This window comes from Mauremys reevesii, linkage group 1 (assembly GCF_016161935.1).
Source record: "Mauremys reevesii isolate NIE-2019 linkage group 1, ASM1616193v1, whole genome shotgun sequence".
Taxonomy (NCBI): Eukaryota; Metazoa; Chordata; order Testudines; family Geoemydidae; genus Mauremys; species Mauremys reevesii.
This window is the reverse complement of record NC_052623.1, coordinates 131,532,796-131,604,884: the sequence shown is the minus strand read 5'-3', so window position 1 is coordinate 131,604,884 and position 72,089 is coordinate 131,532,796. Positions and strand designations below refer to the sequence as shown.

Genomic DNA, 72,089 nt, shown 5'->3' with positions numbered 1-72,089 from the left:
TATTGTTGGAAACTAAGGTGGTATGGTAGGGTGACCAGACATCCCAATTTTGAGGAATTTGTCCCGCGTCCTGACCAGAGTATGGTCGGGATGCCATTTGTCCCGATATTTCGTTTTCTGGTCTTCTGCAGCAATTCGGCGGAGAGTCCCTCAGTCGCGGATGGTCTTCAGCGGTATTTCGGCGGCGGGTGGTTCTGTCTTTGCTGGCAAGATTTATTACCCGCAGCCAAAATACCGCCGAAGACCGTCCGCGACTGAAGGGCTCTCTACCAAATTGCTGCGGCGGTCCTGATATTTTCCCCTTAACATCTGGTCACACTATAATAAGGCCACACAATACATAGTGACTAAAACGCTTATTATAATGTTCTGAAAAGAAAGTGGAGTTAATAATTCATAGAACAGGGGAATGTGCTGTTCAAATGTAGGGATATTTGGGTAACACATAAAGGAACAAGAGGGAGATTTGGGGAAAACAGAAGCAACCAGATCTTATATTTTTTCCACCCAGAAAGCATTTCATTCTACCCCCATGCAAAGCTCCCATTGACTTCACCAGAACCAGGATATTACCCCTTATATTCTCAAACAGCTGGTCTGAATATTGCTGGGCAGGAAATGGTTTTCCTGTCTTACAAGAATATTCAAGGTTTCAACATTTTTTCCTGACCCAAATCAGGAAGAAGTCAAAATCTTCAAATTCTTGAAAATAATAATAATAATTTTTTAAAAAGGTCAATGTAAGCATTTTGTTTTGATAATTTCAAAAAGATTTGTTTTGATTTTGATCTTTTACTTATTTAAATTTTTACTATACATTAATTTAAATTTGAAATAATGTAATTTTAATCTCTATAGAAAGAAAGAAATCCAGAAGGAAAAAGAAGTGTGTGTTTTAAAAAACAAAACAAAACACTGAAATGGATTGGATGCAAAAGAAAAGGAGGAATACAGGGAAAAAGGTATTGTCTGTTCAACATTTATAATTTTATGTACTGAAGTTTTTCAAAATAGGAACAATACAGAAAAAGACGTATGAGGAAAGAGAAACATTATGTAAACCAAATACAAAATATATAACAGAGTACACTCTAGTTCCAGATTTAAATGAAAAATACAAACACACCTGAATTATGGTAAATTTGTGCAACAGTAAGGCAGCTATGTCAAAATAGGTTACAATGAAGCGACAATGGTTTTGGAAACAAACATTTTTTTGTATATACTTTTTTGACCTATTTTTTTAAATGGATAGTCATTTTAAATGCTTCAATGTTGGGTTATCCACTTCAAGACATTTAAAGGAGCCTACTCCCCACCCACAAAATAAGGTTCCTTTAAAATGTTTCAGTTTGGACATCTAAAATCACTTTTGAAGATCTAGTTCTTCTAGAGCAATAGATAGCTGACAGAACATGCCACCAATGATGCAACTATATAATATAGATTTTTTTCCAGTTGATTGGATTTATTCATTTGTTCATATTAAAAAACACACCCAAAGCTATCAGTGTACAGCCATGAACATCATACCATTCTAGGGCCAGTTCACAACATTTTGGCACCTGAGGCAGGATGAGCTCAAATTACGCCCCCATGCTCCCTTGCTTGGGCCAAAGCTTTGAAAGGTCTTAATTCTGTCTTCTTCCTGTTCTGCTCCTCTCATGGAACTGCTCTGCTACCTACCCCAATAAAGAAGAACTAACAACTTAAAATGCCTTGTTAAATTTTTTTAAGTAACACTTAACTTTTCTTGTCTGCATAGCAAACACTGGCATTTTTATCTGTTTGAATAATCAAAGTGGTATTTTCCATGCCTTCTTGCTTGCAAAGATTTGAACTGCTTCCTGAAGGTCCACAGTCTGGGCCAGCTTATGCTCTATTGAGATGGCTGCAGGGCCGACCAGCCTCTCTTGTGTCATTGTGGAGCACAGATGTGTTTTTATTAACTTCAGCTTCGAGAAGCTGCCTTCTCCACTGGCAACTGTTACAGGAAGTGTTAGAAGTATGCACAGAGCAACAAAAGCATTTGGAAAGAGGGTGGTCATCTTATTTGTACATATACATTCTAGAACAGCCCTTGGAATTGATCCTGCTGAAATGTATCTTGAAAGGGCTTTCAGTTCATCACCTAAATCACTCGCATCACTATCGCACATGTCATCATGAGTCAACACTGTCTCTAGTGCCCTGAATTGTTGGTGTAGCTCTTCTTCAGGTATACTGAGGAGTTTTGGAATATCATACAACATCCCAAATATACTGCTGTATTCCTAGAGCTGCATAAAATGTTATTCAACTGACTGTATTGCACAATCTAGCACCTGGTTAAAGAATTCAACTTTGAATTGTTGTTTGGGGTCTTTTATGGGATTATCTCATGCCTCGTAATCAAAATGTCTTCTTCTTCGGTGACTCTTGTATTCTTGAATGGGTGGGAAAATAGATTCAATGTGAAGTTCCTCTGCCAATTTCTGTTCACTCTTCAAAATGTTTTAAAATCCCTATCTGACCTGTAAGACTGTAGGTATGACTTTGCTTTGTCCAGTTGTTCCATTGCTACAGATATATCAAGGTCAACACCTTGGAGTTCCTGTCATAGCATTATCCTCCATAATGGCAAATATAGCATCATCTAGCATCCCAATTTGATGTTTGATAGGCTTTATTGCCTCCCCTCGACTTTCCCTTTGTGTGGCACTCAGTGGTTTCAGTGTCAGAGAGGATGTTCCCAGATGTTGCTTCAAAATTTGCCATCGATGAGTTGATGCCGAGAAAAATACGTAGATGCTTTGAATTACATTAAAAATTCAGCAGCCTCATTAAAAGCTGATGCTGCATCACTGACCACCAAGTTCAATGAATGAGAACTGCATGGGACAAAAAGAACTCAAAGGATTAGCTCTCGCATCTTTGTCTGCACTTCTCTGTTCTTTCCTCTCATGTTGGCATTGTTATCATAGCCCTTGTCAGCTATCACAATTCCTGTATCTTCCAGCTTTTTAAGAAGCACATTTGTCATACCAGTTCCTATAGTATCATCAAAGTCAATCAATTCTAGAAAATGCTCTCTGACAGTCACCATTGCAGGGACATTTTCACTAGGTTCTGTTGTTGTTACAAAATGCAGCATTAAAGTCATTTGTTCCGTATAGCTGATGCCAGGTGTGCAGTCCAGAATAACAGAGAAATATCTTGCTGAATTCAGATGTGCCACAATCTTCTGTTTGACTTTTGTTGCCAGTAACTGTATGATCTAATTTTGAATTGTTTTTCCAACGTAGTGGTGTGTGTGTGTAACTTTAGCGCCCTCGTGGCCAAGATGGAGTCTGCTCTGCAGGCAGCTCTGGACAGCGCAGCAGGAAAGGCATGCAGAGAAAGAAATCCACCCCAGGGGGGGCACCTGTTCCAACCCCCCCACACCACACCCCACCACACAAAAAAGTCAGTCTATATAACAAAGATATTTATTTATTTACAGGAGAGAGAAAAGAGAAAAAAAAGAATAGGGGGAGGGGGGGGACAGGCTGGGCTCAAACCAAAACCCCCCCACCGGACCCAGTGACAGTCAGTCAGACAGAGCAGGAGCAATGTGTCTGTACAGTGTGTTCGAGCAGTGTTCAGAGGCCTGAGCAAGTGTCCAGAGTCTGGGTCTTGGGTGCCTCCTCTTCCTTGCCCCAGCGCCAGTCCCAGCTCCTCCCTCTCTCCTCCGCCCTGCTCTCTCTGCTGCCACGCCACAGCCACCTCACTACTTCACTTAAACTATCTAACAGCCTCCTCCTCCAGTGCCACAGTCCCCACACAGCCCCCAGCAGCCCCAGCCCCAGGCAGCTCCGGCAGCCCCTGATTGATGTTTGATGCCTCCCCTCCTTCCTTTCCGACTTTCCCTCACAGTGGCACCCTGGCCCCAGTCAGTTCTGTCCCAGGTCCCAGATGTTGCTTCAAAATTGCCCAAAAAAAAGTTCCTGATTTTCCTTTTAGATGAAAATCATTAAATTTAAAAAAAAAATGCTGAAATCTCATTCAGCTGGGGTCAGTGACCAAGCTGCAAAGTTGAATGTACATTTCTTGGGTGGTGACTCTTAGATGCTCACGGAATAAAATATCAATCTCAGCCATCAGCTCCACAATTTTAAGGAAGTTTCCATTATTTGGCACATACAGCTGATCTGAAGTGCCATGTAGTGCTAGGTTTTGGGTAGAAAGCATTGTCACAATGGCAGTGAGCCTTTTCAGAGCATTTTGCCAGTAAAGAGACTCCAGTGCAATCGTCTCTTGATGCTGATCATCTATGGTGGTCTTTATCCTTAGCCTCATCTCAAGCTCTTTCCACCTATGGAATGCTCTCTGGTGATTTGCTGCCTTCTCACAGCATGCCAGATTTCTAGCCAGATTTTTCCAGTCCTTTGTTCCTGTAGAATCGAAGGTGGCTGGACATTAGACCGGAAGAGTTTGCAACAAAAACAGTATGTAGCACTCTGGGTTTTTGAGTAAATAAGCCATGGCGTCTCTACTTTGTCACCAGTGGAGATTTCATGACAATGTGTGGGATGGAAACTTCTATTTTCATTGCCTTTGGGGAACATGACGTTTTTCACTTGCACCATGCAGTACAAGGAAGTCCCTCAGGCTACTGTTCAAGTGGGTCCACAGTCCTGGATCATCTAGACTTAAGGAATTAAACTCAGCAGCAGCTGTTTCTTGTGCCTCCACCACATTCTTCTCTGATCTACACTTTTCTTCAGGAATATGCATGGTTACATCCATTTCAGGTGGAGATATGGATGCTGCAGAAGCTGCCATGTCACCTGCACTCTGATTAACTGGAAGATCAGGCATCTCCTCACGACTCACATCCTCACTGCGGCCAGAAGGCTCACTGTGAACATTTGTGTCTGTGTATCTCAGGAGAGCTCCTTCCTGCTTAGACAGAAAAGCTTCCTTTACTTTCTTTCTTTTTCTGAGTGCTGCCCCAGAGGGGAATTTTCTTCTTTCACTCATGATTGCTGTTCTGTGCCAGCTATAGTAGCTCTCAACACTCAGTTGAAGGGGACAAATAAGCAGGCTGGTAGCAGGACCTGAGTGAGGGAACATATCAGCGTCTTAAGGGCCTAACTGGCTCCTACTACTTCAGTTGACTGCCTGTTCTCCTCAAGTGGTTCAGGGAAGCAGGAGGAAACAGAAAGCTCCCTGAGAAGCTGGGGTTAATTAGTCCAGGTTACTGGGGATGCTAGAGAGGTACATAAGAGGCTCCTCCTCCTCTCTCTCCCTGCAGCTCCTGCCCCTTTCTATTATTCCCTCTCACCTTTTCTCCTGCCTGCCTGTTATGTTTCTTGTGCCCTCCTTCCTCCATCACAGCACTCCACAATTTCTGTGTATCTAGAGCAGAGTGAATACATATGCACCAGCAGCAGACACAATTTTCTACAGTCTGGGTCCTAGTGACACCCCCCCACACACACACACGCAGTCTTGTACCTGAGGCGACTATCTCAATTCACCTAATTGTAAGGCCAGCCCTGTAACATTCACCAACAATTCTAGCCATTCCTTTTATTTCAGTTTCAAATAAAACCTTTATAAAGATACAGTGCTGTTCCTTGGAATCTAATGATCTGTGAGAAAAGGATGGACTGACAGGGGAAATGGCTGTGACATGGTTAATGAGCCAATAGAGGAAAATAACAAGGGTGAGCTAAGAAAAGAAGAAAGAAATACATATCTGAGGGTGTGACATTTAAGCAAAGAAAAGTCCTAACCTTGTTATTGTGAGGTTAAGTTCTGAACTGGGTGCAAACTTTGGTGTAGCTTGGGTTCAGATCCAGATTTACACTTCCTGGCATAGACCCATCTTTGACAGGAGTAGTCAAAGGCCAACCAAGATGCCCCAAAGCTTCCACCTTGAAATACTCATTCTTTCATATTTGCAATGTTAAAAAAGTTAACAGAACTGAAAAAAGAAATCCACATGAAGCAAGTTTTTACATCGCGGATCAATCAATAACATAAGAACATAAGAATGTCCGTACCGGGTCAGACCAAAGGTCCATATAGCCCAGTATCTGTCTACCGACAGTGGCCAATGCCAGGTGCCCCAGAGGGAGTGAACCTAACAGGCAATGATCAAGTGATCTCTCTCCTGCCATCCATCTCCATCCTCTGACGAACAGAGGCTAGGGACACCATTCCTTACCCATCCTGGCTAATAGCCATTTATGGACTTCACCACCATGAATTTATCCAGTTCTCTTTTAAACTATATCCTTAACTAAAAGCTGTTGTGTTAAATGATTGAAAAATCACTACATTGTGTGTATGCTGAAATACACAGTCAGAGTTTGACTGTGTTGCAAATGAGACATTCTAAAGACTATAAATAAGTAGAGAACAATGCATGCATTCAGACCTTGTGACAATATGTGTCCATTACTAGTTTCTTTAAGTGATGTTGAAAAGAGCCATTTATTCACTGACATGGCCGTGTCTTGAATGAAAAAAACAAACAAACAAACAAACAAAAAACAGGTAATCAACATCAAGAGCACACCAATCAAAACAAATTATAAGTGTAGGGTGACCAGATGTCCCGTTTTTAAAGGGACAGTCCCATTTTTGGGGACTTTTCCTTATATAGGCGCCTATTACCTCCCATCCCCTGTCCTGTTTTTTCACAGTTGCTATTTAGTGACCCTATATAAGTATGACATTAAATATGTGAGTGATGTGTCAGTTACAAGAAGTTACAGCTTACAGTTACATCTGTAGATCTATATGTCTGCAAGGAACCTACATCACATCCTCATGAGCAGGTGGTATTTTCACTATGAAACTTCTCCAAGCCAATCATCCATAAAACAAAAAAGATATCACCTAACAGCTGACAGCTTTCACATCAAGTTCAACTTGAAACTAGCAAAGAGCTGATAAGACACCATGCAATGGGCCATATCTGGGTCAACTCACCTCCAGATGTTGACCACTGAAAACTGTCACTGTGTTTTAGCAACAGGCACAATATTTTTTTTTGTCAGCAGTAGATTTTCAGAAGTACTTTTTCATGAAAGGAACAAGAATGTACATAACACACAGTAGGGATAACATCAACCAGTGCTAGGGAACCTCTTTTATGAGCCGTTCAAGATGTATACACTCCGTGCCACTGTAAAGTTTTACCAAATAAAAATAAATCCAATGTTGTTTCAGATCAGTGGGAGAATGAGTGAGGATGGAAGCATTACAGAACCCAAGATCTGATTAATTTGTTTGTAAAAACCAGACAGTCTGCCAGGAGCAGGCACTAGCTTAGAGGAAGCTTTATAACTTGAACAATGACACTTTTTAATAATGGGCGTGCATTGTCCCCAACTGGAGCTGTTGTTGGGGTGCGATGGCCTTGCACTTTTCCTTATGTGGTCCTAAGGGAAGCAATACAGTCCCCTAAAATGCATGTTCAATATACCCTACATACCTGCCCAGGATTTGTTCATGTAATGTTAGCAAGGCACTCCACTCAGCAAAGGATCTCTTGCTTAGACACATACTGTTGTTGTGGGTAATTAGGAAAAGAGAGAGATCAGTTTCATAATTGTTAGCTGAAATAAGGGAGCCAGTAGTGGAGACATTTATTCAGTATCTTGGCATTTATCTAGAGAAGAAATTAATCTTTGTGAACTATATTCATTCTCTAATTTTAAAAAAGGCATACCCAAAACTCAGGCTTCTTTGTTGGTCACGTCAGAGGGGATTGGCATAAAAATGATTCCTCCCACCCATCTCAGATCTGCAAAACATATCACTAAAGTACTGCAGATGGTCTACCAAATTAACTATAGCTGCACTGAATCCAATTCAACAACACTGTGGGTGTTATAATTCTTTGCTCACCATCCTGACACCATCCAGATTTTATTACATGAAATAGTTATTTTTGCTATATGTTCCTGATCCTAAAATAATTTGTATAAAGGCAGTTAAGTGTTTCTATTCACCTTCCTAATATAGGACAAAGGGCACTTGTCTAGCTGTGCAAATAAGTGAGGAGCAAAATTCCTTCTCAACTCCAGCAGATGACACTATAGTAAGACTCATAAAATCTCATAACTTTGTAACTTTGACATAACCTTCACCTTTGAGTCTCCTCTCATAAGGTAGGTTTTCCATCCTTTGATCATCCTAGTAGACCTTCTCTGCACCGTTTCCAGTTTCAATTAATCTTTCTTAAACATGAGAGACCAGAACTGCACACAGTATTCCAGATGAGGTCTCACCAGTGCCTTGTATAATTTAACTAACATTTTTCCATGTGGAACTGTATCAAATGCCTTACCGAAGTCCAGGTAAATTAGATACACTGCATTTGCTTTGTCTAAAATAATCAGTTATCTTCTCAAAGAAAGAGATCAGGCTGGTTTGGCACAATTTACCTTCTGTAAAACCGTGTTTTATTTTATGTCAATTACCATTTACTGCTATGTCCTTAACTATTTTCTCTTTCAAATTTTTTTCCAAGACCTTACATACAATTGAGGTCAAACTAATTGGCTTGTAGTTTCCCAGATCACTTTTCCCCCTCTGTCTTAAAAACAGGTATTATATGAGCAATTCTCTAGTTATAGGGTACGGCCCCTGAGTTTATGGATTATTAAAAATCTTTGCTATTGGACTTGCAATTTCAGTGCCAGTTTCTTTAATATTCTTGGATGCAGATTATCCCTCCCTCCTCACCCCTGATTTGGTACCAATAAGCAGTTTGAGTTTGACTTCTACCTTGGATGTGGATGAGACCTAGTGTGTATATGGGGGTAGAGGGGGTATGTTAGTTCCTGCTGTGGGTTTCTATGCCTTCTTCTGAAGCATTTGGTGCTGACCACTCTCAGGGACAGTATACTGGACTAAATGGACCTTGAGTCTGATCCAGTTAGGGCAATTTCTGTGCTCCTGTGCCCTATGTACCATTACCGATCTATTTATTGAATGTGCCCAGAATTGTCTATGACTGAAATGCTGCAAGTATTCTTAAGTATAATAAGTGTTGCATGTCTCATGAGGTGTCTTTTTACTCTGGGTAGTGAGCTCAATCACAGGCAACTGATTCAGTTCTGAACCACTTGATTTAGGGATACTTAAAGCCACCTGTACATCTATAGCAGTGGGATCCAGTGAAAGCCTTGGTGTTCCCCTACAGTTAAAATATCTATACATATGCTTTTGTGTGTATTTAAGTAAGGGTACATCTTCCCATCTTAGGTAGATGTACAAATTAGGGCTGTCAAGTGATAAAAAAAATAATCATAATTAATCATGCAATGAATTGCACTGTTAAATAATAAGCACATAAGAATGGCCGTACTGGGTCAGACCAAAGATCCATCTAGCCCAGTATCCTGTCTTCCAACAGTGGCCAATGCCAAGTGCCTCACAGGAGTGAACCTAACAGGTAATGATCAAGTGATCTCTCTCCTGCCATCCATCTCCACCCTCTGACAAACAGAGTCTAGGGACACCTTTCCTTACTCCATCCTGGCTAATAGCCATTAATGGACTTAACCTCCATGAATTTATCTAGTTCTCTTTTAAACCCTGTTATAGTCCTAGCCTTCACAACCTCCTCAGGTAAGGCATTCCATAAGTTGACTGTGTGCTGTGTGAAGAAGAACTTCATTTTATTTGTTTTAAACCTGCTGCCTATTAATTTCATTTGGTGACCCCTAGTTCTTGTATTATGGGAGTAAGTAAATAACTTTTCCTTATCTACTTTCTCCACATCACTCATGATTTTATATATCTCTATCATATCTCCCCTTAGTCTCTCCTTTTCCAAGCTGAAAAGTCCTAGCCTCTTTAATCTCTCCTCATATGGGACCCGTTCCAAACCCCTAATCATTTTAATTGCCCTTCTCTGAACCTTTTCTAGTGCCAGTATAATAGAATACCATTTATTTAAATATTTTTGGATGTTTTCAGTTTGAGCTAGCATGCTTAAATTATTGGTGTTATTATGGTGGGCATGGGCAGCGGCTTGGGCCAGCCACACAAGTATGTACCTAGGATCTAGGATGGCTAGCAAAGTCACCACCTGTGCCACCACTGCAACACTATTTTTAATGTGTTAGCTTGATCAGAGCTAGTTCACGTACATCTACCTTTACCATCTAGGCTTTTGTAAAAGGAAATCATGCCTCAGCAATCTATTAGAATTCTTTGAAGGGTTCAACAAACATGTGGACATGGGTGATTCAGTGGATATAATTTACTTGAATTTTCACAAAGCCTTTGACAAGGTCCCTCACCAAGGCTCTTAAGCAAAGTAAGCTGTCATGGGATAAGAGTGAAGGTCGCCTCATGAATTGGTAATTGGTTAAAAGATAGGAAACAAAGGGTAAGAATAAATGGTCAGTTTCAGAATGGAAAGAGGTAACCAGTGATGGTCAACATATTCATAAATCTAAAAAAAGGGGTAAAGAGTGAGTTTTCTATCTAAAGTCCTGCAAATCTGCAGATATCCACTTTCTATTCATGGATCATTTTTGTGGCTCAGATGCAGATACAAATTTAGTATAAATGCAGGGCTCTGACGAAGGGATCTCACAAAACTGGATTACAGGGCAACAAAGTGGCAGATGAAATTCAGTGTTGAAAAATGCAAATCAATGGACAATGAAAAACATAATCCCAACTATACATACACAATGATGGGGTCTAAATTAGCTGTTACCACTCAGGAAAAACATATTGGAGTAGCTGTGGATGGCTCTATGAAAACATCCACTCAATGTGCAGTGACAGTCAAAAAAGCTGACAGAATGTTAGGAAACATTAGGAAAGGGATAGATCAGCAGACAAAAAAAATCATTATGTCAGTATATAAATGCATGGTACATCCACACCTTGAATACTGCATGCAATTTTGGTCACCCCATCTCAAAAATATGTATTAGAAATGGAAAACAGCACAGAGAAGAGCACAAAAATGGAAGGGTATGGAACAGCTTCCATATAAAGAGAGATTAAAAAGACTGGGACTTTTCTGGAAAGAGACAACTAAGGGAGGAATATGACAGAGGTCTATAAAATCAGGAATGGTGTGGAAAGTGAATAAAGTGTTATTTACTCCTTCACAAAGCACAAGAACCAGGGGTCACTCAATGAAATTCATAGGCAGCACTTTTAAAACAAACTAAAAGAAGTATTACTTCAAACAGCACACAGTCAACCTGTGGAACTTTTTGCCAGGGGATGGTGTGAAGGCCAAAATTATAACAGGGTTCAAAAAAGAACCAGATAAGTTCATGGAGGATAGGTCCTTCAATGGCTATTCACCTAGATGGTATGGGATACAACACCATGTCCTTGGTTTCCCTAGCCTCTGATTTCCAGAAGCTGTGACTGGACAACAGAGGTTGCATCACTCGATGATTACCTGTTCTCTTCATTCCCTCTGAAGCACTTGGCATTGGCCACTGTCAGAAGATAGGTGGAACATTGGTTTCACCCAACATGGCCATTCTTCTGTAACTAAGATGAAAATTACACTCCCAGCTGCAGTATAGATATACGCTGGGAGAGAGGTGAAGGGAGAACAGTCTGTGGATGTATTTGTGAACTGTAATCTTTTGCATCGATGATGTAGAATAATGTATTAATGTTACATGGGTTTGTTATATTTATAGTCCTCTTTAAGGATCTGGTGATTTCCATTTTAAATACACCTCTACCCTGATATAACGCGACCCGATATAACACGGGTTTACATATAGCGCGGTAATGCCGGGGCTCCGTCAGTGGGGCTCAGGCTGCTGAGGGGAGCCCCGGGCCCTATAAATCACTGCTGGAGCCCTGCCGCCGCTACCCCGGGGCTGCGGCAGTGGGGCTCAGGCAGCGATTTAAAAGGCCCTGGGCTCCGGCTGCTGTGGGGAGCCCTGGTCCCTTTAAATCATTGCTGGAGTTCCACTGCTACTACCCCAATATAATGGGGTTTCACCTATAACGCGGTAGGGATTTTTGGCTCCCAAGGTCCGCGTTATATCAGGGTAGAGGTGTAGTTGCAATTAATAATAATAATAGTTATAACACTATCTATGGTAACCTTTCCCTTCTTTATTTTGAACATGCCTGTTTTCTCAACAATTTGTGATCCAATAATATCAGCCAGCAATGCCTACTCTGCAGATTCCTGTGCTGTTTTGTCAAATAGAAATGAGAAGCAATCTGCTGTTAATTAACAGTGGGCTGTGTCCACAGTGCCTGAAACCAATATTCTTTAATGCATCATTACTTTATTGATCTCCATCTGTAGACTACAAATAGAATTGCATGGTTCAGATGACAATGATTATTTCCCTAACAAAACTATATAGCATGATTTATTGAATACATTCCCTTAGAAAAAGCTCAATATAAATTTCTAGCAAAAGAGATATTTTACACCAAGAAATCAGTTCTCAAATGCTTTCAGTAATGAAGATATGTAGGTGCTATTGTAGAATGGGTGCAGAGGAATGACCTAAAGCCATGTTATTGTATCATTGTTATCAAAACAACCATTTCTACGCTAGATGTTCATTAATCTGGCAGAAGACCAGCCTCCCTTGTAGCTGATGTGAAAAGTATACCCTGTCCTATATAATTAATTACATCTCTCTCATTTTCTCTCATCCTCATGAAAAAAAAGAAAGGCTATTGGTGTCCTGTTTCCACAATGTTATTGCTTACCTTTCTCTCAATGATATATTGCATGTAAGTGCCAGTGGCATATACCCTAGGAATGAATAACAATTTCATTGCATGGCTACAGTATCCAGAATCTTTGCATTTGTTAAAATGAGGGGGGGCACAGCTTTGGGGTACAACTTAATATACATAAAAAGGAACCAATTAAGGGTCCAGTCCAGCATTAGTTTTACACCCTAAACTCCCTGTGATGGGGCATCCACTCCAGACAAAGTTGAAAGTGGTTAAGGTAGCCAGGCAGGCCAATGAACTCTACTGGGTGCACCTGGAGGAGGAGCCAGGGAGCATGCCACTAATTAGAAGTAGGTTCAGCTATGCAGGAACAGGTGGGGTAGTAGAAAGTGTGGGAGCAGTGAGATGTTTGCAGGAAGGTAGGCTGCAGTTACTCCCTGAGTGAAGGGAATTTGGAGGCTGGCAAGCCCAGAGAGTGGGGAATCCAGATGAGTAGGAAGAAGTTTAGGGAAACAGCAGAAAGGGGTCAGACTGTGCAGAAAATGTGGCTGCTTTTTATAGGTCCCTGGGCTAGAACTCAGTGTAGAGCGTGGGCCTGGGTTCCAGTCCCCACCACTGGGAAGTGATAAGGGCTTTGGAGACACCAGCCAGACAGTGGGTCTGGAGGGGCTTTGATTTCCCTAGAAGGAGAGGATCTTATTGACCTAGCTGGAGGGCTATGCCATGAAGAGGAGACTGCAGAGAGTTAGCAGGGCCATGTTGTGGGACAGGATGGGGGAGACACCACTGGAGGAAGAGTGCAAGTCTGGCAGAGCTAATTCCCAGGATGCTCAGTGGGAGGTGCTGCACCCTTTATATATATAAAACTAAACAATGTACTCAGGGAGAAAACTCTTATTAAAGTGGTTAGCTGTCCCCTCTAAATGAAGTAAGTCCAGCTTGCCTGCACCAGAACAGACACTTCCAATTTTGCCAGTTAAGAAGTGTGGGGTCAGCACTTGTGGACTATAAAGGACCAGAGAGACCCTTTAATGTAGGAAGACAGAGGCAGTAGGAGTCAGGGACAGGTTAGAGCTGCTAGAACTAGAAGGTGCCTGGGAGAAGGTAGAGGACCAGCAAGAGGGGTTTGTTATCTGCCTCACCAAGCCAGAGAGCTACGGCAGGCGACTCAAGCTGCTGGTGGTGGTGGCAGCAGCACTAACAACAAGGAGGGAAGTGCTGGCTCTAAGCTGGAGAGTTAGAGCCCAGGGACAGAGATGCCTGAAGGAAAGGTAGCAGCAGAGGAGCTGACTTGTGGACCTCTCCAGGGTTGGAGAGCTGGACCCGAAAACAAAACACGATAGGGCTGGGGGAGTAAGCATGATTTCCCGGGGGGCGGGCATTACTTTCAGGAATTTGGGTATGGGCTGTTTGGGTCAGGTTTATTGTAACATTATAGTCTGAGAAATGTATGGTTGAAGCCAGACAACCTAAAGTGGAGTCTTTGGGTTACCTGAGAGGGGAAACTGAGGGAGATGCACTTGTGGTGTGGCCTTAAGCAAGAACTTTGCTCCAGCTGGGGCTGCTTTGTGACAGCACTGAAAGTAGTATTTGGATTGATTTCATTGGTATGGACAGAAATCACAATTATTTTTGTGCTCATTTTCAGGTCTTCACCTGGGGTAACTTGCTGAAGTCAGTGGTGATATATGGCTTTGGATCATTTGAGGATCTAAGGCCCAGATTCACAAAGCCTAGATTTAGGCACTACAATCCACAAAACTCCTGCATGGTTGCCACCTAACCCTGTAGGCACCTACATTCACCTGTGCATAAATTTTCTTTGCAAAATTTCCCTAGGTGCCTAAGTTTCTGCCTCTGAACATGCACACTACTGCTTCCCTCTTGATGTTGAGATGCTTATCTCCAACCTAAGCATTAGTAGGATTCCCAAAACAGGAGAAGATAGACAGAGCAGCATATGTGGCCTGAATGATTAGGAGTGCTTAGAGTATGCCTATCAGATTAGACCCCATTAGAAATCCATGAGGAGGTGTGGAGTGGGGCAGTCACACCGCTCCTGCCTGGAAGGGCTTGAAATCAGCTCTGGGAGAGGGCTAGGGCAGGAAAAGTGGGGCTGATTGGGGAAGCAGCTGGGTCATGCCCCAATCACGCCTCAGCTGGCCCTATATAAGAGACTGGGAGCCAGGAGCTCAGCAGACTCTCCCTGCCTTCAGATAGATATCTATATCTATATATATATCTGGCTGCTGGGAAGCTCAGGGTGCCATACCCAACCTTGCCTATGATGAGTGGCTTTTACATTGCAGTCTGCCCCAGGGAGCGGGGGCTTGATGATGTCTGGCAGTAGCCCAGACTGAGGCAAGGTGGGGATTAGAGGGTTGGGGGTTCCCCAGAGAGGGGAGATTCAGAGGCAGAGTGTGGGGGTATTGCCAGGGGGAAGCACCCCAGATAAAAGGGCACCAGGGTCCAGGAGGGACACGGGGCCAGCAGCAAGCGGGACACTGGCCTGCAGAGGATGCTCTGGAGGCTGGATGAGCTAATTCCCTAAGAGACCAGCAGGAGGCACCACAGGGGTGAGTCCCACATGTTTACAAGGTGAATAAGGTGATGCCCCTTCATAATTTTTAGCCCAGTGGTTAGAGCACTCACCTGGAATATGTAAGTCCCAGACTCAATTCCTCCCTCTGCCTGAAAGGGAGTGAAGACTTCACCGGGGTGTGTCATACCTCTCAGGATTGTGGTCTAACCACTGAGCTAAAAGCTGTAAGATGGGCACCACCTTGTCTTTTTCCACTTTTTTGTGGAATAAAGCGGGTGTCTAACTCATTCTTGCACAAAATGATATAGGTGCCAAACTACTTGACTCTAGGAGAGGGGTTCCCAGCTGTGGATTGCAAGCAGAGATAGGTGCCTCTCTGCAGCCCAGACTTAGGCACCAAAGTCCCTGAAAGGGATGGGGTTTAGGACACATCCCTTTCATTGGCATCTCCTATTTGTTTGTCAAAGTGGCTCCCCACCTAACATGCTAGCTTTTGTGGATCCCAGTCTTAGGCACCTGGCTTTCCCCATTGATTGTATAGGGAACCTAAGTACCTAACTCAGGCTTTGTGGATCCTATTCAGTGGCAGAGCAAAGTTTTGGAACTGGGGGGTGACATTAGTGGTGCTACCTTCAATGATACCTATTGACTTATTAGTTTCAAACATGTATCATGCCCATGTATTTCACATGTGCTGTAGCCAGCCCCACAGCAGCTGCAAGGAGGACAAGTGCTGGCAGCTCCACGGCCCACTCAGGTTTGGCCCCGCAGTGGGGAGGGCCCAGGACCAAAACTGAGTGAGTAGTATGGAAACCTGGTGCATGGGAGTAGTGGCGCCGTTCATGTTTGGCCATGTGCCCTATCGCTCATGAGGCATTGCTATTCTTTATTTATATTATTGCAACACCTAGGAGCTCCAGTCTTGGAACAGGACCCCATTGAGCTAGGCACTGGACATGTTAGCACAACCCAGCTGTAAGCATGTAAATAGTCTAGGGCAATAGGACTATTCATAAGTAGGGCCCTACAAAATTCACAGCAGTGAAAAAACACATAATGGACCATGAAATTTGTTCTCCCCTGTGAAATCTGGATATTGTAGGGGAGACCATATTTTACAGAGCTGGGCAGTTGGAGAGCAGTGGCTGCTGGCCAGGAGTCCATCTCTGAAGTCAGCTTCGCTGCCAGCAGCAATGAAGAAGTGAAGGTGGCATGGTATGCGGGGGGTTACTTTTTTGTGAGGTGTAGGGAAGGCCTTATGGGTGGGTGAGTGATTGCCTGGGGCCCCTTTATCTCCTGAGCACTGGGCCTAGAGCCGGGGAGGGTGGGCATTGTGGGCACCCTAGCTGGCGGGCTCCTACTTTGAGTCAGACTCCAGCTGTTAGTCCTGGCTGGGCTGGAGAGGGACAAGACTTCCTTTCCCCCTGCACACACTGCTCCTGGGGCCGGGTCAGACCCACCTCCTACAGCCAGGCAAGGTTCCCAGAAGTGCCACAGCTGCTGGCTGGGAGCCCAACTCTGAAGGCAGTGCCTCTGCCAGCAGCAGCACAGAAGTGAGGATGACATGGCATGGTATGGTGTTGCCACCCTTACTTCTGTACTGCTGCTGGCGATGGCCTGCCTTCAGATCTGGGTTCCTGGCCAGCAGCTGCCCTCTGGCTGCCTAGCTTTGAAGGCAGCAGTGCAGAAGTAAGGGTGGCAATACCATGACCCCCCTACAATAGCCTTTCAACCCCCTTTTGAGTCAGGATCCCCATGGTTACAATACTGTGAAATTTCAGATTTAAATAGCTAAAACCATGACATTTACAATTTTTAAAATCCTACGACTGTGAAATTGACCAAAATGGACTGTGAATTTGGTATTTTATATTCAGAAGCTTCAATTATGTATGTTGCTGAATCAGGGCATCATATCTTTAGAGCTGACCAAGGATTTAGGACTTGATACCCTTCTGGCTGGAGTCTGTCAATGTTTCCATTGACTTCAATGGATGTTGGATTGAAACCTTATAGTAAATTGGCTAGTCAGACTTGTTAGAGCTAGTCAGGATTCTCAAGATGAGAAAAGGAATTTTGAAATCAATGTTATTTGGCAGGATCCAATTAAAAGCTTTTAGGACAAATGACATGCTCAGTAAGGCATGTGCCTATAAAACACATGAGCTGATCCATAAAAGAAACACTAATACATTTGGATGAACTGGACCATAATGTAAGCTCTCCACAACTAGAACAGGAAAGATGAAGAGTTTTTGTTCATCAGCTTAATCCCAGATCATGTCAAGCACCTACCTATCAATATTCAAAACAAACATGAAGTGTAACATCTCATTTTCTGACCAGCTCTAAAGAACTCTCTTCTGGGGGAAAGTTTTTAAAAAATGAAAAAAAAATCATTTAAAAGAGATTTCACAGATTGTTTTGTTAGTTTCAAAACTGAAACATTATAAAAAGTTTCACTGAAAAACCAGAATAAAAAAGAATGGCCTTTGAAAACACCCTCCCTCCCCCCCCCCCAAAAAAGCGTCAACCAGTTCTAATAATCTCAATTAGAAAAACATGCTAATGAAAATAATGCAGCATTGAACTTATTTATCCAGGTCATTGATTAGAAAAATTGTCAACAGAATGCCAATTTACTCCAAGCTTTTGTGTTAGGTCTATTCTTAAACATCTCTACAACACAACAAAACACCTCCTTCAGATATTAAAGTCAATCAATAACACTTATTTGGCCAAGTAAAATATCAAAAATAGACTACCAGAAGATCCTCTCCTGCAACTCAAACATTATTATTTGACTAACTAACACTTTTCTCTCTGTAGTTTATCTGCTGCAACAGATTGTGGTGGGTTACACTCTAATATGAGCTGTTCCATTATTTATTGACAGTAGTGTCAACTACTTGGAATATATTTCATATAATTTAATTCATGTCTCAGATAGGGCCTTAGGCATCCTAGAAACAAAGATAATGCACTATGAGTACTCATTTGGGTATGCTGGGAGGCTTGTCATGACTGAGCAAAAGTTCTTAAAATGAATGGGATGAAGGCAAGATGATAGTTGATCTATTTGCAAAACAAATACAATTCAAAATAGTTGATTAATTGTAAAATAGATTAGAACTTGCCTGATACAGAGAGGTAAGAGGCATAAGTTGGAAATTGCTCTGAAAACTGTGATGGAAAAGTTGACCACCAAGTGAAGTGTATGCTCTTACACAAGTATAAAACAGAATTGTTTGTTCATCTAGGGGGTTGATCTCATAACCAGCTGAAGGGCAGCTCGTGGATAGAGAATCATACGAAGTGTATACTGTACAAGACACTCTAGTAGGAGACCCCTACAGAGAAGACAAGAAGATATGTGAATCAGAATCTGTTACCAGGCTATACCAGTTATCATGCCTGCTGCACACTCTGCCTTGGCATCACAACTCCAATCCTGGCTCAGTGTGGAGAAGAGTCCCTGGGGATGTGTGGTGGAGAGTGAGCCTGTCCTGCACACATTCAGCAATGGCAGCTCCTGCCCCATTGGGCTCCCCACTCCAGGTGTTGAGACCCAGTGCAAGAGGTCACAGCACTGTTCAGGTATAGCCAAGCTGCCCTTCCATCCAGCACTAGAGCTTCCCCCACCACCACCCTGTGAGGGCCTGCCTAGCTTCCCTTTACTTCCAGCATCCCGTGTCTCTCTACTCCACTCACAGGACTTATAGCAGGTCTTGAGGCTGCCGCTGAACAAGTAGGGGGAACTGAGGTGAGTTCCCACATGGTGGGAGCTGGCTGGGAAAGGGCAGTGAGAAGCCTGAGGGGTGGGTTGTGGTGGATACAAGGGGGTTCAGTTGTGTGTACATGTGAAACATTTCTGAGGATGCCTCTGGAATCAACTATAAAGTTTGGTTAGAAATATTGTCTATTGTCTCATGCAGGCCAAGGCTAAAGCCACATATATACATGTTTACTACAGCTTATTCTTGTTCTTATATGCTGATAATTTTATAATAGTTGTATAGAGCCCTGAGACATTGTTGTGAAGGATGCTATAAAAATACAAATTGTTCTTGGTCCAGTATTGCAGGGAAAGAGTTGTGTTGGCAAAACAGATTAATAACTAATGCAGGGGATGGGATTTTAAAACCCCTTCAGCATGGGTAACATTTTGCTTCTATTAGAGTTAAGGGGAGTTTTATCATTGACTGCAGTAGAAGCAGAGTTAGGCCAACATCTTCTGCATACTCTTTTTTTAAAATTTTTAATAAAGGGATATTGTTTCAGATGAACATTTGGCAATACATATTTGATTAGTGAGCAAAATGAAGAATTTCTGGTGGTGTGGGAGCAAAAGTGAAGTGTGCAAGTGAGAAATATGTAGTATTCCTAGAGAGGTTTGGGTTTTTGGGATAGAAAGGAGTTAGGAGTCTACGATTTGTTTTTTGGTAGTGTTTCATTTTTACATCTGTATAGATTTAGAATCCACAACAGACGTTAAGATTTAGGTTTTCTGGAGAAACTTCAAGCAGTAATAAAGGAAAAAGTTTGAACTTTTCAAAAAAAAAAAAAAGTTTGTGGTTGGCCACAAGTCTGTCAGTCTTTAGGGTTTTACTTTTATATATAAGCAACTTCTTTACAGAAAAAAAATCAATGCCTTAATTGTATTTGATTCAAACAGTTAAACAAAATACTCTCTTCAACTTTACGATTAAGGCAGAAAAAAAATTATTGGCTATTAATATATTGATTCCAATAACAAGTTTTTATTTGAAACATTGATTGTTTAATATGGTTTCTGGAACATCTACAACTCAGACTGCATACTGTAAATGACGTTAATTACATGTCTGATTGTTCTATCCAGAGTAAATGAATTCAAGTTTAATAACGAAATATGGCACTGAAAACGCTACTTAGCACTTAGGACCTGAACTGAAGCCCATTGTCGTCAACAGCATCTCTCCCATTAACTTCAGTGGGCTTTCGAGCAGGCCCACAGTTCTGGATAACTTCTGTGTAGATAGATATAGGTACAGAAAAAAATATGAATGAATGTGCAACTGAAATATCAAATTTCCAGCGGTTCTTAATAGGCACCAAAAATGCCTTTGCATGACCAGTTGGATCAGCAACCAGACATTTCTTGTGTGATTGGTTTTGAGGATATTTAAAAAAATCTTTAATGTGCAATAATACAATTGATAGACATATCCTCTTTTGTTTTAGAGTATCAGGTGTGATAAACCTCTGTGTTTTCCAAGTTTTCTCTTGCCTTCAAACTAAAACACTTGGTTCCCTAGCTCAAAACAGTCAAGGCTCATGCTTTTAAATTGAGGGTAATGGCAAACACATGTTTAGATAGTTCTGTATTACATTAAGGTTACAAGTCAGGCACTCACAAGTTAGGCTCCTTTTAACTCAGTCCTCCTGTGTTACTATTGTCCTCCCACCACACCCTTGCTCCTATCCCCCTCTCCCTCTGTTCCTATCCACCTACCATGTCCCCGTTCCTCTCCCCTCCAGCTCCTGCTCTCTTCTCCTTCTACTCCTATCCAACCTCACTCTCTCATGGGTCTTATCCCCTTACCCTTCTGTGCACCCTCTCATCCTCTGCCTCCTGGCCTGCCCTTCCCTTGCCAATCACTCTCTCTGCTGCTATCCATCTTCTCTCCCGCTGCTGCCCCTTCTTCCTCTTTGGTTGTCACCCTAACTCCTGTCCCTGACATCATCCTCTGCTCCTATTCCCTCTCTCTTCCCCTCCCCGCCCTAACTCAGACCTATGCTTTTTCAGGGAGTCAGCATCAGCAGCAGGGGAGCATTGAGAACACAGAAGAGACTGTTTTCCTGCTGTCAGTTCCTGTGCACAGTGCCACCTTGACCTCTTGGCACCAGGAGGACTACCTCCAGCCCTGGGATGGAGCATGCTTAGTGCAGATAAAATTTTTGGAGAATTCATAACTCTAACAAACCTCTCCTGAGCATGTGCAAACATCCCCCGCCCCCTCCGAAGTTTATTACTTGGCCAAATTTGAACAGATTTTCACAGGAACAAGCAAAAAGGCAAATCCTTGACACCAAGGCCACCCTTTGTCCCCCCCCTGCCAAATTTAAAGTCCTTGATCCAAAGCACTAGAACTTCTCAAAGAAAAGGTCACCAGAACTTTAGCATGGCCAAAACAAACTATCTTTCTTTAATCTCATTCTCTGAAATGCTTGATCATTTTTAGTTGACACTAATAAAATAAAACATAACAAAATAAAATAAAAATCAGCTGAGGCAGATCCCTGGCATGGAAGACTTCAGCCCAAATGGCTACAAATTGGCAAAGTTATAAGCAACTGAAAACAGCAATTTATAAATGAAGCTTGTGGCAACCTTATAAACCTTATAAATGAAGCTTGTGGCAACCTTATCAGCTCTATGAAGAAACTGACTGATACAGTTTTGTTTGTTACCAAATCACAGTCTTAAGTTGTGTAGTGTGTTTGTTTGGTGTTGTGTGTGTATTTTTTGTTTGTTTTTGTTTTTGTAGATGGCATTTGGGGTTTAGTTGGAGAAGAGGAAGTGATTGTAGGAGTAAGTAAAAGTGAGGAATGCAAGAGGGAAATTGAGGCGGAGAAAGGTGAGGAGGGGAAAAAATGATGCAAGGAGAGTGAGAAAATGGGTAAGAAAAATGGAGAGGACAAAACTTGCAGTTACAATGCCACATGAGGATATATGATTACACATTCAGTTTCCATTAGCTGCCATTAAGTTTGGCAATTTTTTTGAATATTGCTTTTCTTATAAGCAACGAAGCTGAACTGAGTTTGAATCCAAGTATGAAATAGAAAGTCAAATCCAAGTTGAATGAGAGAAGACATTTCATAATATAGTTGTGCTTTTATCATCCCACCCTCTCCAGTTTTGCCTTTAATCAGATTTCTCAGCTTCCTGCTACTATATACCTGATTCTATAAGTATTCCTGGCACCTACCTCCCACTTTTTGGAACCTTCTTGTTGGGTTGTTTTTTTTTGTTAGTGTATCCGCTATTCTTTTATATGGAGCTTCTACATGATCCTCAGCCTGAATATATTTAATAGCAATTTTCAGTGTTGTGATGTATTCTGATAATATTTTGCATGGAATTTGCAAACAGAAAAAACCAAACAGGGTGTGTTCTGTTTTCTCTTTTAATCTCCAGGGTCCTCAGAACAATAGAGTAATCAGCCATTGTGCAGCAACAGGAATATTGACTAATAATGCAATTAACACAGTTGACGTGACTGAATTAAATCCTAATGAAAGTATTTTTTTATCTTGAAGTGGGTTAGGTTTTTCCTTCCTACAGCAAGCATCACCAGGGGATTGTACAGCTGTGCTGTAGAGCTTTGCAGAAGGCTCATTCAGGCTCAGTCTGGAGAAGCTTAAAGAAGAGGCTCTAAAAGTCCTGACTTTACATATACTCACTAACCCTCACTGACATTAACTTCTCTTCCTTGTTGTATAATAAGACCTGATTATCTTTCATGGGCATTTTTGCTAGAGGGACACTCAAAGGGAAGGAAATCTCCATGACAGTTTCTTCACAGAATCATCATTTTGTGGGGTAGCCCCCAGCAAAATAAGCTGACGGTCCTACTCAGAAGAGCTCCTGAAACACCAGGGCTAGCCTAGGGCCATCTCCATATCTGCTTTAGGAACATGATGCCATACTCCAGTCCCTGGCACTGTGTGATGTCCTTGGTCTTGAACCCATCTCTGAGACTCCCCAAACACATCGTCCACCCAGTATCTGCTGAAACCTAGTCAGCCATGAAGCTAGTAGGACTATAGCCTCAGCCAGGGACCCACCCATGGGAACTTTGATTAGGGGATTGCCCAGCTCCACCAATTCATCCAACCATGCTATTTAAGCCAAAAGGAGGCACAAGAAGTTTTATCTGAGCAACAAGGTGAATTCCTGTTGTCTGCCTTTTGTTTCCAACCCTGTTCCTGATAGTCTCCTGGTTCCTGCCTCACCACTTCCCACTGTGCTCCTGGCTCGGGCTTGATCCTTGTCTTTCTTCCAGTTCCTATTCTTGCAACTTGCCTCCAGTCATTGGTTACCTGTCCTTGCTCTAACTCTGGCCTCGGATTCTGGCTTGATCTTTGACTCTGGCATTTGGTATCTGACTTCAGCTCTGACTCTCAGCTTTGGTTCTTGGTTCTGACTCTGGCTTGACCGCTGGCTCTGGTAATTGGCAGTTGACTCTGGTGCTGACCCTTGGCTTTGTTCCCCAACCTGTATGCCTGCTCTGCCCACTTGACCTGACTCTTGCTCTGACTACTAGGCAAGATTGTCTATATCCTGGTCCATAACAGTGTGACTTATGCAGATTCATGCTATAAAGGGTTCTGCAGTAGCTCTTGGGGGAGGGAGTCCCCCTTAAAGGGAGGATCCCTAATGCTCTGATCTTCATTGGGACCAGGGGGAACAATGTGTCCCACTCTCAGCTCCCTCCTTGACTCACTAACTCCTCCTCTGATCAGCTAGTAGCTCAGCATCCATACCCTCGGACTCAGGTCAAAGCCTTTGTACCTCATGAGAATACTGATCCCATGGCCCATGTAAGACTCTCGGCTCAGTACCTTTCATTTGCCATAAATAGAAAAAAACAAAAAACCTTAAATCCTTTCTGATCAGAAAGGAATGTGACATTTCTTCAGGAGTGATAACTGGATCTTTCAGACAGAGGTGAGGCACTAGCTTACACTGCAACTTGTCCAACTGTTCTATTTCCCCAAAGCTACAGTGTGAAAGAAAATGAACAAGTTAACATGGGTTAAAAGACAAGAATGAAAATCACAATTTCCATGGGTGGAGAAGGTTAGAGTTCATGTTAGTTGCCTAATATGCATGTGTCGCCATGCCCTGGGGAAGGAAAGAAAGCAGCACTTCTGTCTTGTTTCAAATCTGGGATATTTATGTATAAAAAAGTTAAATAACCACTTGATCTTGTGATTTTTCCCCCCACTTAGTGCTAGAAAATTCCCTTTTGGGGGTTTAGCAGGGGCTTGGGAGGTGGAGAGTGAAAAACAGTTTAAAAACTACAGAGAGAAAACCTGCAGGGAGGGCTTTTTTTATGAAACTAAACAGAAACCCAATCCGTTGTGACTCAATTCCTAAGCCTGGTTATTCCTCAATCATAGAAAACCACATATTGTCCAAAATGGAGGGGAGGGAGCATGTAATTCTGTAAGTAAATCCCCAAAGCAATATCTGTGTCCCAAGTCTTCTAGTTAGATAGGCCTATAACATTTTTGTATCTGCCCCTAACCTATTACAAACCCATTCCAGATTCTCTAAATCAAACATGATTAGCTGTTAATTAAATTAAGCCTAATTTCTCCTGAGACCAAAACAATATTGTCATCCAGCCTATAATCTGTCATGTTCCTTTCAAACTATCCCTTTCTTCCAATTTGTATAAGTATACCACTCTGCATGTGAGTTGCAAAGCAAAAGAAGCCCTTTATTGTACAGCCACACTAATTCAATGCTGTGTATTTAGTGGAGTAGCTCAGGGGTTTATCTTTATACTTATCTTTTTAAAAAATAGAAACATAAAAGTAAATCCATATAGGCATTCATGGGAAAGGGAGAAAGGTATTAAGACTATGGAGATGTTAGCTGTGTGGTGCACTGTTGCTTCATTAAAAATTGCTGTGTATCCAGGTCAGAGATTCCAATTAAAATCCTATATATATTAGAAGGAACATCCCTGGAGTTTGCATGCTGTTAAGTTGCCCATTTGCTGAAAGGTCTATGGTTGGAGGTGGATCCCTATTATATGTTTGATGACATTGCACCCATGTGCAATCCTTTTGGCAGCTTGTTCTAAAGCCTATGCTGGATATCACATGACCTCCCACTATCCCCTTACATTGTATTAGTTGGAATATCTCCCTATACCTTTGACACACCATTACAATTGTCTCGGTGTTCATCCAAACACAACTGCAAGAATTTTGGTTTTGTTGTTCATAGAGAAAGTTAAACCCTCCCTGATGGGTGCTGGAAGCACTGTAAAAGTGTTTGTGAGGGTCAAGGAACCCAAACATCTTTCCACCCCCCTCCTGTTTGAACCTCTCCAAACCCTTGATTAAGGGAGCATCCCCACACCTGCCCAACTCTTCCAGAGGGCAACTTTCAGTGGGGGACCCAGGGGCTTAAGTAGTCCCTGGAGCACTTTTGAAAGTTAAAATGTAAAAATCAGTCTATTTCAGGAGCAATTGTTGTAATTATGTACCCCTCCCCCTCAACCCAGTAGTACCTGTGCTATACTACCCCCAAATCACCTGGCAGCTCTCCCTCCTCTCAATAGCATGTCTGTGGGCCCCCCCCACCGGCAGAGAGTGGAGGAATCAGAGAGAGGAAGAAGGACATGGGGGATTCCATGCTGACCCCTCATCCAGGTGCCCCACCCCCACTCACTTGTGTTTGGTATTTCCTGATTCAGAACCACAGGGTTCAGCAGGGGATCCCACTCCCACCCAGAGCCATGGTGACTGACAGAAGCATAGACCAGTCATAGCTCTTCTGTGAGGGCAAAGCTTTGAAGCAACCTCAGGATCCTCTTGGAGCACTAGCTGCAGCTGGTCCTATGTGCTCATGTGGGCCATCCCACAATTCATTTGCAACCTTTGGAAGCTGCAATACAGCTCAGCCTGCAGTTTGGGCAGGACTCCCCACGATTATGAGGTAGGCCCGCCTGCCCTACCTAAGTGGCACCTCAGTTGTGAATGTGTTCAGGTTTTAAAAAGTGCACAGTGGTAGTGGGGGAAATGGTCCTTTGGTTCTTCCCCTTTCCAATCTCTGGCTCCTCCCCTCCACTGTTATGTTTTCCCAGATGAGATGGAATGTAACAGCAATGAAAAAGCCACAGTTATATAGAAACGATACATATTCAGGGCACACTGTTACTTAGATACTATTCACTGAATTTCCTGAACAGGATATTTCCTCCTTAACCAAACTGCCTAACTTTTTATATGTATAATATTTCATTATAATTAAACCTTCATTTCCTCCTCCTCCTCTCCATATTGTATTACTTTCAAAAGTTTGATTGTTCCAGTCACCACTGGATTTTTAGTGTTGTTTTACTGCTCTCATTTTCATTTCTAATGTTAGTTATGTTCATGGCATTTAAAATCTTTTCCTTCTTTCTATGCATTTGTTTTCTTAAAATGAATCAATACAAAATTATTTGAAACAATAGTAAACGTAGCAGCAACACCTCACAGGGAAGAACCTGCTATGATAACTGTGAAATCAGAATTTACCTGACACGGAAAATCATACAAATGTAGGGCTGAAAGGGACTTGAGAGATCATTTAATCCATCCTCCCACACAGAGGGAGGACCAAGTATACATAGACCATCCTTGAGAGGTGTTCATCTAACTTATTCTTGGTGGGTGGAGGGATAGCTCAGTGGTTTGAGCATTGGCTTGCTAAGCCTTGGGTTATGAGTTCAATTCTTGAGGAGCCATTTAGGAATCTGGGGCAAAAATCTGTCTGGGGATTGGTCCTGCTTTGAGCAAGGGATTTGACTAGATGACCTCCTGAGGTCCTTTTCAACCCTGATATTCTATGGAAACCTCCAATGATAGAGATTCTACAACTTTCCTGGGAAACCTATTCCAGTGATTAACTATCCTTAGAAAGGTTTTTGCTAATATCTCACCTAAATTACTCTTGCTGAAGATTAAGCTCATTATTTTTTGTCCTATCTTTGGTGGACATTAAGAACAATTGATCACTGTCCTTTTTATTACAGTTCTTAATATAATTGAAGAGTATTATCAGCCCCTTCCCCACTCATCTTTTGACAAGATTAACATGTCCACTTTTTTATTTGTTTTTTAACCTTTCCTCAGAGGCCAGATTTTCTAAATCTCTTATCATTTTTGTTGCTGTCCTCTGGATTCTCTCCAATTTGTCCACATCTTTCTTAAAGTATGGTGCCCAAAACTGGACGTACTTCAGCTGAGGCCTCACCAGTGCCAAATAGAGCAAACCAATTACATTCCACATTTAATCTATGACATTTCTATTAGTACATCCTAGAATGATATTAATATTCTTCATAACTGCATAAGCAATTTCTGATCTACTATAACCCACAGATAACTGGCTATCCAGTAATACTGCAGACAATTATTTCCCCCTTCTACTTGTACATTTGATTTTTCCTTCCTAAGTGTAATGCTTTGCTCTTGTCTTTAATGAATTCCATCTAGTTTACTTTAAACCAATTCTCCAGTTTATCAAGGTCACTTTTGAATTCTTCTGTCTTCTAAAGTGCTTGCATCCCCACCCAGCTTGGTGTCATCTGCAAATTGTTTAAGTATACCCTCCATTCCAAGTCATTAATGAACATATTGAATAGTATCAGACCCAGAACTGACCCCAAATGACCCTTCCCCCCCAAGATATGCCCTGCGAATATGACAGCAAACCATTCATAAACTTTTTGTTCAGTTTTTTCAACCAGTTGAAAAAACACCTTTTCCTAGTTTGCTTATAAGGTCATGTTGGAATGTATGAAAGTCTTACTTAAATCATTATATATCATGTCTACTCCTTTCCTCTCATCCATTAGGACAGTTACCCTGTCAGGGAAGGAAATTAGGTTGGTTTGGCATGATTTATTCTTGACAAATTCATGTTAGCTATTACTTGTCACCCTATTATCCTCTAGGTGCTTACAAATTTATGATTTAATAATATGTTCCAGTATCTTTCCAGGTATCAAAGTTAGGCTGAATAGTCTATAATTCCATGGCTCATCATTGTTCCCCTTTTTATAAAGATAAGTACTATGTTTGCCCTTCTCCTCTCCTCTGGGTCCTCACCTGTTCTCAGTGAACTCTTGAAGATAATCGCTAATATTCTGAAATTGCTTCTGCTAGTTTCTTAGGTACCCTAGGGTGAAGTTTATCAGGCCCTGCTCACTTCAATGAATTTAAATTATCAAAATATTCTTTAACCTGCTCTTTCCCTACTCTGGCTTGTGTTCCTTTCCCCTTGTTGCTGCTATTAATTGTGTAAAGCATATGGTCACAAATTAACTTTTTAGTGAAGACTGAAGCAAAATAGGCATTAAGCGTCTCAGCCTTCTTGATGATATCCATTATTAGCACTCCTTTCCCACTAATTGGTGGACCTACACTTTTCTTCATCTTTCTCCTGCCCCTAATATATTTATAGAATTTACTCCTATTGCCTATTATGTCCCTTACTAAGTGTAACTCATTTTGTGCCTTAACCTTTCTGATTTTGTCCCTATATGCTTGTGCTATTCTTCTTTATTCATCCTTAGCAATTTTTCCATGTTTCCATTTTTTTTGGAGGATTCCTTTTTTATTTTCAGGTAATTAAAGAGCTCCTGATGGAACCATATTGGCCTCTTGCTATTTTTCCTATCTTTCCTTCATTCCGGGATAGTTTGCTGTATTGTCTCTTTGAGAAACTGCCTGCTCCCCTGAACTCCTTTTTCTCTTAGATTTTCTTCCCAGAAGACCTTATCTACCAGTTCTCTGAGCTTGTTAAAGCCTTCCTTTTTGATGTCCATTGGCCTTTTTTTGTTCATTCTTCCTCTCCTTAAAATCATGAAATCTATTATTTCATGATCACTTTCACCCAAATTCCTTCCACCTTCAGATTTCAACCTGTCATTCCCTGTTAGTCAGACTCAAGTCTAAAAAGACTGCCCCACGGGTTACCTACTCCACCTTCTGAAACAAGAAGTTGTTGCCAATACATTCCAAGAATTTATTGGAGACTTTGTGGTTTGCTGTTTTACTTTTCCAACTGAGGTCTGAGTAGTTAAAGTCCCCCATTATTAGCAGGTCCTGTGGTTTTTTGGATATTTCTTGTATTTGTTATAGAAATGCCTTATCCATATCCTTCCCACTTGATTTGCTGGTCTATAGCAGACCCCTATTAGCACTCTGTTTTTTATCTTCACCCAGAGATTTTCAACGGGTCTGTGTCTCACCATCTTCTTCATCTCAAAACAAATAAATACATTCTTGACATATAAAGTGGCAACTTTTCCCTCCTCTCCCCACTTGTTCTTCCTGAACAAATGTTCCAGTCATGACAATTATCCCACAGAGTCACTGTGATGTCAACTAAGTAACAATTTAGCTTGTATATTAAGACTTTCTGTTCTTCCTGTTTATTCCCTATTCTCCTTTCATTGGTGTATGCAATGTTTCTCCTGAATTTTTTCAATAGGTGATATAAATATCAGATGGTGTCTAAGTATGGGCAGTAAAAAAGGGTCCATATGGCATGTGGAATAAACTATAGCAGTAGAAGGCACATTTGTACTCAAATAACTGTGTACACACTAGGAGTTGGGCTGGTATAGCTATTTTCATTAAAAAAAATCACATCTCTAATCGGTATAGTTTACTCTGCTTTTTGTATTGCTATACCAGACTTTCCACTGGTGTAAACTGAGTAACTCCACTGAAGTGAATGGAATTACATCGCTGTGAAACTAGTGTAAATTCCTATTAATATTTACTTGCTCTTTAGAAAGCATGGATAATGGGGATTAAACATCTTCTTTCCATCCTCAATTCTCCAAATGTTGGAATCAGGGTGGGAGTGGGGGGTGGCAAGCAGGGTACTAGACCCAAACAGTCCATCTCTCTAGAAAACACACAGGCCTGGAACCCCAACTGGGGCAGAGCCAGAGCCCCAGTATAGGCAGACAATGTATGTGGCTGCTGTACACTAGCTATTCATTCGCAGATCCCTGGGTTCTATTCAGCAGCATAGGAATAATCTGGAGCCAGTCAAGCTTGCCAGCCTTCTATACCTTTGGCACAAAGGAGCACTAGATGCCAGCAGTTTCCTCCACTATGTAGCCTCTAGCACAGAGAGAGGCAACCTTTGGCATGTGGCTCACCAGAGTAAGCCCCCTGGCGTGCCGGGCCGGTTTGTTTACCTGCCGCATCTGCAGGTTCAGCCGATCGCAGCTCCCACTGGCCATGGTCTCCTTCTCCTGGCCAATGGGGGCTACGGGAAGTGGTGCTGGCTGAGGGATGTGCTGGCTGCCACTTTCTGCAGCCCCCATTGTCCTGGAGCGGCGAACCGCGGCCAGTGGGAGCCGCGATCGGCCAAACCTGCAGATGTGGCAGGTAAACAAACTGGCCCGGCACGCCAGGGGGCTTACCCTGGCAGGCCGCGTGCCAAAGGTTGCCAATCCCTGCTCTAACGCTTGCCTTTGCACCAGGCTTGATGGAAACAACATCAAGAAGCCTTCAGACCGTATAGACAATTAGACCCTTCTGATGTCACATTCTCCATTCTAACTCTAGGTTCCCCAGGAAGCCCAACAATTCCAACACTTCATTGACTTTCACCATTTGGCTTGGGTGAAAAAAAATTACATGAATTCAAAGTTGTGATATTTTGTTTTTTGATTTACCAGTAGGAGAATAGCACTTTTATCTATGAAAACTGCATGCTGCTTGGCAAGAAACAAAACAAAGCTGTACATCACAGTGAAGGAAGAGGAATAATTGGAGTTAAAGGTCAAAGAGTAAATTTAGCCTTCTTTAAGTTATAGCTTTGATCTGATACATACCAAAGTAATAAGCAGTGCTAACACTTCTAATGGAGAGAAGGCCAAGAGGGAGGGAAGTTTCATAGGCATTAGAGAGAAATCAGCAGGAATACACAACATCTGAAAAAATACTACACATAATCTTTTTTCCTTTTGGTTCTTCTTTGTCTTTTGACAAGGAACAAGGGTTTATATTTGTTTTTAATTATTTGATAGAAGTGGGAAAACATGAGTACCTTCTATTCAAAATGGTTTGAACAGTGCCAGTTCAGATAAGTTTCAGTTTTCTGAACCAGTGCTGTAGTGTTGGATCCAGTGTGGAATCAAAAATCCTGAACCCTCATAACTCATGAGAGAGTCTATTTTTGGGAAACTCATGCTTGATTCTTGTTTCACTGGTGCAGTTCCACTCCAACTTTATTGGAATTACTCCTGATTTACACTACTGTCAGAAGAGAATCACAGCCTTCATGTTGAATTTTTCTGACTCAGGCATAGTTCCTCAGCTGGTGTAAATCATCCTAGGTCTATGGAGCAATGACAGTTTACACCAGCTGAGCATCTGTCCGAGGATGTTTCAGTTTGGGTAAGCATGGGTAAGTTCTGGGTAAGCATTAAGGGCTTAATTCACTGATATGCTGTGACTACTTTGCACTGACTCAACTATGCAAAACAACTTTAAATTTAATTTGACTGCTAACTTAGCCAATCAGCTAATTCAGCAGCTTTCATTGCTGGATGGGGAGGAGAACAAATAGCTAGATTGTACTAGTGAATGTAGCTTTCAGATTTTTGTGTACCGGTACTTCATTTTTTCAAACCAAACTGAATCTCTGAATTTATTAAGGTTCACTCCTGACTGGTTTAATTTAGATTTTAAATTCCTCAGAGCAGGGATTTGAACTTTGATTTGCCTATAAAGTGCCATGCAAGCCTATTGTGTTTTAAATGAATTATAAATAATACTAATAGTTGGGGGCTATTTGGTTTTGCTGTCAATGGAGATTTCAATGCACCACTGAAACAAAATTATTGCAATATTTGTCCAGATAAAACTTTCCACAACAGCAGTTACAGTTCTTGCTTCTATTTTTTTAATTTCTGTCTTGCTTACTGGAATTAGGGAAATATGTGATATTTATTTCAATGCAGTTTGAGGAAGAGGCTGCTAAAAACATTCTTTATTTTGTTTTGTTTTTACAAATAACAAGAAAGATTTTCTTCTCATTTACAATCATATATGTCCAAAATAACTCCGCTGAAGTAGATGTATTTACAATGGACAAGATCATCAGCTGGTGTCATTCTATAATGAGTTACACGAACTGAAGGTCTGGTCCACTAGGTCTATATTGCTGTAAATGAGAGGAAAAATTGGCTCTGTCGTTTAGATTCTGCTCTCATTCACAGTCCTATAAAACTAGAGTAACACCATTGTCCTAAATGGGTCACTCTACTTTTACATCAGTGCAAATATAAGATGAACCTGAGTCCATGTTTGTATGTGCATGCACATTCTGTGTGTTTTCTCTGGCAGAATGCTTACTGTCTCACTGCAATAGACAAATGATGATGGTCGCAACAATGCAAGGCAGCAGTATCTCCCAAGCTAAGTTGGGTACTTCAGTTGGAACAACTACCAGTGAAATCTGTTTAAGCATCCACCAATTAGGTCAAATAAAAACAATTGCTTAGGGTAGGTCTATACTTACCGCGCGAGTCGACATGGAGAGTTCGACTTCTCGGAGTTCGAACTATTGCGTCTAATCAAGACGCGATAGTTCGAACTCCCCATGGGCTCCGGTCAACTCCGGAACTCCACCACCGCGAACGGTGGTGGCAGAGTCGACCTTGGAGCTGCGGACTTCGATCCCGCGGCGTCTGGACGGGTGAGTAGCCCGAACTAAGGTACTTCGACTTCAGCTACGCTATTCGTGTAGCTCAGGGGTCGGCAACCGGTGGCTCGCGGCTCGCCAGGGAAAGCACCCTGGCGGGCCGGCCCGGTTTGTTTATCTGCCGCGTCGGCAAGTTCGGCCGATCGCGGCTCCCACTGGCCGTGGTTCGTGGTCCAAGGCCAATGCGGGAGGCAGGAAGCGGCGCGAGCTGAGGGATGTTCTGGCCGCGGCTTCCGGCCTTTTCTAAAACTCATTTTAGGCTGTTTTACATGATAAAATTCACTGCAATGTTTATGTCTCCTAAGGTAAACCACAGGAACAACCTGACGTGGAACCATCATAACAGTGGACTCATTTAATAGATAATCAGAAGGAAATATGATTTGTTCATTGTCTTTCCCCATTATAGTGCATTATGAAGTAAGGTTGATTAAACTCTTTTTAGTCAATTATGAAAAAAAATAATTTTCCACATTTCTTTTCTCTTCATAATACAAATTAACTGTAATTTTTTTCCTCCTACTGACATTTATCACATATACACATTTGTATTTAATTTAGTGCAAGTCTTCAAGCCCAGTCTCACCCTTGTGTTGAGTCTTCCAGTACGAAATAGAAAAGCCCAAAATTAGTTTTGGTTAATGAGGAGGACAATTTCCTGTTCAATGTAAATAAATGTGGCATATTGTATATCTTTCTGTTAGTGAAAATCACATTAAAGAAAATTGGTTGCAGTTATGAATGTGTCTGTTCTCCAAGTCACTGATCATACAAACATTTATCATGACACTCATGTAGCTGCAAATGGTACTTCAAACAATAAAGTCTTTAAAGTTTATGACAAGGACTAAAACAGAATAAAAGGCAAAAAAAACACTTATGCCCTTTTGAGTATCTCGGGATCTTTCATCCTTTAATGTTCTCATTAGAGACAAAGTAAGATCATTTCTGGTTCCAAGAAATAATAAAAAAGGGAAGTGTAAATAGCAACATAGCTGTAAGTTTGTGAAAATGGTCAGAACATTTGAAAGTAGCTCCAGAAAGTCAAAACTTTAGGAGACTATATAGCTTTTTAAACCCTTAACTGATGGGGAGGGGTAGCTCAGTGGTTTGAGCATTGGCCTGCTAAACCCAGAGTTGTGAGTTCAATCCTTGAGAGGGCCACTTAGAGATCTGGGACAAAAATTGGTCCTGCTAGTGAAGGCAGGGGGCTGGACTCAATGACCAAGGTCCCTTCCCTTCCAGTTCTAGGAGATTGGTATATCTCCTATTATTATCATCATCTAATGTGCCACATTTATCTAGCAAAATGCATATGCAGTGGTAACTGAAAGGCTGAGTATATTCTGTCTGTCCAGTGTTGTTGATGAAGCTTCAGCAGAATGAAGCACCATAAGTGGTATGGAGGAATATATAGATGGAATAGTTGGAATAATTATTAATAGCCTACAAAAATCCTCTAAGACAGAGGTGGGCAAACTTCAGCCCATGGGCCACATCTGCCCCGTGGGACCCTCCTGCCCAGCCCCTGAGCTCCTGGCCTGGGAGGCTAGCCCTCGGCCCCTCCCCCACAGCCTCAGCTCACTCTGTCACCAGCACAATGCTCCGGGCGGCGGGGCTGTGAGCTCCTGGGGCAGCGCAGCTGCAGAGCTGGGGCCTGACCCGGTGCTCTGTGCTACGTGGCAGTGCAGCTGTACCGCCACCAGCCACTGGTGCTGCAGACAGCGTGGTAAGGGGGCAGAGGGTGTTTAGGGTGGTGGTCAGGAGGAGAGGGTGTGGATAGGGGTTGGGGCAGTCAGAGGGCTGGGAATGGGAGTAAGAGTCCCCAGGGGGCAGTCAGGAATGAGAGGAGGGGTTGGCTAGAGTGGCAGGGTGCAGTCAGGGGTGGGGATTCTGGGGGCTGTCAGGATAGGGAACGGGGGGTTGGATGGGGCAGGAGTCCTGAGGGCAGGTGTCAGAGAGTGAGAAGCAGGAAGGGGAGGGGGCGGGGGCCGGGCCATGTCTGACTGTTTGGGGAGGCATGGCCCTCCATACAATTTCAGAAACCTGATGCGGCCCTCAGGGCAAAAAGTTTGTCCGCCCCTGCTTTAAAACCAGTAGATCTTTGTTGGAATGAAACCCCTCAAAACTATTGCTCTTTCTTGTTTTATACTTAGGTTGTTGGGGCTGGGACTGTCGTTTTTGTTTTGTACAGTGCCTAGGATAATGGGCAGTGTGGTTTAGTAGATAGGGCACTGGGATAGGACTCAGGGACTGGGTCTTTATTCACCTTTCTGCACTGATACTGTAGGATTGCTAATGTTCATAATTTAGACTAAGGACTGGACCCAATGACCCAGAAGGTTGCTACCAGTCCAGTGTTCTGTGAGTAGGACTCAAAAGTGCTACTGTAATACAATCAGCAAGAAATATTAATGGATTGTGTATAGCATGTGCTCACTTATAAGCTGCCTTGTGGTTATTTATTGTAGTCAGGAGTTAACTCATTTCCACATTGAGCTAGAGGGTTGATTTGACTGTTCATTGTGCTCCACTAAATCATTTTTTTCCCAATATTTTGGGTCTGACATATTGAGACTTGTGTGTGTATGTTTTAAGAATCCTTATCAGGAGAATTGATTTCAGAATCCATATCAACATGTTTGTTTAAAACAAATGAACAAACAAACACAGACTTGCTGATATTCTGCACTTTATATTGATTTGAGTTCACTGCTTGCTTAATACATTAAATGTAAGAAAAGAAAGCAAATTATGCACCATAAATAACTTGTCAAACAATGTACTATAAAGTATCACTCAGCAGTCTCAGTGCAAACTGCTGAATCAGAATTTTCAGAGAAAGCCTTGACTATATTTACTTTATAGAAAAATAAACTGGTGAATAAAACATTAAGATAAAGCAAGAATCCAATTCTGTGTTTTCCTTTTGTACTAAAAGCAGACATTTGTTTAGCTGTAATTTTCACAGATACAAAAACTTAAAGCTGTCTTTTAAATACCCAAAAGACAAATAGCAAAAAGATTCTGCCAGCATTGCTTATACTAATAGTCAGTGGAAAGTATCACATGTAGAATGTTTTATTAAACTGGTTACTTTTTCTAACATAAATGCATAAATTGTAGTTTGGTAATACAGGCAAATGCCACTAATATGTTGTATACCTTAGGGAACCAAAACAAAGATAAAGTGAAGATGTCATAAAGCTGCTAACTGCTCAGAATCCAGCACCTCTGGTTTGAGTTCCTGATGGATTTGATGCTAATAGTGGGAGTACATGACCATTATTCACAAGTCAGGATCAAAAGGTTCAGTGGTTCAATTTAGTTTGGAAGAGCACTCTACGCTTTCTGGGCCTGATTCTCCTCCCACTTCCAATGGTATAAATCAGAATTAATTCCATTAAAGTCAATAAAAGGAGAGAAGAATCAGGTGCTCTCTGTGTTTATCCAAACCTTAATTAAACCTGAGTTACTGAACCTCTTAGGTCTGCAAGGGTGGGCTTGAAAATGGATGAGAACAGACTTTACCATGACACTTTATTTCTCATTTTAAACAAAAATGAGAACTGCAAATATGAAAGATAACTGGAGTAGAGGGGGAAGATGAAAAAATATATGCAGACTTTTTTAAACCCCCAAAATGGACCATATTTTGGTCAGGTTTGGGGCAAAGGTTTGAATAAATTCCTATTGCTGCAATATGTTACACATGCCCCTTGTACTCATTTTTTGTTTATATGATTAATCAGTGGAGCTATTAACCAGTGACCTGGATTGGTGAGGTAACAGTAAAGAGGGGCAACTTTCATCAGTCAAAAGAGAGACTAAATTTGTATTTCTATATGACTCTGTCTTATGTTTTGGAATGACTGTTTGGATGCCTCTCTGATTACTTGTACACAATGTTATTGTAGCTGTGTTGGTCCAGGATATTAGAGAGACAAGGTGGGTGAGGTAATACCTTTTATTGGACCACCATCTGTTAGTGAGAGAGACAAGCTTTCAAACTTACACAGAGCTCTTCTTCAGGTCTGAGAACCTAAAAGAGTATCACTGCAAAATACAAGGTGGAACAAATTGCTTAGCATAAGTAGTTAACACATTTCAAGGGACCCTTAACAGGCCACTTCACCTTGAATGGTTCCTTGAAATGTTTGAAGTATTTAAACAATCTGTTCCCCCTTGTGTTTAGCACTGACACTCTGAGTTAGTTTCCCAGACCTGAAGAAGATCTCTGTGTGGCTCGAAAACTTGTCTCTGTCACCAACAGAATTTGCACCAAGAAAAGATATTACCTCACCTACCTTGTCTCTCTGATTACTTCGCCACTGTTCAATGCATTCTTGTGCTTGCTTAAAGTTTTTTTTTCTGGTTACTAGCCTCTGGGCAACTAGCTCTGTGCAGGGAGTGGGCCTTGGTGTAGGGGGTCTGTCATGAATGAGATGTTACATGGGGGGCATTTTTAGTTCCAGCCCAGAATAACAGAAAAGTGTGGCAGAAACAAAGTACCAATACACTCTGTGGAAGTGAACAATCCCTTCCCTCAGAAATGTATTGAATGCCATCATGAAAGCATGTGTCTTCAGTAATCTCAATTGTGAAAAAGATAAGATTTCTGAGCTGCAATGCAGGAGGGCAATTAACAGGAGTGACCTTCTCCTGAGGGTGCAGGCAACTATTTGCTTACAAAAGGTCATGAGATGTTTTGATCTCCAGTAGGGAGTGGATAGGCAAACTTCTCTTCAATAATTCCCCCCTTATGAGAACTCATCTATGGAGTTTTAGCAATCTCTCATGTGCAGAAGCTCAGCTTTGCTATAGTCTGATATATCTTTTTCAGGATGGATTAAGCTATGCTTGTATTTCATCTTCCCATTTTTGCTAATTCTTAAAGAAATAGTGCACAATGTGGGTTAAATCTTACTTATCTTCTCATGCATATAGTCCCATATATGTTAATGTACATTGTATATGAGCAATTAAAAGTTTTGATTTTTAAAGACCCTTGTGTTTAGCAAAAGACAGAATCCAATACTACATATCCAGCTTTCCAACAGATTCTCTTAAAATCTCATTTGCTTGATTGGGCCTCATGTTATGAATGGCCAAGTCTGGTAGTGGTACAACTGACTCTGACAGCATAGAATCTGGCCCAGTGTCACAATCACAAGATGTACTAAGGTCCTGACAGTAGTAGATCTGCCAGCTCTGAGACTCACAGCTAAGACATTAATTCTCATAGGCCATGGCTACACTTAACAGTAGGTTGGCACTGCTGCAATCGATGCAGTGATGTCAATTTAGCAGGACTGGTGAAGAGCACTCCTTGGTGGATTCTAGTACTCCACCTCCCCAAGAAGAGTAAGGGAAGTTGGCAGGAGAGCATCTCCCATTAACACAGCACAGTGTAGACACCGCGATAAGTCAATCTAAGCTACATTGACTTGAGTTACATTATTCACTTAACGGAAGTAGGGTAACTTGGGTGGACTTGCTGCGGTAGCGTAGACCTGCCCATAGTGAATATCACATTTGCCCAGGAGATGCAGCGTAGGCATCTGACCATAGGTGAATGATGACCAAGAATGCCACCATTTTGCTTCCCTAATTCTGTGTTTTTTCTAGGGGCTCCCAGAACAAGTCATAACACAAAAGCGTTCCCGCTGCTGCCTTGACCTATCACTGGCACATTTTCCTACTGGGGATGATGCAGGAGGATGATGTAAGTCTACCTATGTCATTCTTATGCTGTGCTTGAAATGGGGGTGGTGGTTCCAAGAGGCTATCCTTTCATAGCAGCAGAGGAATCTACAAACTTTTAGGTGCCTAAGCTCCTTATACAAGGCACGGGGAGAGATAGATGCCTAAGAATGGGATCCACATAAGCAAGCATGCTAGTCAGGGAGCTGCCTAAGCTATCTAACAGCACACCAAGGAGGGGAGTGTGTCCTAAGCATCCTTCTCAGGGAGGTCAGAGGGAGGAGCCTATCTTTGATTAGGATCCACAGCTGGGAACCTTCTCCTGGAGTCAGGTGCCTAAGGTGTTTCTTGTCAGAGCAGAAAACAGCTGGGGAGAAAGCAGCCTCCCTTATAACTTTTAGACTGGTGGTTATGGCACACACTTAAGAGGAAACCAGGCAGAAGGGAGAATTGAATTGGGGTCTCCCAACTCCTGGGTGCATTTCTTAACTACTGGGCTAAAGGTTATAAGGAAGACCTCCTCTTCTCCCCCCACACATATCTGTCTTGTGTGGAGTTGTGTACTCTAGAAACAGCTACTGGAGCAGGCCATGTATGTGAGATAGGAAGAGGAATGTCTGTCTTCACCTGCTTTGGGGATCTTGCTGGGATTTATCTGTGAAATTGGCAACCAGGCATATAGAGTGAGGCATTGTGCATGTGCCCAGTGGCAGAAATTTAGGCCCCTGGGGGACTTTTACCACACAAATGTAGGCATTGAGGGATTTTAAGTGCCTCCCAAGTTAGGCATTAGCCGAGCAGTAATTTGAGGGTCTCACCACCACCACAGAGCCTAGCTGAGGGGTGGAAAGGCTTCCCCATGCCAGGGGTACATGGGACTTTGCTCATGCAGGGCGTGGCTCCTCCTGCCTAGCACCCTGCGCCAGATGGTCTCAGGCTTTCCTGGGGCACGGCTCAGCCAGAGGCAGGGGTGAGCTGAGCACTCTGACGAGGGACTGGTTCACCACACAGTGCTGGGAGCGGGACGTGCCCTGCCATGGGGATGCAGAGGAGCAGTGGGGCTGGGGAAGGGAGCAAAGCAGGGAGAGGATATCAAGAGAGGGAGCATCTAAAGGGCTGATGGGTGGGCAGCAGAGGCAACACATAACCAGCCACTGTGTGGCACCTGCCCACACGCACCAGCCACCATAGCTCACAGCGTGCAGCCAGTGCAGGCCAGAAATGGGGTCAGGGACGGGACCCTGTTGGCTGAGAACTGGCCCTCAGCAGCACCCACCCCCATCGTGGCCACTGGACAGCCCCACTCACAGCTGGTGGGGGGAGGCTGGCGAGCAAGGATCTAGCCAGCAGCAGGACTCACCAGTACTGATGGGGAGGAGACAGAAAATACAGGACAATTTGCCTGTTCTTTAAGAAAAAGTTGGGACACCTGCTGGAGGGCTTAAATATAGGACTATCCTTTTAAAAAAGGGACATCTGGTCACCCTACTTCTCAGACTGACTGCACCAGCCAATCACACTGTCCCACAGGGCCTGGAGTGGTCGCTCCGATTCGCCCTGCCCAAGGGGATGGCTCTGTAAGTAGCCCATGGTCCTGAGAGCTCCTGTGCCAAAGTCACTGAATTGATGAGCAAACTGGGGTGAAATTATTTAGAGTGACAACATATGAGAACATTTTGTAATGGGGCCAGCTGAGAACTGGCTGTGCTTTTGTTTCCCTGTTGAGTAAATTGGTCTCATGGCAGGATGTAACCAGCAAAGTGGTATGAGGGGACATACTCCCTTAGTTGATACTACTTCTAGTGTGGGTAGAAGAAGCTGATCATTTCTTATGCACCAAGGAGGCCCCTCCAAGAGTTGGAAGTATAGTTAGTAGACATACGTAGAGTAGTAGGCGTGATTTGCCTACTGAGTACCAAATGTGTACACACGGGCTAGAATCAGGACTGGAGCCCACTTGCACTAAGTATGCAAAGTCATCAATTAAGGGAAAAGAATCCATACCACATAATTTAGGTGACCAGTCACACTGACCAAAACATGAATTCCAACTATCAAATTCTCTAAGATGTTCTCACAACAAGCAATTTTGAAAGGCTGTAGACACAAATAGGTCCATAAATTCTAGCTGTTGAATTATTAAGAAAAATGAAAAAAAAACCCAAAACATAATAAAGTCATATTATTGTCAAAAAGAAATAGGAACAAATCTAACAAATTAATTGTTTTCTATATAGATTTGGGTTTAATTTCCAAGTCATTACTCTCTCGTTCTTGTTATTTTGTCCATACAGAATGATAATTAAGCTTGGGACAATCCCTTGTGTAAAGCAACTTTCATCAGTGGATTTACACCCAGGATTAAACTGGCCTTGTGATTCCTACATGTATCTACAAATCTAACTAATTAGATAATTACTTGTTTTCAATAAGAAAATATAATTGTCTTGCAAGGGAAAAAAGTGATTCTGTAATGATCATGTATACACTAAATGTCCAGGTGCTGCATCTCAGTTAATGATCTCTCTGTATCACCCTTCCAGCAGCTTTTGTTTCTTTCTCATTTACAGAGCTGTCAGAGAGTATAGATTAGGTCAGACTTGGCAAAGATGGAAAACAGATCTGCCTGACTGTATAATAAAGACGGTGGTGCTCTTTCCTGCTTTATAGTCAGGTTACTTCAAACAACAGCTTGAAGAAGTAGAAAGAGAATCAGATTTTATACGTCCCTGTACACCACCTGAATTTGCATCACAAATTTCAAATATTCTCACTAGCAAACTGATATCTTTAGAGTAACCTCTTTCCAGCCTATGATAAAAAATAACGTTAAGACCTGTTAACCTCTGCATGCTAAGAGGGGGGAATTCTAATGTCTCTTTTACCAGCACCATTGGTAGCACACTGATATTTTAAAAGAACATACTGCTTATGCCAGTGTTTCACATGACTGACTTAGAAAAAAACAGACTGCACTATTCCTTTTCCATTCCAAAGCTCAGTTACAAGCTGAGACTATTAAAAGGTAGATATATACAACATCAGAAGGAGGATACCTGAACAGTGTAGACAAAATGCCACTAATTACTGTGCCTATTGACAATATTTCTTTTCATATGCATCACATTCTGAACACAGATTTGTAAATTTCACTCTAAAAGAGTCTGTTTAGTTTCCAAGTCTAAGACTTGTATTAAAGTCATCACATCTATATGCTTAAAAAATAAATTCTAAAATCATATATGTGTGCATTTAGTGCCTATGAGAGGTATGTGACTGGCAACCATAAAGATCGAAACCCTCAGTTTATCCACTGAACATGTACAGTTACAGTTCCCCACACTATCTAACCAAAGGTCCTGTCAAGGAGCAACTCTTTACTGGGCTTCTGTCTGTTTATGGACAAGGTTAGCTAAAAACAGTTTCTGTCCAGATGTCTGGGTCCTGATATAGGCAGGTTTCTTAGCATGCTCATGGCACCACCCTGGAGGGTAGGAAAAGTCTTGCCTCCACTTCCACCCTGTAATATGCCTCTTAAGAAATGTGTTCTCTCCAGTCATGGCCTATACTGAACCAATATCAGGGCAATAATTAATAAAGTTAAGATTTAAATACCTTAAAACCACTGTTAAGACCTGCATGTAGAAGCCATTTGTAGTGCACAACCACAACAGTTCTATTGGTCCTATAAAATTAAATAACAATGTGCCATAGTCTTGGGAGCCATTTTGAGTGCCATATTTACATATACACTCTCCCAGAACACTCCAGTAACAATCACCACAGCCCTACTCACCAAGGCTCGCTGCAGTACAAAACTGAATAGTGATTGTCTGTGTTTCTTCATGCCTGTAATGGCATAAGCAGAATTTGTTAAGGCTTATCTGGGAAGGGTGGAAGTAAAGCAGTGTGGTCAACTCTCATGATTTTATCAGATCTCATGATATTTAGCATTTTTCTTAAAATTCCAGCTATTGGAGTCAGGTGGCTTAATGAGAATTTCAGCTTTCATGTTTTAAAAAAAACTTTCCAGGTCTGATTGTTGCAGAGAAAAGTTTAAAAACATCTCAGTGCACCCTAAAGGTTCAGAAACCAGAAGGCAAATTAAAAGAACACTAAAATGTATTATTAAAGCAAACAAACAAAAAAAACCCCATGATTTTCAGAGGTCTGACTCATGATTTTTTGAAGATTTGAGATAAGCAATAGTGGCTAAGTGACATGTCCTGCAAATCTGCCAGCTCATTGGCCACATTTCCACATAATTGCTACCACCAGTGAACTTTTTGTAATGTAAAAATCTTCAACGATTACAGTTAAGCAATCATTAACATGAGGCATTTTATTTGGGTAATTCAATTTCAATAAATTCTAACCATTGTAGCCAATATCATTATAGATAATGCATCAGAGTGACATGAAGTGCCCATTTCTCTGCTTATGGTGCATATGATATCAGACTTGTCAAAAAGCAGTGGAGCTGATCAGTCATAACCCTGAACAGACCACAACCTTCACATTCAATCCCCCAATAGGCTCCCAAGTGTCTGAAAGAACACAGTAATGTGACAGAGGACAGTGGTAAGCCATGGGCACCAGCACTGCTAGCCTATAAAACAAGCAAAGGATTTTTAATTTCTTCTCTTGTTCTAATTCTGTGTTACTGAATTTGAAACGATGGATAGCATACAACAGCGGGAAACTGTAACTTTCTTTAGCAATGTTCTGACATCTGGGTTAAACTAATAGCTTTTGAGTGGCCTGACTCTTTCTAAGCAGGATAATTAATAACTTGATAAGGAGACCTTAGAATAGTTTGTTTGAATCTCCCTTCTCGCTCTCTCGCTCTAATAAAAGAGAAAAAAAAAGGAGTCGAAGTTGTGGATTTGGCCAGGGAAAAATGGCCTGGGGGAGATGCCTTTAGTATCTTTTTATTGTTGAGATAATTGTCTGTTAGGGTGAAATTCCCCACCCTTAGGAGAGGGTCATCAGCACAAGGTCATACGCCATTGAAGTCTCAAATAAGACTTCAAATTAGAGTTTAAGAAGGAATTAAGCAGATCATAGGCCCTGTCCTGGACCTCTGCACAGGGGTGAATTGCACTCAGTGATTATTCCCCATATGTATTTGATTCTTCCCTTGTAAAGGCATCCTGTGGTGTAGTCTGAGGATGGTGCTATGCCTAGCATATCCCAGGAAGCACCTATAATAATGTATGGAGATATACCTATCTCATAGAGCTGGAAGGGTCATTGAGTCCAGTCCCCTGCCTTCCCAAGTAGGACCAAGTTCTGCCCCTGACAGGTGTTTTTTTGTTTGGTTTGTGTGCCCCAGATCCTGAAATGGCCCCCCTCAAGGATTGAACTCACAGCCCTGGGTTTAAGTAGGCCAATGCTCAAACCATTGAGCTATCCTGTCTAGCACCTGCTTGCTTATGGAAATGAATTCAGAGCCCCTGGCAAAGTTTAGGCTGATATTTAATTAACTGAAATGAAAATAAGGAGGACATCAATCTTGACTCATGCAGATGTTGATGGACAAAAAAGATTATTACATGCTGGTGGTGGGTTTTTTGGAGCAATAGGAAGTCATCAACAAAAAGAGAAAAGCAGAGGAGGAAAATGGAAATAAAAGCTCAAGAGGGAAGTTTCAATCAACAGTTTTAGGCATAGACACATATGAGGTAAATGATGATGGAGACATTAACATCCGTTGTCCCAAGAGCATAAATGAGAACTCTGATGCACTCCCTCGTCCATCAGCAGCAAACTATGTATAATAGCAATAACTGTAATTTCTTTCCTTCCCAAAAAGATGGCTTCTATTCATTCCATATTCACAGCCCTTCGTGTTTAGTACTGTGACAACAGTGACAAAAACCATCATCACATGCAACCCATTAGCTGCAAGCAAGCAGTATAATTGCAATTTAATGTATCTTTTTGGACTAATTTACACAGTTTGCACAGTTATAAAAATATTATTCATTATTACTCTTATAAAAATCCATTTCTATGGTAAAATTTATCTGAATATAAAGCTAGGGAAGAATCAATGCTAAGAATACTTCATTTTATTACATATAGCAATGATTGCCTGATATTACATCACTCAGATTAATGAGGCAAATTAAGCAAGGGTGCATAACATAAGCATAGGAACCAGGGCAGTTCTTTCCTCTTCTTTCTCCCATTCCCATATAACTATAAGAGTGAAATGTCAATGCAGCACAACCTGTGCAACACAACCACCAATAATAGTCACAGGGCTCACACAGGGCTTGGTAAGTGATCAATAAGCAGCCTCAGCAGCCCATGTAACATTCTTCCTTCCATTCACAGGTGTTGTGGAGCATACATCAAAGATCAATGTCTATTGCAATATACTCGAGTCCATGTAATTTCACTTCAGTAGGCATTTCCATCTTCCTTTCAGTCTCAGAAAAGCACAGTCAATTTGCATCTTGGCACAACTGAGGTGGTAGATGAATCCCCATCTGTTGACATTTTCACAGTCTGGGTATAACTTATTCAGTGAGAGTAACAAAAAAGTTAGTCTTGGAACAGAGTTATCATTGATATCTCTGCTGTGTGGTGGGAATTGCATCCCTGCCAGTTCCTTCTTATACAAACTAGAATTCTTTAACATTATGGCACCATACACCTTGCTAGCCCCAGCCAATGTTTACCTTCAGGAGATGGCCTGTGTGATCCCTGTGACCAGCTACATCCTTCTGCTCAAGAAGTCTTATAGTTGTAGAACTCTTTGGCTTCAGTGTCTTCCAGTACATCCAATACTATTACACTGGTTACCTTGAATATGTGGAGCAGTATCACTTGCTGTATCGGCATGAATGGTTCTCACTGCAGTCTTTCACACTTTAAAAACAAACAAACAAACAAAAAACCTATGCCACAGTCTGGTGATTGTGACAGACTCCAGAGTGTAATAGCAACTCCTTTGTCCATAGGGACAACAGTTCTCAAATATGTGTATTTTTCTCCATAAGGCATGTGCCATCTCTACACATAGAAAGTCAAAGTGGCCTCAGTTATCTGCAGGTGTCTTGGTTAGTTTCCCTTGATCCAGGCAGCTACAACATTGTCTCACCAGTGGAAAGAGCTTGTCTTGGCCTCGATTTTACTTTCTTCTTGGTTTAATTCGCAATGTAGATGGACACAAACCTCTGCACATGTTTCTGATTCCTTTTCACACACCATCTCAGAACACACTTGTCCTGGTACCATTTTTCCTCCTTCTGCTTCCAGGTTGCCAAGCGTCAAAATCTACAGTTGAAAAGAAGCAGTAACCTGCAATGACAGGGAGGTTCATAAAATACAAAAAGGTGGGTTTGATTTTTGAGTTGAAACATTGTGGGTGTGAAATAACATATAGGAGAACACAGACCTTGTGAACTTTACTCATTTGTATTTCACAGGAATATTCATATTAAGTTTCAAAGCAACTGTCTATTTTTCTATGGAAAGTTGCTAAAGGGTGACCTTTTATCCAGTTAAGGTACAATGGTTAGTTTCCTAATTCTTTTCTTTGAAGAAATACTGAAAGGATATGTTAGAGGTGTGGGTGAGTGGTTGTTTCTGTTTGGCCATGAATTATTTTCATAGATCTGCTGAAGCCTTTCTCCTTATATTGAGGCCATATGTTACCGCATATCTGTTTACCCCAGAGAGGAAGGCAGTGGGTAAATACCTCAAATTGGCCTCTTGGTTTTTCTATTCTTGATATTTTTAAGGTTTGTTGCAACAATGGATATTTTAAAGAAACTTCTGGCTTAAGTGGCATTTTCAAAATGACATTTAGGTCAATGCTTTCCCAGCTCAACATGGCTAACCCACATTGTCTGTACCAGGGTGTACTGCATCCCTGTTTTGCTCATAGGAGGTGCTGAAAGATAGAGTTATTCAGAATCATCAACCATAAAGATGAAAGTAAAGGCTTTGCCTTTCAGGTCAGCAAGCGATCTCAGTAAGACTGTTCTGGAAATCATGTGATTGATCACCTCTGGGTAAGGAAGTCATAACATCAGCTACTGGCTACACCAGCCTTGAGTAATGTCCTTGTACCCAAGAACACCCCACTGGTATGAACTTCTGTGCTGTTAACCATCATCTGGTCCTTCATTCCAGCTCCTGCTTCCATTCCATATGAGCCTGAAGATGACAGGAGCTACAGAGTTTGAACCCTTTTTATCTTAAGTACCTTATTTTTCCTTTTTCTGTGTTTATTAACTGGGAGACATCCTAGCTTTTTATTATTTTAGGGTGTGAATGTGTGTGTATGAGCCCGAGTAAAGACCACACTGGGAGACACTGAAGAATAATCCCCACATAAACAGCCCTAAACTCTGTCTTCAAATGGGGGAGGGATTGCTCAGTGGTTTGAGCATTGGCCTACTAAACCCAGGGTTGTGAGTTCAATCCTTGAGGAGACCACTTAAGGATCTGGGGCAAAAATTGGTTCCCCTAGTGAAGGCAGGGGGCTGGACTCAATGACCTTTCAAGGTCCCTTCCAGCTCTAGGAGGTTGGTATATCTCCAATTTTATATATATATATATATATATATATATAAAAGAATGGTTATCCTGGGCAGGTGTCCAAAAAAAAACAAACCCCAAACACTGAGTTGTCAGCTATATGTATTATTCAGTGAGAAAGCTACTAAACTTCCTGTTATCAGACTGTCTTGTTGAAGTTTGTAATCTGTGTTGGAGGGAGGGGAAGGAAACTGACTAGCTGCCACATAACACTGACATTTAAGGAGAAAACTTCATTTGGCTTTTGAGGCTATGATGGAAACAATCATTTGGTTTCTGTACCAAAATATACACCTGGCTAAGCATTGATATCAATGCTGTGTGTTAATTCCTTAATTGGGGTTATAATGAAATCATTGAAATGGACACCAACCTGCATTAATTTCCTGTTTTAGGATTCATAAGAATCTGCTCTATTCATTGTATGATTTGACTAAATTGAATATTGAAATCCAATATTGTTGCTAACTTGTCTATTTGATCTGATTTTGACCTCAGTTTGATAATAGTCTTGTGTAATCCTTAGTTGGTTTAATAGGATTTACAGTAGTTTAGTCTTATGATATGTTTTCTTGATTTTATTTTTATTTATTATCTTTAATACCATATATAAAAGTCATATTGAGTCATATTTCTTTCAATAAGCAACATGGGCCAGAACAGTTGAGGATTTCTGCTAGGTATAAGCTGATCCATCTAAAAGTCTAGTTAGTCCTCTCTACACGAACATTTTGGTAGTCTCATGAGTTGTGTGTAAAAATCTCATAATACTGTAAGAAAGTGATAGGTGGTTTCTGAGAAAATACCCATAACAGTTGGTGCAGGCAGGTGCTGCTGAGAAACTGTGGAATGTGCTCAGAGTAACTCAGTGCAGTCATAAAATCACAGGCAGAGTGCTAGGTGTGGATGCAAAACCACTATTATGGTGCCATCAAAGCTAGTGTGTGGACACAATTCAAATATGTAAATTGTAGCTAGCTAAGCTGACTGTATCTAACTGATTACAAAATCAAAGTTGTAGCATGAATAAGGCCTCAAACCTTGTCCCAGAATTTGCTCCAATTCCAGCCGCTGGTGGCTGGCTGCTTGTGTAATTGCATGGGTGAAAACCTCAACCACAGATCTGGAAAGCTTTGCTCTGTACTGGTGGAACATTCCACTTTTTGAAACCAAGGATTTCAATTGCTGATACGAAGGGTTAACCACAACCAACTTCGCTTGCATCCGAAGAAGTGGGTATTCACCCACGAAAGCTCATGCTGCAAAACGTCTGTTAGTCTATAAGGTGCCACAGGATTCTTTGCTGCTTCTACAGAACCAGACTAACACGGCTACCCCTCTGATACTTGACACAACCAACTAGTACAATATTAAATATTGCCTGCCCTAGGTGCTAAGTGGTGTTCAAGAATGTATCATCTAAAAGCTCTTCTATCACAACTCTCTTTCCCAATGTAGACAAAGCAAGTCTGTGTCCAGAAACTTTGCAGTTTTTGCAGTTTTGGCTTTTCTATACACTGCAGAAAGACTTGTTATTTATCCCCTCATATTCTAATATACCCATTGTGCATATTTAGCGTGTAACTCCCACTGTTGGGAGTGTGGAGGCCAAATACCAGTCACCTCAATCTCAGTTTGAAATAGTTGGAGCTGACTTTATATTTCACAATTTTTGCAGTCTGTTTCTCTGTTCTGTGAGATGTGTGCATATGTGGTCTGCTGTAGGGGTTTGGGAGAGAACGAATGAGTTATGGAGTGTGTATGTAAGAGATGGAGAGAATGAATCCTGGGAATTTAGAGCTAAATGCTTTTTTAAACTAAAAACTATGACTATTTGAAAAAGCTTGCTATGACCTTGTGTAGATTTTACAAACTGTTTTGTGAAGTGTGTTATATAACTACTAGAGCTGTCAAATGATTACAAAAAATTAAAAATTAATCGTGATTAACTGCACTGTTAAATAATAATAGAATACCAGTTATTTAAATACTTTTGGATGTTTTCTACATTTTCAAATACATTGTATTCTGTGGTGTAATTGAAATTAAAGTGTACAGTGCTCACTTTATATTTATTTTTATTACAAAAATTTGCATTGTAAAAACCAAAAGAAATAGTATATTTCAATTCACCTAATACAAGTACTGTAGTGCAATCACTTTATAAGGAAAGTTAAACTTGCAAATGTAAGATTATGTACAAAAAGTAACTGCTTTAAAAAATAAAACAAAGTCCACGAAGTCCTACTTCAGCCAATTACTCAGACAAAGAAGTTTGGTTACAATTTGCAGGATATAATGCTCCCATGTCATGTTTACAACATCACCTGAAAGTGAGAACAGGCACTCGCATGGCACTGTTGTAGCTGGCATCGCAAGATATTTACATGCCAGATGTGCTAAAAATTCATATGTCCCTTCACGCTTCAACCACCATTCCAGAAGAAATGCATCATGCTGATTATGGGTTCTGCTCGATAACCATCCAAAGCAGAGTGGACCAACGCATGTTCATTTTTATTGTCTGAGTGAGATGCCACTGGCAGAAGGTTAATTTTCTTTTTCAGTGGTTCAGGTTCTATAGTTTCTGCATTGGAATGCTTTTCTTTTAAGACATCTGAAAGCATTCTCCACATCTCCTCCCTCTCAGATTATGGAAGGCACTTCAGATTCTTAAACCTTGGGTTGAATGTTGTATCTGTCCTTAGAAATCTCACTTTGGTACCTTCTTTGCGTTTTGTCAAATCTGCCATGAAAGTGTTCTTAAAATGAATATGTGCTGGGTCATCATCCGAGACTGCTATAACATGAAATATATGGCAGAATGAAGGTAAAACAGAACAGGAGACATACAATTCTCCCCCAAGGAGTTCAGTCACAAATTTAATTAATGCATTATTGTTTTTAATGAGCATCCTCAGCATGGAAGCATGTCCTCTGAAATGGTGGCTGAAGCATGAAGGGGCATATGAATGTTTAGCATATCTGGCCCGTAAATACCTTGCAATGCTGGCTACAAAAGTGCCATGTGAATGCCTGTTCTCGCTTTCAGGTGACATTGTAAATAAGAAGTAGTCGTCAGTATCTCCCATAAATGTAAATAAATTTGTTTGTCTTAGCAATTGTCTGAACAAGAAGTAAGGCTAAGTGGACTTGTAGGCTCTAAAGTTTTACATTGTTTTGTTTTTGAGTGCAGTTATGTAACAAAAAAAATCTACATTTGTAAGTTACACTTTCACAATAAAGAGATTGCACTACAGTACTTGTATGAGGTGAATTGAAAAATACTATTTATCTTGTTTATCATTTTTACAGTGCAACTATTTGTAATAAAAATGTCAAGTGAGCACTGTACTGTACTGTGAGCACTGTGATTTCTGTGTTGTAATAGAAATCATTATATTTTTAAATTAAATAAATTGAGATATCCTATCTCCTAAAACTGGAAGGGACCTTGAAAGGCTATTGAGTCCAGCCCCCTGCTTTCACTAGCAGGACCAAGTACTGATTTTGCCTGAGATCCCTAACTGGCCCCCTCAAGGATTGAACTCACAACCCTGGGTTTAGCAGCCCAATATTTAAACCACTGAGCTATACCCCTCCAACTCACATTAAAAATGTAGAAAAATATCCAAAAATATTTAATAAATTGGTAGTCTATTGTTTAACAGTGTGATTAATCGCAATTACTTATTTTAATCGCCTTTTTTTAGTTAATTGTGTGAGTTAACTGTGATTAATCGACAACCCTAATAACTACACAATTAGCTTATTGATTCAGAGTTTGTTCCCTTCCCAAGGGTACACTGAATATTTATCTCTGAGATCATGTCTAAACTACAGCCACCAGAGCAGCACAGCTACAGCGCTGCAGCTTTGCCACTGTAGCACCATAGTGTTGACATTTCCTACAGTGAACATGTTTATAGGAGGAAAATGCTTTTATTCCCACTTTTATGCAGGGTAATTATTTCTGAATTGATAGTACAGTTCTTTGAGAATTGAGAATGTGTGTTCCTATGGAACTACCTCAAGTGGATTAATTTCTCAGTAGTTGCTGTTATCAATAACTCACTGAGTGTCTTTAAGACTACAACTTCTGTGTTACTGAATTGACCGATGAAGGTCTTCTGAAGAGGTGCAACTCTGGGAAAGGGGCACTTAAAGGTAAAGCACACTGGAGTTCTAGGTGTCTTTGACAAAGTGTGTTATTTTTTGTGGGGTTTGACACTTTTCTTTCAACTTGGGCACAAGAGGAATACTAGGAATCTGAGATTGAAAAGGAAATAATTTGTTTTATAAAATAGATATTCTTTAAATAATTATTCATACATATATATTGAAAGAGACAGAAAGAGAGACCCTTCACCTTCAATAGAGCAACTTTGCTTCACACCACCAGTACGAAGTTGTTCTAACTAGAACTAGTTGGGAATTTTTCGTTTAAGCGTACTTTTATCAGAACATGCCAGTTCATGAAAACTTTTCATGGGAAAGTATCAGAGGGGCAGCCATGTTAGTCTGGTTCTGTAAAAGCAGCAAAGAATCCTGTGGCACCTTATAGACTAACAGACATTTTGCAGCATGAGCTTTCGTGGGTGAATACTTGCATCCGAAGAAGTGGGTATTCACCCACGAAAGCTCATGCTGCAAAACGTCTTTTAGTCTATAAGGTGCCACAGGATTCTTTGCTGCTTTCATGGGAAAGGGTTGGCTTCAAATAATTTCCCATTTCAATTTTTTTTTTAAGTTTCAAAATTTGTCAAAACACCTCATTTTGACGTTTTAGAAATGAAAGTTTCCAATTTTGGTTCAAAATGACTTTGTTTTGCAATGTAAGGCTTCTTTATTAGTAAAATAAATGAAATAAATACAAGATAATTAAACAATTCAAAAGGTTGAAATTGAAATGAAACATTTTGAAATTATTGAAAAAAAATATTGTTGTGAAGACCAAGGCTATAACAGGGTTCAAGAAAAGAACTAGATAAGTTCATGGAGGCTAGGTCCATCAATGGCTAGTCTCTGTTTCCCAGAAGCTTAGAATGGGCAACAGGGGATGGATCACTTGATGATTTTCTGTTCTGTTCATTCCCTCTGGGGCATCTGGCTTTGGACACAATCAAAAGACAGGATACTGGGTTAGATGGACCATTGATCTGACACAGTATGGCCATTCTTATGTTCTTAACTGACCCAATCCAAAAACTTGGAGAGGATTTTTGGTTTGTGAACACTTTTAAGATTTCAACTTTTTGTCTTGATACAGAACAGGATTTCTGTTTCCAAATATAGAAAATTCTTGTGGGATGAGAACAGTCTCCCACCCAGCTCTCCTCTTAACACCATCTTACCCAGATATAGGAGGATCTCTCCAGTACAGTATGATCTTTGGGTGACTGATACAATATTGCATATCATATTTCCTGAGAGTCAACAAATACTTCTATCACATCCATGGGATGGATCTCTCATAAGCAGAGATTTATTTTTTTTTAATTTTGCTGCATTTCAGACATGTTCCTCCGAATGCATCTTTACCACAAATACTGTAGGTACTTGTGCCAGATATACACCACAACTGTTTTGGATCAAAAAGTTCTCCTAAATGAGATGTGGTGTGTGTGTGTGTGTGTGTGTGTGTGTGTGTGTGTGTGTAATTTTAAGGCAAACCATTCACTTTATTGAAGTCCCTATGGGTTTCTTCTGGAACCCAATGATTTTTGGCAAGACAGACAATTTGACAGACAATCCAGCAAATGAGTTGCATGATCTTTAGACTAAGTAGTATACAGTGCAACCTTGATTATTTCCATTATGAAACACAGAGTCATATCTCCCAGTCTTATAACATACTGCATATATTTAATAAAATTGGAAAAGCTTCAACAAGAGACATTGAGAAAGACATACATCAGAATATCCCATAGTCCAGTCATTAAGGCACTTGTCTGAAAGGTGGAGAAACTCTGTTCAAATCCTTCCCACTAATCCTGTGTGAGTGCCTGGATAATGACTGGGCTAAAGGTCATAAGGGAGGCTTCTTCCTGCACCTTCCTTCCCAACTCCAGCCATTGTGCATCTACCAAATTTGGCCCAGTGGAGAACATAGGCAGGGGAATGTCTGTTTTCCTCTGATTTTGAGCTTGGTCTTAGGCCTGATATATGCATCCAGACACCTGTCTGAGACTGCAGCGTGCATCGTCAGAGGCAGAAACTTAGGTGCCCATGGAACTTTTACAGTGAAAATTTTAGGCACTGAGTGAGTTGATGCACCTGCAGGGTTAGGCGGCAGCTAAGCAGAGGTTTTGTGGATCACAGAGGTGGCAAGAACTGAAACTTAAGCACCTAAAACTGGGGTCCACGTGCCCAACTCCTTTTGCAGATCTGCCCCTGAGATATTTTTTCAAGATTTTATTCTCAACCCATATCCAGCTGCTACTTGTAATCACTCAGACTGAACCAGAAAAAGGATAGTGAGTGTCTTGCATTTTGGAAGTATACTGAATCACCTTTTACTATATTCATCAATACATTTATCTGGCAGATTTTCCAAAGCACTCAGCCCTGGTCTACACTTAAAATGTAGCTTGATCTAGCTAAGTCACACTCAGGGGTGTGCATTCACAATCCTGAGTGCCAGTTAAGCTAAACTAACTCCCAGTGTAGATTTGGCTAGGTTGATGGAAGAATTCTTTCATCAACCTAGCTACTGCCTCTTAGGAAAGTGGATTACCTATACAGACAGGAAAACCCCTTCATTGATGTAGGAAGCCTCTACACTAGGGCACTGCAGCTGTAGTTCCTGTAGTGTAGACATAGCCTCAGCATTGGCCTAACTCTGCTCCCATTGAAGTCAGTGGAAGTTTTACCATTCACTGCAATGGGATCAGAATCAGGCCAACACTGCACATTTGAAAATCCTACCCTTACTGAATTCATTGTTACATCTTTATTGCAATTTTAGTATTGAAATATTGCAAGTCTCAGAATAATGTTAGGGTTCAAAATGTACCACTGGCATACAAAAGAGTACAGTAATTTTTTTGTTTTAAAGGGATCATGTACAGGGGCGGCTCTAGAAATCGGGCTGCCCGTTGAGCTCCTGCCGGTATGCCTGCGGCAGGTCCACCGAGCCGGGACCAGCGGACCTGAGTCATGCCTGCGGCAGGTCCGCTGCCGCAGGCATGCCGGGGGAGCTCCACCGAGCCAAATGCGCCTGCTTGGCGCGCTGGTGTCTAGAGCCGCCCCTGATCATGTAAGTGTGTGAGACTCACCCCTGCAGCATCTTCTGCTGGTGTCTTGGGAATTAGCTCATTTCCAGCCTTGGAGCACCCTCTGCAGGCCAGTGTCCCACTGCCACTAGCCCCACCCCCCACGTCCCTCCCTGGACTCTGGTGCCCTGTTATCTGGGGTGCTGCCTCCTGGCAGTAACCCCGTGCTCTCAGGGTCTCCCCTCCCCAGGGAACCCCCACCCTCCTATCCCCACCTCACCTCAGTCATAGGCTACAGCCAGTAACCAACTAGCCCCTGCTCCCTGGGGCAGACTGTAGTATAAGCCACTCATCACAGGCAAGCTTGGGTTTGGACCTGGTACCTCTGCCTAGCTTTAGGTTGTCCCCAGCAACCCCAGTACCTGTTTGGCCTTCTACTAGGCCACAGCCTGGGGAGTTTCCAGGCTGGAGCTCACTTGGCCTTCCCCCAGCCTTGCTCCATACCAGGTACTTTCTCTAGCTCCCTGCAGCCAGGCCTGTCTCCTCTACAGCTAGAGGAGACTATGTGTCTGCATCTGGCTTCCCTGGTTTTTATAGGGCCAGCTGAGCCTTTTTGGGGCATGGCCACAGCTGAGGCTGCCTCTCAATCAGCCCAGCCTAAGGCTCCTAGCCCTAGCCCTCTCCAAGGGCTGGCTTTTAACCCCTTTCAGGCCAGGAGCAGATGGCCACACCACTACAGACCATTTATTTTGTTCTTGTATCAGTCACTGTTCTTATAAAGTTAGAGGAAAACTAGCAGTGCCATTTAACTTCACAATGGAAGTGCAGAGCAATGTGACATTACAATGTGGTATATCCTAGGCCTTTCATTTCACTAAGAGACAGCTGTTCAGTTGTTCACTTTCGTCACGTTCACAAGGCAGTAACCATTATATTCCAAGTGCTTAGGGCACTCGGGAGAATACTCACTGATAGCTTGATGTTTACTGAGAATAGCATCATAGTAAATGCTGGCCTGCTTTAGTTAAACATAAACAGAAGGAATTAATAAGAGATTTTTATATGCTTGTGTATGAGGCAAGAAATGGAAACTGGAAGTAAAGTGAAAGACTAAGCTCATGCACCCAGTTTCTGGGCTGTTCAGTGAAGCTGGTTAATAATGAATTCATGAGCACTTAATTTTCTTCATAGTATCAGATTTTATTGCAGTGGTTGCAGAAAGTAAAATGAGAGCGGGTTAAGGTCAAAGCTCTTAATATTATTGTCCTCATCATATTTTCTACATATGGAGCACATTTCATTTGATCTTAATGTGCTTCACGAGTATTAATTAACTAAGTCACATCACATCCATGTGAAGTAGGGAAGTTAACCCATTTTACAGATGGGTATACCATATCATAAAGATATTAAGGTCAATGATTGTAAACAGAGCTGTGAGTGTGAAGCACAGATGAAAATCAGGCCACTTATTTAAGGGCCTAAATATGGATTTAAGAGGATGCATTTAGATATCTGTGTTTGAAAAATCTATCTTAAAGAACTTGCCAAATATCATCCTGTGGATAAGCAGCAGATCTGGGACTAGATTCCAGGAATCCTGACTTAACCACTTGCTATAACTTCCTACTTTTAGCTTCTGTCATTCTAGTAAATTCTGTGTTTAATCGTCCCTTCTTGGAGACTTTATTTTCAGATTTCTTCCAATATATGCTATACATTTGGAATAATTTATATTGTCCACTGAACCTGTTCGTTGAAATCAGACATGCACTGCATTCAAGGTTTGTTTCATGCATAACTTTTACAATCATAAAATGGGAACCAAGGCTTTTGAAATGGAACTATATGACTGAAATGAGCAGAATAAATGAATGTAGGCTGTATTGCTGCAACTGCTGGGATGAGTGAAGTGTTGGAATTTGTGCAGCTTCAACTTCCAGCCATTGGATCATGTTATATATACCTTTCTTTGCTAAACTGAAGAACCTATTATTAAATGTGTTCCCCATGCAGGTTATTATAGACTGTAATCCGGTCCCTCCTTAACCTTCTCTTTCTTAAACTAAATAGATTGATCTCATTGAGTCTATCACTAGAAGGCATGTTTTCTAATCCATTCTTGTGGTTCTTCTCTGAACCCTCGCCAACTTATCAACCTCTTTCTTGAATTGTGAACATCAGAACTGGACACAGTATTTCAGCAGTGGCTGCACCCGTGCTGAATACAGAGGTAAAATAGCCTGTGTATTCCTATCTGAGATTCCTCAGTATGTATAAAATAATCTGTTCCATTTTATGTCTCTTTCTACAAACAGGTTCTATACATCTTAACAAAATGTTTAGGTCAAAATTAAAAGCTAATGTCTCTCATTGCTTGACTATTCCTCCCAAAACTGATCCCTGAACATTTGGTAGAGACTGCATTCAGATGGCTGAATTCATTGTTGTATCTTCTTCTCACTATTGATATAAAAATGAAATGGGAAAAATAACTATTGTGAAATGGTAAACAGTGTGAGCAAATGTCCGAGATGTGGAAAAGTTGGTTACTATGATGTTTTTTTCAAAAATAAAATTCTAAAAATATGTTTTTGTACTCCAGAATACTAACAGTAAGCATGACTCATAGAAGAGAGGGGTAAAAGTGTTGCTGGCGTGAGGATTGGCAAGAACTTTCCAACTTATCAAATATATTGTGCCTAAAATTAAAAACTGAAATAATAATACATCACCAAAAAACAAAAACAAAAAAACACAACCTCCGCCCCCCAACAACAACTGAACAAAGAACAACCAACCAAACAAAAAGCATACAGAAAATTATTTTGGGCTTGACATACTGTATGCTGAATCCTTTCCATGACAATGGAATATTACATTTCTTTTCTGATCTTCTAGATTTAGATTTTTTCATTTCATCACAATGAAATGCAGCCAAAAGCACCATTTTAAGAAAAATGGTGACATGCTACTGGCACAATATATACAGACTGGTTGAGTGATTTAACAATGGGCAGGAATCTGCTCCCACAGAAATGAATTGAACTTTTACAATTGCTTGTGATGGGATTCAGGATCAGGCCTTAAGAAGCAGCCTGATCCTTCTGTCCTTACCCAGACAAAAATCTTGAAATAACAGAAAGACAGGACAAAATGTAGAGGTAGATCAGGGGTCGGTGACCACTGACCTCTTAAGTTCATCTCTGGAAAATGCATTACACTGAACATCTATATTACATATTCTACACTTGTGTATGTGGAACATCTATTGACATTCATGTAAATTCTTGGACCTGCACCATATGCAGCAGACAATAGAACCTTGATAATAACCGTGGAGAAGTTTGTTGTAAATATAACATCTATATTCCCAATCTAGCACAGACTTTAACCCAATGACACAATTCATATGAGTGAAGATACACACATACATAAGTGATGGACGTATCAGTGATCTAAATAAATCATTTAATAGACTTAGGGTAGGTTTACACTTACCTTCCGGGTCGACGCGGTGAGTTCAACTTCTCAGAGTTCGAACTATCGCGTCTGATCTAGACGCGATAGTTCGAACTCCGGAAGCGCTGCGGTCGACTCCGGTACTCCACCACTGCAAATGGCGTGTCTGGACGGGTGAGTAGGTCGAACTAGGGTACTTCGAATTCAGCTACGCTATTCACGTAGCTGAATTTGTGTACCCTAGTTCAACCCCCCTTCTTAGTGTAGACCAGGCCTTACAATGGTTGTCGTCTGTTTATTTCTTAGGCATGTGATTAACTTTAAACAGTAATGCCCCTGTTGAGTTCAATGGGACAAAACAAGCATAAATTAAAGCATGTGTATTGCATAGTGTTTTTAGGAATGAAGCTTAATAATTCTGACCTCACAAAAATAATTGTGCTCCCAATGTAGGCCTCATTCCTCTGCTTAGGCATTGCAATTTGATAAAATTAATGTTACTGGGATTAAATTAATCCATGTGAAAGCAACCAGCACAATCCCTATGCACCACTGCAGTCTCACTTTTTGAGGGTTTTAAGTGAGATATAAATGGTGTATAGGCTTCAGGCTAGCCTTCTCCATGGGGTTGAATTTCGCCACTGGGATGTAAGAAAAGATGCTTTTGTATAATCCTATAATACATCTATTGAAGTTATTAAACAAAATAGGCATTTACTCTATTACCTGTAAACATACAGGAGAAGAATATTTCTTTGGAAAATAACACAGGACAAAGTATAATTTGTTCAGTGGTGAAGTTGAATTTGGCAGTGTATAATAAATAAAAATAAGGATAGTCCTTTCCTTACACAGCTTGCAAAGGCCCAATTTTGCATAGGGATTCATTAGTACATACCATGAGTAAGGCTACGATTACATCATGGAAGTCACGGATTCCATGACTTCCAGAGATCGCTGACATTTTCTGTTTCAGCCCCTGGGCTGCAGGACTGGAGCTGTCAGCCAGTAGGGGCCCTCTGTAGCTCCCAGCTGCCAGTCCCAGAGCTCCGAGCCGCGGCAGGGGGTCCCACAGCTCCCAGCCACCATGAGCAACAGCAATGCTGGGTGCTGGACCCCCACTCTCAATTTTGTCACAGTTATTTATTGTAAAAGTCACGGACATGGTACGGGCTTCCATGAATGTTTGTTTATTGCCCAAGACCTGTCCATAACTTTTACTAAAAATAACCATGACACAATCTTAGCCTTAACCACGAGCCACAATGGAGTCCCATTAATTTCACTCAGTGTGAAGGATGCAGGGGTACCAGTGGACCCCAATCCAGGATCCTAGGGTCCAGTCCTTCAAACATTTATTACCATTGACTTCAGTGAAGGAAATCAAAATATGGTGAAAATTCAGTATTTTGTTTCTTCTGAGTCCTCAGTCGTGCAAATACATCCATTCAGGCAGACCTCTGCATCTGTCCAAATGCTGTTGTAGGACTGAGCCTTTAGTTATTACCAACTCTCTTCTTGAATGTGTCAGGGGAGAAAGAATATATGCAAAAATATTTTATACTTCAGAGCTTATTTTACAAACCAAGGAGAGAAGAAAATATCCTTTTAAACTAGAAAGGAAAAAAATGTGTGACATTATCTTGCATCACTGGAAAATGGATACATAAATGGTGCTCTGAAAGACTTTAATGGAAAGAGCTAATATAAATGGTTGTTTTTATTTCTGACAAGCAAGCAGAGCTGTTAACATACAGCAGATAAAGGATGAAATCCTGAAAAGCTATTTAGGTCTATAAATTGGGATAATTCCCTAAGGAAATTAAATGGTTCTTGGTGGAAAACTGAATTATATTTTCTTAATCAAGCTTCTCTTTTGGGGAACTATTCTTAGAATGTTAGCAAACCCTCCATAACCCCAAGCCCACCCAATCCTAAACAGACTCACTGAACTTTTAGACTTAGTGTCTAAAAGTTTAATATAATTTGCTTATTTAAAAAAAAACATGTTTGATTAAGTATAATGCACCAATCCATCACGTTGTTCGGTGCATACAAATCTCTATAAATTCAGCACAGGAATGGGAACCAGCAATTCCTGGGTTTTGTTTCTAACTCTGCCACACATTGCTATGTGACCTCAAGCAGCTCATGTAGCTTCTCCATACCCAGGGATGGCGGGTATCATAGTGTAGGGGAGGCTGTGCCTCCCCAAACAGCCAGGTCTGACCCTGCTCACGCACCACCCCCGGGCTGCCTCCTGCCAGTTTGCCTGTCCCTGTGCCATCACCGTGACCCTGGCTAGTGCTTGGGCTGGGGCTGGCACTGAAGCCACACCACCTGCTTGATTCTCCAGGGTTGGCGGGTCTGGGGCTGCTCCACCCACCCTCCCGGTGTTCCAGAGCTGGGGAGGCTGCAGCCGCTTTCCCTCCTGGCACTCTGGGGCTGGGGGCACTAGCCTGGAGCGGGGGACAGTGGCTGTTTTGGGGGGCTCTGGACTCCAGCAGTGGGGTGTGGAAGGGGTGGGTCCTCAAGCAGAAGGGGCGGAGCTAGGGACTATCCTCTGCCAGGTGGTGGTTCATGCACCAACCATGTCTGTATCTCAATTCAGTGGCACCAATTGTGGATGGGGCTGATGGGAGCAACGCCTTCTTCCCCAATTTGTTGTGCTTGCTCATAGTTCCATAGGTCATGGCACTGTGGCAGGGTGAGGGGAGGCATAGCTTGACAATTTTTAAGCAATGGTCATGTACTAAATCATACATGACTTCCAGAGATTTCTGACATTTTCTGTTTCAGCCCCTGGGCATGCCATAGTGGGCCAGAGCATTGTTCTGGCTGTGTGGTTGCAATGCCAATGAAATTTGACCCAGCCACCACTGCTTCAATTAATTTCATAAAAATGGGGAATATAGTACCGCCTCACAGGGGTACTGGAGAGTTATTCAATTACAGTTTGTAAAATGATTTGAAGTATTAAAGTTGAAAAATACTATAAAAGCCCCAACCATCATCATTAATTATTATTATTATTTTATTTATTCGTTATAAAGCTGGTACTGGATGGTGCTGAAGTAAGTGGTAACTAAGAGATCCAAGTAAAGCCAAGGGGAGTAGAATGTGCTTAGAGCCACTCAGGAACTGTTCAGCTCCTTGCAGCACTGGGTATTGAAAAGAACAAACATTGCCTTGGAAATGAGCTTCTAAGGGTACGTCTACACTACGGGATTATTCCGAATTTACATAAACCGGTTTAACAAAACAGATTGTATAAAATCGAGTGTGCGCGGCCACACTAAACACATTAAATCGGTGGTGTGCGTCCACGGTCCGAGGCTAGCGTCGATTTCTGGAGCATTGCACTGTGGGTAGCTATTCTGTAGACCCTAGAAGTATTTGGAGCTCAGCCAAGAATGCAAATGCTTTTCAGAGACTGCAGGAACTGTGGGATAGCTTGAGTCCTCCAGTCCATGAGCGTCCATTTGATTCTTTGGCTTTCTGTTACGCTTGCCACGCAGCAGTGCGCTGAGTCCCTGCTATGGCATCTGTCTGGAGATATTTAAAAATGATTTTGAATTTCGTCTTCTGTAACGGAGCGCTGATAGAACAGATTTGCCTGCCCTTACAGTGATCACGTCTGCATCGTCCATGCTGGAGCTCTTTCTTTATTTTGATTTTTAACTGCATCACCACCCGTGCTGATCGGAGCTCTACGCTGGGCAAACAGGAAATATTCAAAAGTTCGCGGGGCTTTTCCTGTCTACCTGGCCACTGCATCCGAGTTCAAATTGCTGTCCAGAGCGGTCACTGGTGCACTGTGGGATACCGCCCGGAGGCCAATACCGTCGATCTGCGGCCACACTAACCCCAATCCGATATGTTAATACCGATATTAGTGCTACTCCTCTCGTTAGGGAGGAGTACAGAAACCGGTTTAAAGAGCCCTTTATACCGATATAAAGGGCCTCTTAGTGTGGACGGGTGTGGCGTTAAATCGGTTTTACGCTCCTAAAACCGGTTTAAACGCGTAGTGTAGACCAGGCTTTGAGTGTTACCAGTGGGTTAATATGATAATAAGGTGCTCTTAGTCACTGGCCAGGTGGCTAAGGTACTGGACTAGGAATCAGGAGGCCTATGCTCAGTTCCTGCATCAACCACAGACTTCTTGTAGGAGCACAGACAAGAATGTCGTAATTGTGATTTATTGGTGGCTTTTGAGAGCCCTTATTATACTGTGGATAGTGTCTCCTGCAGTTTATTCAGAGAGGTCTGTCCAATTTCCTCTTTTAAATGGTAAATGCCTTTTCCTCCAAAATGGTTTGAAAGATTTAATTTTTCCAATGCAAAAAAAAAAAAATCCCCCCCCCCCCAGACAATTTAATAGAAAAAAACAGAGGAAATGTTTCTGAACAAACCAATTTAATTTGTTTTGATGTTTGTGTGAAATATACTTTATTTTAACCAGTTTTAATGCCACATTATCATCTCCCAACTCACTAATACATAATGAAAAAAAAAGGTTGTTTTTTTGTTTTTACCCAAGCAGGGTAAAAACTTGTCTATTGCCTATGACTTGTCTATTGCCAACTTTGTCATGGCTGACTACTTTGGCAGCAATGCTAATTGTCCATAAAATTGTTCACAGACTCTTCTATGTGAAGCCATAGGATGTGAAGATTTTGGAGTGCTATTCGCTGCTCATACAGCCATTCTGGCATGTGCAAATAGAATTCCATTGTTTGGGCCTGTCCTGCTTTAGGTAATGGCAAGGAAGAACACTCTGTTACTATGGCTCCAAGAGGAGATGCTGTGCTGATTAGTGGTGAACCATCACAGCTAGCTAAGTTGTGATGCTCTGAAACCTACATTGTCCAGAACTCCTTCAGAGCAATCTTGGTGGAAAATAAAAGGCTGATTTACCATCTGCCACTACAACCATCATCAGCTTACAGACAGGGCACCATGTCAAGTACTGGCATTTTAACTTAGCATTAAGCAAGAATCAGAGGGGTAGCCGTGTTAGTCCGGATCCATAAAAAGCAACAAAGTGTCCTGTGGCACCTTACAGACCAGTGTTTCTCAAACTGGGGTCACCGCTTCTGTAGGGAAATTCCCTGGCCGGCTGGGTCGATTTGTTTACCTGCCCCATCCGCAGATCCGGCCGATCATGGCTCCCACTGGCTGCGGGTCACTGATACAGGCCAATGGGGGCTGCTGGAAGCAGTGGCCAGTAAGTCCCTTGGCCCGCGCCACTTCCAGCAGCTCCAATTGGCCTGGAGCAGTGAACCGCTGCTTTTTTCAATGTATCCCCTTTTTTCAAAAAATAAAATTGACAAAATTTGAAAAATATCAGCTGCTTCCTATTCTTAATACTTACACTAATGAGTAATGTGTTTTAAATCCTACTAAGCTATTTGCCTCACTACTAGGGTGACCAGACGTCCCGATAAAATCGGGACTGTCTCGATTTTTAGGAGTTTGTCCCGCGTCCTGACCAGAGTACGGTCAAGACGCCACTTGTCCCAATATTTTGTTTCCTGGTCTTCGGCAGCAATTCAGTGGAGAGTCCTTCAGTCACGGGCGGTCTTCAGCAGTATTTCGGCGGTGGGTGCGTCTGTCTTTGGCGGCAAAGTTTATTACCCGCTGCCGAAATACTGCCGAAGACTGTCCGCGACTGAAAGGCTCTCCACTGAATTGCCACCAAACTCCCGGATAGGTGAGTGTAAAAGAAAAAAAAATGCCCCCCCTGCGGCGGTCCTGATATTTTTCCCTTAACATCTGGTCACCCTACTCACTACTCTCTCGTGCCACTCTGTTTAAAACACATTTTTATTCATCTCTATTAAACTGGTTGCTTTTTAATTTTATTGGACAACACCTTCTCCTGGCATGCTGGAGCCCCCAACTGATTTTGTCTATGCCATTTATTATTTTATATGTATTATTTTGAATGCCGCTGTCATACATAATGTACCTTTTATTCATCTTCTCTAGTCCTTGCTTTTTTCAATCTCTCTCTTCACATACAGAAGTATTTCCAGATCTCTAACCAGATCTGTTTCCTTCTCTGAAGCTTTTCTATTCTTGCTGTTTACTTTAGACCAGTCATTCTGGAAGCAAAACAAAACACCATGTGACTTTGCCTAATGTAGCTCAAAATTCAAAATGCGATAAAGAATCAAAAGAACTCTAGAAAAAATTATAGGGTGCAAAAACTGGTCTACACAGTTGACAAATATATGAGGATTTCAACAAAAATTAATGCTACACTTTAGTGGTACATTGGTGCCTCTCTAATGAGGCCATAGAGTAGGGAAGAGGAGGGAGTGTGGAGGCTTCCCAGACATGTCCCTTCCGAACATCAGGGCTGCCCAGAAAATCCCCTGTATTTCCCCTATAAGCAACTGAATTTGAAGTGAGTGGGGACAGGCGTGGAGTAGGTGAAGCTGTTCCAGCTAGTGAAGGATGCTGCAGTCTTTGTAAGGGTCTCCCAGAACTTTCTCTGTTTTTCTCCAATTTGGATGGCAAAGACACTAGTTAATGATCCTAGCTATTTGTCTTATATCTTGTTTGATTGCTTTTCTTTAGGGTCACATTTTTCCCAACCAGTCTTCACGACAGTGTGTTCACTTGCCCTCTGCTACAAATTATTATTATTTATTCCTAAAATAATTTCTTTTATTCCTAAAAGCCATGACCACAGGGCTAAAAATGTCATCAGGATGTTTAAAACTCTGCTTTTTATTAATACCTGTTTGATTCCAGCACCTAAAACAATGAGGAGAAAGGATGTCTTCAGTTAAGGTGCAGAACAGTTTATGCTACACATCTCTGAGACTGCTAGAAGTTCCCTGTCAAACCAAGTCTCTACAAGACTTGACATTCCTAAAACTACTAAGATTTTTTTTTAAAAACAGAGAAAAAAATCCACTGTATTTTTGAAGAATAAAAAACCTGTGAGGTCTTCATTATCATAAGCAGCCCCACACTCCCCATGGAAGAAAAAAAAAAGAGCACAAATGCACTTCTTTTTCCACTGAGCTCACCACTGGCTTTAGAATTCCTTGACTTTTGAATGCTGTACTTTAAAGACTGAACATGGTTTCAGCAATAGATTGTATTTCTTTAATTTAGTTAGTTATGTCATAGATACATAAAATGGTAATTCATGGTCATTATTTCACATTACATTATTCTGAAGGGTAGTTTTTCTATATTTGTTCAGGAAAAAAAATAATTAAATTAATGCAATCTTTTAATACTTTTCTGTCTACAACTACCTTTGTTTGAAAATTCTTTTGTAATTTCTATAATTACCAACAACCGCCCCCCCCCATAAAAAAATTGGGAATACCTGTAGTTTACTCACTGTGGGTTCACTCCTGCAAACACTTATGCATGTTGAGTGTTTTTACTCCTGTGGGTAATCCCATTCAGATTAAAATTTCTCCCATGCATAAATTTTTGTGGCACTAGACCCCATACAAAGTTAGTAGCGTGACACTCAGACACTCTGGTGTTATTAAACTTCTATAGTAAATGAGAAATATTAATTCATCTGGGATACTTGTAGAAATTGTATTAGAAACAATAGTTGGCTTTGTCTGTTTTCCACTTAACCAATAGCTTTTTATCTACTACAAGAAACATATTTTTTAACAATAGTCCTTTAGAAAACAGAAATAACATGAAAAAGAAAAAAAAGCACCCTGCCCAGATAAATGCACTAATATGATTAGCTGGCATTTCAGCAAAGATGAACATTTATTTTCCCTTTCTTTCTTCATTTGAAATTTCCCAAAGTTGTTAATCATGGTCACACATTTTTCCTATTCATGCTGAGACCACACAGCATGCATTGGACTGGTGTTGTCAGCAGGCAGCAGCATCACATGAATTATGATCAGCTCAGACCAGAGGGATCTGACTATATAGAAAACTTGGGCCAAATTCTCAGCTAGTGCAAATGGAGAGTTGAGTCCACTTACTGCATCAGACAATTTAGCAGAGTCCAAATGTTCCTAGTACTCAAGGTTTTCAGTAGTGTTACTTTCTGTCACTTAAGATTTTTAATAAAAATATATAATATCATATACAAAATTAATTCACATTTTTAGGCCCTAATCCAGTGGAGAACTTAAGCACACAGGTGTACAGAATTTAAGGCCAGAAGGGACCATTAGCTCATCTAGCCTGCCTCCTGTATAATACAGACTGCAGAATTTTACCCAGTCACCCTCTGTTGAGCCCAATAACTTGTATTTGACCAAAGCATATCTTCCTGAAAGGCATCCGGTCTTGATTTGAAGACATCAAGTGATGGAGAAGCCATTTTACTCCTTAGTAGTTTGTTCTAATTGCTGAACACTCTCACTGCTAAAAAGTTGTCCCTGATTTCTAATGTGAATATCTCTAGTTTCAGCTTGCAGCTGTTAGTTCTTGTTATGCCTTTTGCTGCTAGATAAAAGAACAGTTTAGAACCTTGTATTTCTCCCCATGAAGGTATATATACACTGTAATCAAGGAACCTCTCTTTTTTTTTTTTTTTGGATAAAGTAAACAGATTCAGCTGTTTACGTCTCTCACATTTTCTCCACCCTTTAAATCATTTTTGTGGCTCTTTTCTATACTCTCTCCAATTTTTCAACATCCTGTTGAAAATGTGGACACCAGAATGAGATACATTATTCCAGTATTGGTTGCCTCAATATTGATACCGTCGACAGAATAAAAAAGCCTCTTAATTATATGTAATGTGAGATAACTTTAAATATGTGAGTATTGCCATGTACCTCAGTGAGACTTCTAAGATGATTAAAGTTAAACATTTGCTGAAAAGGGATGGATTTACTCATGTGATTAAAGTCAAGCGTCTCTTAAATGTTCTGCTGAATCCAGATCTTAATGCTGAACCACTAGAATTTCATAACTGATCATAGAAGATTAGGTTTGGAAGGGACCTCAGGATGTTATCTAGTCCAGCCCCCTGCTCAAAGCAGGACAAACCCCAACTAAATCATCCCAGCCAGGGTTTTGTCAAGCCGGGCCTTAAAAACCTCCTAGGATGGAGATTCCACCACCTCCCTAGGTAACCCATTCCAGTGCTTCACCACCCTCCTAGTGAAATAGTTTTTCCTAATATCCAACCTAGAGCTCCCCCACTGCAACTTGAGACCATTGCTTCTTGTTCTGTCATCTGCCACCACTGAGAAGAGCCTAGCTCCATCCTCTTTGGAACCTCCCTTTAGGTAGTTGAAGGCTGATATCAAATCCCCTCTCACTCTTCTCTTCTACAGACTAAATAAGCCCAGTTCCCTCAGACTTTTCTCATAAGTCATGCCCCAACCCCCTAATCATTTTCGTTGCCCTCCGCTGGACTCTGTCCAATTTGTCCACATTCTTTCTGTAGTGGGGGACCTAAAACTGGACACAATACTCCAGATGAGGCTTCATTAGTGCCGAATAGAGGGGAACAATCACTTCCCTCGATCTGCTAGCAATGCTCCTACTAATGCAGCCCAATATTTCATTAGCCTTCTTGGCAACAAGGTTACACTGTTGATTCATATCCAGTTTCTCCTCCACTGTAATCCCCAGGTCCTTTTCTGCAGAACTCCTGCTTAGCTAATCGGTCCCCAGCCTGCAGCAGTACATGGGATTCTTCCATCCTAAGTACAGGACTCTGCACTTGTCCTTGTTGAACGTCATCAGATTTCTTTTGGCTCAATCCTCCAATTTGTCTAGGTCAATCTGGACCCTATCCCTACCCTCCAGCATATCTACCTCTCCCCCCAGTTTAGCATGCACATTTACTTTTTAACGTGAGGCATTACAATCTCAGCAGAAATCTGCATCTCACATTACTTATAATGAAGTGGATTTTTTATTCTGTTTACAGTTCATGTTTGTGGTACAGTTTATCAGTTTTATTTGTGTTAAAATGATAATTGAATCCTGGTTTCATCACATAAAATATAAAGTCGGTGTCTGTTATCACATTAGGATTGTGATGCCAGCTCTCAGAACTAGTCCTACCATATTTACTTGGGACAGAAAGCTAACGACAGTGACAAAAGAAGACTTAGGGTTGTTTCCATTGTGCACTGGATCTTCTCATGGAGGCATCAACCTCATCTCTTCCACCTGGGGTCTCCACCCAACTTTGCTAATATGAGCGGAAATGTCAAACATGGCACCTCCATTTCCTGCCATGAAATAGGCCCTCAGCAAAGAAAGCTACACACCATCAGTCTCCTGAGAATAAATTAATAAGAAATTAAAATTTTGAGAAATTAATTGCTTTTTCTGAAAAGCCCTGAGCAGTCCTCCTTTACTGTTAACATCTGCTCTTGCTGCACTGACTAGTGATAGTCCAAGACTGATTTTGACTCTACTTCTTCCAGGCAAACGCAGTAGGATCATAGTGCCTTCACTGAGAACAGACATTGCAGTTCAACCAAGAATATAATTACTCCTTAAAATAAAATAACCTTAGTGAACAGTCATATCCAGAGCCAGTATAATCTGGCTGTTTTGTGCTGCTGCAGCAATGCAAAACAGCTGCAAACTTGGTTTCAGTAAGCTAAATTTATGGCTGCTATTTGTTGCCCGAGTAGCACAAAGTATTTGGAGTAAACCAGTGAATCCACTGATGAAACAAGAATGGACTAGAGTCTGAATATATGTTATTTTCAAGTTGAACCACAGCATTTGTAGATACTGCAACTGGGCAATGTGAACACCTGGTATCTGCAATATATCAGTACCTAATATCTTGGGGCGGGGGGAAATAGCCTTCTCTCAAAATGAGTAGTTCCATTCATTTCAGAGAGATAAACTTGATAAATATAACCCTGGTACACATTTATGCATCTTACTCTGCTAACTGATTTTAACTCATGCTGTTCAAGAATTATAATGTTCTAAGAGTCACCATCACTCTATTAGCTCACAAAGCATTTTTCTCTTCATTATCAGTTCTGATTATGAGATTTTTGACTGACTTGGAGCTCACTGAGAATTAGGCAGCCAGAGACAGATTTTAAAAGGTTTTTAGGTGCCTAAAGGTGCAGATAGATGCCTAGTGAGATTTTGAAAAGTACCTAAGCAGCTTACACAACTAACTCCGACAAATCCCACTAGGCACCTATCTTCATCTTTTGGTGCCTACATACCTTTGGAAATCCAGCCCAATGTGTCTCATTACACAATTAATACATATTAGGGTTGGTTAAAAAATGGGAACATTTTTTCAATAAAATTTTCAGAGCACAATTTGTCTCTTAATTTGTTGGAAAATATCTTGTCATAGGTTTATTCCCCACTTTGAACTTTAGCGTTCACAATATGGGGACCTGCATGGACTCCTCTAAACTAAAATCCTAGTTTAGATCTGGTTCTTGCTGCCACCAGTCAAGTTTTAAGTGTCTGACACACTCCCTGTTGCCCCAAAACTCTCCCTGGGGAACACAGATTCAAACTTGAATCACAACACAAAGGGAAACAACCATTTCCCCCATCCCATCTCCTAGTGCTTAGGAGAGATACCTGGATTCAAATTCCTTGAATCAAAACAAAGAGGGATTCACTTTTCCCCCCTCCCCTTCCCCTGAAAATCAAAACAAGGTAAGAAATCAATCAAGTTCTAAAAAGAAAAGATTTTATTAAAAAGAAAGAAAGTACACTATCTCTGTAATACCAGGATGGAAAAATATCACAGGGTCTGACTTATAAACCTGGAGAGACTTCCCCCTCCCTCCTCCTCAGAATAATCAGTAACAGCAAACAGAAATAAAGAATTTTTCCAGCAAACACACAATTGCAAATACAGAAATTAAATTCTAAGACTAGTCCGCCTTTCTAATACTCACTAGACTGAATAGAAGAAAATACTTCAGGAAAACTTGGAGAACTTGAAGATGTGTCTGGCCTCTCTTAAAGCCAAAGAGAGAACGGCAAATCAAACAAAGGACACAGACAAAGCCTTCCCTCCACAGAGATTTTAAATTATCCTGTCCCTTGATTGGTCCTCTGGTCAGGTGTTCATCAGGTTACTGAGCTTGTTAACCCTTTACAGGTAAAAGAGACCTTAACCCTTATCTGTTTATGACATATCTAAATTTTTCAAGCAGATCAAGTTTACATATCTGAATTTATTTGATAGTAGAGCCATAAATTTCCCTGTGGAAAAAATACATACTGTACTTGTCATCACAACCTACATTCACATCATATATATGGCTCTGTTTGTAGTGTAGGACAACATATTTAATTGTGGGATGGAAAATAAGGTTGCCTTTCCTCCCACATCTCCAACATACATTGTAGTCACATGAGGCCAGATCCAAAGCCCACTGAAGTAAATAGAATTCTTTCCACTGCCTTCAGTTGGCTTTGATTCAGGGTAAAAAATCACATTATTTCATGGGGTATTCTGAATTGCATTATTTTAACCTAGCTTTGCTTGAAGTACAATGTATGTAATCCAAATTGCAGTCTGATTGTCTTGCTTTAATTTACGTCCACTTTTCATTTTTTCTTCAGTTTTTGGAACAATTCCAGTCAACAATTTGTTAGTATTCACTAGATAATTTCATTAAATGAGTATATTTTAGAAACAGGATGTGAATGTTTCCATGAGTCTGTTTAAAAAAAAATTACCACTGTCTTTTTTAGGTCACTTTGGAAAGAACTGAATGAGGCAACTATAAAACTAAAAATATTTGGGTTTCTGGAACTAGCTGGAAGTTTGAATGATCTGGTATATATTACTTTTGGGTACATCAGTTATATAAGGCTATCAGTTATAGTGACATCACTTTCACAGCTACTGAACTCAGAAGTGATATTTCTAGGAATGAAATAATAGAAAATGTCATGACCATATCTCAAAGCCTGTCTAAATTTAGGAAGATGCTTTCATTATAGAAGGTACCTAAATTAGTTAGAATGGTGTAGCTATCAGTATTTTTGTAAGGGTATTTCTATGTTTAGACATAATGACACTTTATTTTTCACATCTGAAGTAGTTACTCGTGTCTTTAAAATGTCATCAAGATAGACAAAACTTTGAGTCTCTGCCCTTTAAATTAAAGGCACATTTACCAAATAGTTGATAATTTCACCTGAAGCCTTCCCCCCAAAAATAGTCCATCCTCCCAGACATGGCACAATTATTGACTTTCCAACTATCTCTGAGACCTCTTCAGTGGCATGGAGGAAACTCCTTCAGTTAGATAATTTTGTATTTTTGAACCCCCATTCAGTATTTATGCATCTTTGTCACAATCTCTCAGCACAAGCACAGGGATGCTGTGTAGCCCAAGACCACCTCATTGACATAAGATAGGCAAGGAAAATTATAACCAAATGCACAGCAAGTGTGTGTGTCATGGACCACATGGCTAAATCAAATGCAGTGACAGAAAAATCTAATGGTACAAGAAATTCAGTTATTTCTAGGCTTACATATTCTAGAAAAAGTAGATATGGGGAGGAGAGAGGATATTCTGGGACTATGGTGGGAGGCCAGCTACGAACACTGAATGGGTAAGATATGTGGGAGACCCAGAGAAAGGAAAGTGTATGAATGTGAAGAAAGTAAGATATGTGTGTGGAGTGGAGGGCAGTAGAAGGAAGGAGTGAGAGAGAGTTAAAGAATGTGGGACAGAAAGTATTGAGAGACAGGATCAAAAAAATAGACCAATGGAAGAGAAAGGCAAATAAGACTCAGCAGTAAAGAGAAAGGGAGATAGAAGAGGGAAAGAAACATAGGAAAGTCAATGGTGGGAGAGGAAAGGATAGAGGACAGAAAATGATAAGGTACTGAGAACTCAAAATGAGAAGAAAAGAAAAAAAGAAGCATAAGATTGAAGGAGATTGAGAGAAAGGTGTGAAGAAATGGAAGGGAAAAGAAAAGCAAGTATAGAGAATGGTTAATAGGTTAATTTAAAATGTACTTATTCATCTTCCTACTTTTCAGTGTCTTTGAAGGGCAAGTGGCTCAAAGATATGATTTACAGAGATTTATTGTGATTAACATTTTATTCATTCTTTAAAAGTAATTAAAACCAGATGATTAATGAAAGAAAACTGACAAAGGATACACAAATCTCCTCACGACAGAATTCTTGTCAGAGAAATACACTACCACCAGGAAAATAAAAGAAAAAACATTATATAACTAACTTTAACTAGATCCAATATACGTAAGTACGAGTTTGGTGTCAATCCTGTAAACCCTTAAGAATACAAATACAGTAACTTTATTTTCTATGTATGTATTGTTTCATAGAAGTCAATGGGAATGTTTCTCTGAATAAAGTTACACACGTGCTTGTCTTTGCAGGACTGGGATCTTTCGATTCTGGCCTACAAAGTGATGAACTGAACAGCAGTCAATTTACAATTCACTGATATCTTAAAA

At 41.2% G+C, this 72,089-nt stretch overlaps 1 long non-coding RNA gene across 1 annotated transcript; it reads left to right on the top strand.

Annotated features, from left to right (window-relative positions):
* The first annotated feature begins 25,839 nt into the window (after positions 1 to 25,839).
* LOC120395811 lies at positions 25,840 to 46,698 on the top strand. Its single transcript, XR_005592809.1, has 5 exons — positions 25,840 to 25,946; positions 38,358 to 38,454; positions 45,702 to 45,778; positions 46,403 to 46,459; positions 46,581 to 46,698. It is a non-coding gene; the product is annotated as an uncharacterized LOC120395811 (long non-coding RNA).
* The last annotated feature ends 25,391 nt before the right edge of the window (positions 46,699 to 72,089 follow it).